Genomic DNA, 72,089 nt, shown 5'->3' on the forward strand with positions numbered 1-72,089 from the left:
GTCTCTCTGCACACATCTCCGCAATTGATCATAGCTTTTACCAGAATAAATCCTTTTGCTGTGACCTCTCATACTCCCTCGCAGCACAGTGCACTGAAGGAATGCATACTTTGATCAGTTTCTGTGATAGACGCGACAATAAAGGCATTCTGAGACTTGCAGAACATCACCCACACACTCTTTAGAACAGCCTGATCCATGAGGCATCACATAATTTCCAGCAGACGATTCTTATTTAGCTGTGGTCAAGAATTTAACAAGACAAATTAACTTTCCTAGTACTGTTGGTAGAGACGTGAAGTGAGATAAGGAAAGGGAGGGAGAAGAAGAGACAGGCTCATTTCAAAGGAGAAACATGTATAGGCAATTAATTACTGTTTGTGTTGGCAACTTAATCCCATTATATACCCACAGGATTTTTATAGCTACTAACTTTCCCTTTTGTGTATGCTGTTTATGAATTATAGGATGGAAAAGTGTAAAAGGAAGTAGCTTAAGTGAAAGGGGGAGGAAGATTTAAGCTCTCAGATGTTCCTGAGATTTTGTACTATTCATACCAGCTGATGGTACGCAATCTAAAATGGTGAGCTTTATAGTCAGTGGGTTTGGGTGAACACTGAAATGTGCAAAATCAACATACTGACAGCATTTAAAGCATAACCTAATAATGAAATAACAGCTTTAGGGACATACAAATATTTACAAATGCTTTAAGGTTCATTGAATATTTAATACATGCAATTAATAGGTTGATTTTATTGTATTTATAATAAATACGATTGTTTAAAAATGTTTAACTGTGTTACGTTTTATTTAAAGCAGCTAATGCATTTACCTAATTTAACATTATAATGGTTTCATTCTGTTCTATGAGATTTCTAAAGACTGGTCGGAACAATTGTGACAGCACACACACAAATAAGTAAATGTGTGAAACAACGTTTCAGTTATATCTCATACTTGTTGAGCTTTGTTAATTGTATTCAGCCATACAAAAAATGCAAATTACTTCACTTTCATTAATCCCATCTGAATTTAATTTATAAATACATTTACCCTTAAGCATTTCTTTCTAGACATTTCAGTTCTGACTAGTCTTCAGAGGATTTGTAATGATTTGTAAATTTCTAAATTGTACATGAGGGTTTCTTCAACTTGGTGCATTTTAGCACTGTGAACTTTTAGAAAGTAAAGTCTTGTTAAATCATTTTTCATACTCTCACTATTTTTAATTTTTTTTTAATTGGTCTTTTATCAATGTCCAAAAGTGCAAATACGTGCATCACTGAAAATTTACAAAAAAAAATTCTGAAAGTCATGGCAATTCCCACTACAATGTTATTTCCACCACCATCTCAAATAACATAATAAAATAGCCTACTCCTTTGTCTTGCTAAAGCTAATTTTATAGTGAACATTTTCTGTATCATAAATACACACAATTAAATAATTTGTCAAAACTGCAGCCTGATTGGGAATTAAGCACAATAAAAATGTTCTGCTCATAAGCAGTGTTGGGTGTCATCCAATTACAAAGTAATCAGCTACTGTAATCTAATTACTTTGTAGTAAAAAGTAGTTTAACTGACTTTCAATTAATTTAATTACTTTTAAGTACATTAAAGTGTTATGCTTATTTCTAATATATTATTTATGTAGTATAAATGAATTGTGGCCCCATGACAGGTCATTGTGAAGGAGAAATGTGAGGTGCAGAGTGTGACTTTTGTGTAACAATGAACAAGAAAGAAATATAGAAATTATTTTGAATTTGCTGAGAGGAAAAGTGTTTTAGAAAGTAATTTAAAAGTAATGTGATTAGTAATGTGATTACTTTTAAGTAGTAATGTGATTACAATGAAGTAATTAGTAAAGTAATCTGATTACAATTTTAGAGAAATAATTAGAGGATTTGTAGTGGATTGCTATTTTTAAGTAACTTACCCAGAACTGCTAATAAGTGATATTTACCTTTAATTTTTTGTTTGTTTTCTTCAAACATCACTTATCATATTTCATCTCAAGCATGCTCTTCACTGACACTTTTGTTGACTTTTGTTAGTTAAAAAATAGACTAACATTTAAAAAACTTTACTGGGGGCAAAATTATTGGGTGTGGTGAAAATGACCTCAACCGTGGGACATTAAAATTTTTGTCAAATTAATAAAAAATTTAAAATCTGTCCAAATGTACAAAAATATCCAATTTGTAAAAATATCATCCATTTATGAATAACTATGAATATGAATTAGATCACCTTCCACATCAGTCTAGGATTGCAGGTGTGGACACGTAAGTCATTGCTGCATTTGTGGCCTGCTGTGAGGGAGAGACTGCAGGGGGTAGAATGAAGAGAGAGAGAGGAAAGACCACGGAGAAGGAGGGGGCTAATGAAAAGAGAATGTTTTTTTTTTTTTTTTTTTTTTTTTTTGCATCTTCCACCTCAAACTCCTGTGAGAGAGAAGAGGGGAAAAAAAGGCAGAATTAAAGAGAAAGCAAAAGAGAATGAGAGAGAGTGAGAGAGAGAGAGAGAGAGAGAGAGAGAGAGAGAGAGAGAGAGAATGAAGGAGGGGGGTAAGTGATTATGTGTCAAAATAAGGGATGTTAGACTCAGTCCTTAAAAAGCTTTGGCACTGTGTCCAGCGGTCCCTAAACTCAAGGCTTCAAACCTAGGACAGTCAGTTGAGTGAGTCAGAATAGTATAGACAGAGTAGGAAACTGAAAACAATTCAGAGGGTAAATAAACAGAGAAGGTACTTTCAGTATGTTTCTCATTCTGAGCTGTCCTGAACATAGAGTGAGCATGGTCTAGGAAACAATCTCCCTTCTCCAGGCTGTCATCTGGATAGTGTTGCTTTTAAATCCACTGAATTTATTTGGCAAACAGTGCTGCAAGTGTACTGTTGTAAAAAAAGATCTCCCTGGAGCGACCCTTCAAACTAAGAAAAACGAAAAGAAGAAGAAGCCGAGGAGCAGAACTTAAAAACGTCTAACTTTACAAAAGTCTGGACAAGTTGTAATCCCATTGAAGCTCTCTCATCCGACCTGCTTCCATAGAAGTTCCTACACCATTTCATCCTTGAATTATACCTTTCCTACCATCAACCTTTCCTGGAATGGGCTGGCTGCTGTTTCTGTGGTACCTGGCAGCGGCAGAAGATGTGGTGATTGGCTCGGAAAGAAGGCAACACCAGGTGCAGCATGGCCCCTGCAGCTACACTTTTATCCTGCCAGAGGTGGAGCAGTGTCAGCCTGTTGGGGACTTCCAGGTGACCAACTTCCTCCAACGGGACTCACCCTCGCCCCCTGAGTCTTCACACGCTGAACCCACCTGGCAGGAAAGGAAGTTAGAGAGCCTAGAGAGTGCCACAGAGAACAACACACAGTGGCTGCAGAAGGTAATGACCAACATTGTCTCATGACTACAATAATTGGAGCGAGATGACGAAATCATAATCAAAGGTACGACTTTAAGTCCCATAGAGGCCAACCAGTCAACCATCAGGGTAACACTTTCTATGAAGCCCATATTTATAATGCATCCATAAAGTGTCATATACTGTAATATGTTGTAAATTCTCATAAATAATTGTAACCAAAATTAAAATACATTATAATACTCACCTATTCATAGTTATACATCTTTAGAATAAAATACATCATAACATGACTGACATCAAATTTATCTGTAGAAATTATAATGTATTATATCTATTTTTATTATATATATATTAAGTGTGCTTTTAGTAAAGTGACAAAAGCAATGTTTTCTTATTAACATCAATCTGATATTTTTACTTGGTTATAAGATATTACAAAACATTAAATATGTTTTGACCTTGTAGCTTTACAAGTGTTTTTCTTCCTGGCTCAAAATTTACTCTTCTTTTTGTATTCTGTGCATTTGTCTATGACTTCCATTATATAAGATTGACTTGTAATGTATTGTGTATTACAAGGTAATATTATGACTATTTATAAGAAGACATTGCTTTTGTAATTTTACATAAAGCAGGTCAAGACCACTTATAATGGTATATGATCATTTCAATCCTTATAACTGTTTACACTATGCTGCTTTTGAAAGACAGCACTTTTACAATACCTAATATATACTGTATGATACATTACATTACAAATTTTGAGGATAAAATTGGATGTTTATTGTTTTATAATGCATTATACTCTTTTAGGTATAACTATGAATAAGTAAAATATTATAATGTATTTTAACAGTAGTTACAGTTATTTATGACAAGTTATAACATATAATAAGATGTATTATGAGATATTATGACTGCATTATAATGACTTTACAATGCATTACAAATATGGGCTTCATAGAAAGAGTTACCTTTTATTTAACACTTTATTTTAAGGAAGGAAACATCTGTGAACAAAACTAGTAATTCATTCCATATTTATTTTTGCAATGCATATGACAAATGATGATGTATGTCAATAACCTGTAATATGATTTCTTCGTCTCCAAACCCAGATGTTTTCTTTTTAATGTGGTACACTAAATTTGTTTTCCTATTGAAATCATGGTTAGGTTTAGGGTTGGGATAAGGGGTTAGACTTTATGGTTAAGGTTATGTTTGGGGTTTGGCTAGGTTTGAGGTTAAACTTAACAAAAATCTGAAGAACGCTAGTTAAAAACCCTGATGTTTCTCTTTCTTCAGTGGTACACAGCACTTATTTTTCTATTAAAATAATGGTTAAGTTTAGGGTTTGGTTAAAGGGTTAGACTTTATGTTTAGGTTTGGGTTGTGGGTTAGGGTTTAAACTAAAATTTGTATTGGTTTGTTTATTTTTCTCTATGGGAGTAATAGTCCTCCATTTTCATATGATTTCACCATCTCATACTAATTATTATGACTTGTCATGAAAATGGGTTGGTTATGACTTAGTGACATCAACCTAAACATTATTTAATGCGTTTCACTCTCTTATCCCTTCTGAAAAGACTAGCTAAGTCCATTTAGTTTATAATGGTAAGTGCTTGTTTGATTGTGGCCTTTTTGTTGGGACCAGTATGGCCATACTTCTCAACAAAACAAAACTTAGCTAGTTGGCCAGCATGTTATTTTTTTTTTTTTTTTGTTTGTTTTTTTTTCTGGTGTTGCTGGTTAACCAAGTTAGTTTTGGCAACTTCCAAAACACAACATATGCTGGTGAGCAGGTATTTTTAGTTTATGTACATTATTTATGTGTCCCAGTGCAGTTAAAATACAATTTGTGACTCACAAAGGTACTGAATTTGAAAAAAGGAAATGTCTCTTCCTCTAGTTACATGCTAAATCTTGAACATGATTATGCAAGATTTCCTGGATGCACAGATCCTTTAAGTCTGTCTGACAGTTTTGTCAGTACCTAAAAGTGTGTTTTAAGATCACTGAGAAGCCATGATTCCCATGTGCACGTAAGGCCTGATGGAAAAGACAAGGATTTAGGCTCCATTTAGGGCTAAATGCATTTCTCTCTATCATCTTTCAGAGCAAAAGCTTTCTCATAAAAACAGAAGAATTGATTTTGTTTGTGACAAAGATAATTCAGAGTTATCTTTGCAACTTGCTGCTTGACAGTGATATTGCTCTTTTAAAAGAGACCAGCAGTTAAACCCTGCAAATTATTGTGTGGATCAGTGAGAAAATGTTGTTTTTGCAGTGAAGGTCATTTTTGAAGTCTGATAACATTCTGGCGCCACCATTTCCTAATTCAACTGAATTGAGTAAGTTTATCTATGTGCCACTGTTTTCAATGAGAAGGTCATTACTCATCAAATCACTATGTGCAGAATCTGTTATTTAGGTCCTCTGGACAGCAATAACAAAAAACTCTCATCAGATTTTCACCTAAAGTAATTCTCAACTTGTGGGCTCCATATCTGTTTTGATAAAGAACATGGACAGCAGGGATAAAACAATGCTAAATGCATGTATCAAATGAAAATACTCATATAATCATGCATCATTAGGATAACATAGGCTTATCAACTTTTAAAAGAGAGAAGACATCACTTCCCCAGTCTTTTGTTATTGACATCAAAGGTAAATCTCTATGGTTTTTTCTGGCACAAATTCATTTGTCACTTATAGGTAATATGGCTAATTCTAATAGAATATTTGGCCAAATGTTTGATCCAGGTGTTAGGCTGGTAAATCAGACTTCTGCTGTTGTACATTTTCCTAATTAGCCTTTGTCATTTAATAATTTTACTCATTGTTGGGCCCACAGGTTTATGGGAACAAGACATGTTTGATTAAGAGGGATAGTTAACCCCAAAATAAATAAATACATCTTTCATTTTTATTAAGTAATTTATTAAGAAATTAATTCAAATGGATTTGGAACAACATGAGAGTAAATCTACATACATTTTTGTTGACATCTTGTACAAACATTTTTGCTACTGTGTTGGGTGGCCGCTTGATGTCCAGTGTAAAATGTGAATCTTGATGCATAACCAGTTGAGAACTCCTTTGCTGAGTACCACATGGCTCTTTTCAAGCCTCTGTGTTACATGTCTCAGGGTATTCCAGCCAGGCTTCCTCACCCAGACTATGGGCTAAGTCTGTCTCCTTATTGATGCCTCTCCTTGGATCTGTCCATAAATATGGAGATGGAGGAGGCATAGTGCTGTGTGTGCACCAGAAATCCTCCTGGATGCCAAAGGATTACAAACAGTTTCAAAAACACTCATAAGTGGGCTCACTTTATATTTTACAGTCCATACATCTGGCACAAGATCCACACAATCTGGACAGTAGAAGCTATAGAAAAAACAAAACCGACTACTATATCAAACCATAAAAAAGTAGTCCAGACAGAGCCTCTTGACATGACTATGTGCACTCTTTCACCAGCAGGCCAAATGTTGTATAAATTATTATCTCACTCCCTCTCTGGTCATTGAGTTCAATGCAAGTTAGGAGCAACAGCTTCCTGAGCATTGAAGAGTGTTGACCTCTAGCCTGCTGCTGAGTGGATTGTACTGGGTTTTCAGCACCTTAGAGGATCTGCTTTACATATGCATTAGTAGACTTTCTGGACAGAGGCCACACATGCGACGTCAATTCGTTTCACACACACCATACTCTCACATGATTATCTGACCCCCAGGGTCTCCCAGAGCCCCCCAAAAGAAAACACAAGCTAGTCCTGCATATTCATCAATTAAATTGCAATGAGAGGGGAGGAGCATACAAAATACAGGGACATCCCAGTAGATTTTGAAGGGGATATTTTTGTTTAGCATCCAGGCCTCCATTGAATCACTTTTAATCATGTGGGTGGTCAATAATGGAAGATGTTTATGCTGTTTTAGGCTAAATGTATAGGACATTTTGTGCAGATCCAAGTATCCTCAACAACTGTATTGTCCTACGAAGGCAAAATACAGTAATTATGCCAACACTAAAACTGAGAAACATGGCTTCAAAGTTACTGTCTTTTAGTGTGCATTTTCTCATTACTGTGGTTTTCACACTCCATTTCCTCTGAATCTGAGATAGTTTAGCCAAACCCGTCAGTCATGGGACAGATTACAGATTTAGAGCACAATTTTGGTCATAGCTCAATTTGGACAGTGTTGTTACTGCATTTTGCCTTTGCGCGGTGTAGGTCTCCTTCATTTGCCGACCATGCTCTGTTTCTTTGTCATCTCTCCTGGACTTTTGTGAATCATATTAGACTAATACTTCAGCACAGAGGTCCCCTTATGTCCCCTAAGCAAGTGTGTTAAATTAGTTGCCTTAGATTTACAATCACAATCAGATGGCAACCTATTAATTGATTATATGAGAATGAAATTCGATTCATAACAGGGCATAAAACTGAATAAGCTGAGTTATTAAGATAGCGATCAACACAAATCCTCCTAACACAGAACTTATATCTGGCTTCTATTCTGGCTGTATTCCACTACAGTTACAATTTAAATCACTGGTGTTTAGAATACAGTTACAATCAAAAAGTATTTTGATTACTAAAGAGATTACTTTGCATTTTATTGTCATTTGTTTCATTTAATATTTAGTCCTTTCAGATGGAAAACATTTATACATATAAATGATGCGATCCAAAGTGCATTTGAACAGCGGTGAAACACGATGTGTTACATTCATACGAGCAGACAGAGAAGTAAGTTTGAAGTATGTTTGGAGCAGAAGAAATATAAATAAACCTTGTGTAATTTGTCAGCTTTACGCTAAGCTAAAATACTATTTCTAGCCATTTTACATGCACGTTACCAGGCACGATCATATTTTTTATCAAGAAAATTCACGTTAGGTCATAATTTCTTTTTTTCTAGTAAAACCTTTGATATTAGGGCAAAAATCATATTCTTGATAATCATTTTTGTATTGTTTTCCTGTAGAAATATCTAAAAATCTTTAAAATGAGATCAATTTGATTGATCTTGTTTTAGAAACAACACTGCATAAGATATTTAGGTTTTTCAGAGAATGTATTTTTTAACATGTATTTTGTCTTACTGTACTGGCAGAGTTTTTATAGTCAAAACAAGTGAAAAAATCTACCAGTGCTGAAGAAGTAATCCAAAGTATTTAGAATACATTACTGACCTTGAGTAATCTAACGGAATACGTTACAAATTACATTTTACAGCATGTATTCTGTAATCTGTAGTGGAATACATTTCAAAAGTAACCCTCCCAACCCTGCTTACACATATGTTTTCATAAGATTATTACACAAGATTATAGGTGTGTTCGACTCAAACAATGCCTCTCCTTACCGATTGGCAAGATTTGCCAGTTGCCGAGGAGGAAGAGGAGTTGAAAATAGAGCCATCAAGCCAGACACTTGGCGCTTCCCGTTGTGTTGTTGAACCTACAGTACATCAGTCACAGAAGACTGTGCAATGTTTGCTTTTTTTATTGCAGACAAAGTGGAATTCAGATAGACAGAGGCAGGGTCCAAAATTAACACCTGCCAAGCACCAAATGGGGATACATTTTCTATTTGGCTGGCGAATTTTGCGGAGTCATATGCCAGCCACTCTGGCGCACGCTTTTTTTATCAGTTTATGTCAGCTTGTAAAATAATGTAACATGTTCCAATTTTGTCATCAATGGGCTCTTTAGGTCTTCAGTCGGTAAGGTTGCAGGTCTTTACATGAAACAGCTCTCATTAGCTAGTCCCGCTGCTCATCGAAATTCTCAGTTAGCAGCTCATGACATGTACTCATAATCGTAAAAATGCTCTGATACCATCCGACGTACGATTGTCATTCCGTTAACATTCAGCATACAAATTAAAATCATGTTATCTCATAGTGTGATTATTAAACCACAAAGACTTTTAATGAGATAAATATATAGTATATATACACTGATCAGCCATAACATTAAAACCACCTGCCTAATATTGTGTAGGTCCCCCTTGTGTCACCAAAACAGCACTAACCCGCATCTCAGAATAGCATTCTGAAATGCTATTCTTCTCACCACAATTGTACAGAGTTACTGTAAACTTTGTCAATTCGAACCAATCTGGCCATACTCTGTTGACCTCTCTCATCAACAAGGCATTTCCGTCCACAGAACTGCCGCTCACTGGATGCTTTTTGTTTTTGGCACCAATCGGAGTAAATTCTAGAGACTGTTGTGCGTGAAAATCCCAGGAGATCAGCAGTTACAGAAATACTCAAACTAGCCCATCTGGCACCAACAATAATCCATGGGATTTTCTAATCAGCCAATCGTGTGGCAGCAGTGCAGTGCATAAAATCATGCAGATACGGGTCAGAAGCTTCAGTTAATGTTCACATCAACCATCAGTATGGAGAAAAAAGTGATCTCAGTGATTTGGACCATGGCATTATTGTTGGTGCCAGATGGGCTGGTTTGAGTATTTCTGTAACTGCTGATCTCCTGGGATTTTCACACACAACAGCTAAGCAATATCTCACACATGTGATGCTCTGTTATGCAGCACTTTATCTGACAAAAATAACTCCAATGTTGAATTTTGGATTGTGCTGTGAGGTTCTGAATAAAACCACTTCATTTGATAAAAATAATACAATATTATGTTTAAAATGAATTGTTCTATTTTTATTTGATTACAATTTTATTTTATTCATTTTTTAGACACAATTTTGATGTTAACATTGAAGTAAACTGTTGATATGGATTTCAGAAAAAATAAAAAATAAAAATAGGTATGAGGACATCTCTAGTTAGCTCTTTTTAGTGAATCAAAAAGACTTATGAATCAGTTGGAGCTGACTGAATTAATTGACTTACTCCAAATAAACCAAGAACTATTATTGTGTTATGTGTACTTATGAAACTCATGAGAGTTACTTACTGGTCGTTCATGTGACAACATGTTGTTCAAAATACAAATTTAGTTTTGTTGTAATAAGTGAATAATCTGAAAAATAATTCTAAATGGACTTTCTGGCAATTAAATATTCCATAAACAATAAATACAATACAATACAATTCTTTAAAAAAGCAGTTCACTTTTAAACATGCTTACGGTATTGTTTATTTGTCTCTCATGTCTGTAAAATCCACTTTTTTGTATATTATATATATATATATATATATATATATATATATATATATATATATATATATATATATATATAAATAAAACAAAATGACCGGTAAGAAACCTGACTGGCTGCTAAAGTTTTTCATCTACCAGCCATCTTGGCTGGTGGGCTAAAAGGTTCATTTCAGACCCTGGACAGAGGTTTGAATTTGATATATAATAACCAAAAAAATTATTAATTTGAAAAGGCTATGTGCTGTGTGCACATGAAGAAAGCCTATATTATTTTAATACCAGTCAGTGTTTTTAATCATTTTAAATAGTTTTTTTTAAATAAACAAACATGATATTACTATGATAAACATAATATAACATGATGTAAACATGTACAGTTATAAGAACGCAGATTTGTGAGAGTTTAGCGGAACAGAAGATGTCAGATTAAACAACTAATGGCATACTACCATCCTACTCTTACTATTTCTGCCACATATAAAATAGCAGAAGTAGTAAGAGTAGTATGTGTAGTATGCCATTAAAAACCCAGCCCATACAATGCACTTCACCATTGTCATTGGTGAGTCTGGTCAGTCGTGAATAAGCTGTGTTGTCTTCAGAGCTTATGCAGCTACTCTGGAGCACCTGCGCCATCTAAGGTATTTTGATGACAAACATCACAGTGATGTGGCGGTGGCACCGTCTAAAGTCATATAAAATTTCTAACCGACATGCACTTCAAGTCCGGAACGATCGGTTTACTTTGTGCACCTTGTGTAATGAGCAGCTGACATGATTAATATGAATCATGTCACATGATTGAAATGTCATATCACATGGTCATGACAAATAAAAATAGATAAAATACAACATACTACTGTCACCAATAAAATCAAAGTTTCCCAATCATAACACTCAGAAATGAGAAAAACAATAAAATGAGCATTATATCATAGAATCTGCTATTTATAGAGACAACGATAGCACTGAGTCAAAATCACTTTAAGTCAAGTCAGTTCACTTATCAACCATGTTCGTAAAGCTTCTTGGCAGCTATTGTCTGTCCTTCTATTGGATACAAGCGGGATAAAAGTACAGTTCCCGTCTTAAAATGGGAATAGACCAAAATCTCCAAAACGGTTGGTAATGATTACGATCAATTAACGTATTTCAACTCTATAATCAAATCTGACAACAATCATAAACTGTGCTTCATCAGCTCAGATCATAAAAAAAAAAAAAAAAAATGTAGGCTGCATTGGACAATGCACAAGTGCGTTTTTGGGTAAACTAACAAGTGATACTGTATCTATCTAAAAAAGGTGATTGGTTCTTTTAACTGAAAGGTGGGACTTCAATTCCTACACACACCATATTCAGCATCACCATTTCTCTGATACATACCAGTGATCTTTCCAAGTCCTATTATTTTTCTGATAGAGTATAACACATCAACATTTTATAAGGAATTGATATCCAATCTTCGAAATCTTTGCAGTAACAAATAAAAATAATAATAATAATTTAAAAAAAAAATGTCCACATACTTAACTCAGTATGTCTGTATATGCACTAGCAGTAGCAAGTCTCCGTACTTGCTCTACAGCAGCAGCAGTGGAGCAGATCTAGTCTGTCATGACCTATATCCTATCAATATGCCATACCCACATTAATATGCTAAATCTTTCAGAGAGTTCACATGACTAAACTGCATAAAAGTGTACACACAGAAACTCATATATTCAAGTCAAAGAAAACGAGAAAGTTGGAGTTCCTCCTGCAAGCCTTTTGGTTGTATACAGTCATAATAATAAATCCATCTTGCTTCACAATGTAGAAGCCTTTTTCTTGTTTCATAGTCCTGGCACAACAAACCAAAATAAGGGTTCATTTGTTCTGGCTCAAGTTTTAGATGTGAATAAACCACCTCTATATCAGACAGGAACATGTCTTAATGTGGATGTTACACAGTGAGTACCCAGAAAATTGTCATTTTTTGGCTACTCAACATCCCTTTTTAACACTGTGTTCTAATCCAGAATAATATCTTCAGACAGATCTCAGCTCTTGTTTCTGCTTGCTTATGCAGCCTTCATCTCCACCAGTTTAAAGCAGCCAAGAATCACTGACATACCCTCTAAAAAAAGAGAGTGAGAGACAGAAATACGAAGAGAGAAACACATAGAAAGAATTCTTCTAGGACTTTAAATGGGTTATTGTCCTCAAGTAACATTCTGATGCATCCTCGATATTTGGTCTGATAAAGAACATATATGTGTAATTTTATGCATTCTCTGTACTTGCGTTCTTGAGTATTGGAATTGAACTTCGGCAGTGGATGATGACGTTGAACGAGTCCATGAGAATGGAAGAAAACATAAGAACGCACACTGAGAAACACCCACAATTTAGATTTGCATACTTTCATGTCTCCCAATGTTGAAAAGTCTTTGGGTTTGTGGATAACAAGTGTAATAGATGGATATGTTGGTGCATGTTTGCTGAAGTGTCTTCTGCCATGTTTACAGCTGGAGAACTATATTCAGGAGAACGTGCGATCAGAGATGGAACGGAGTGTCATTCACACCCAGACAGCCACCATGCTGGAGATAGGAACCAATCTTCTGAGCCAATCAGCAGAGAACACACGCAAATTGACAGATGTGGAGACACAGGTGAGGCTAATCAAATGAGTCTGACAGCATCTAGAGAAATAAATAACACCACTGTATAGAACTGTTCAGTCGTGACATAAAATTGTAGGTGGCTAATTTACAATGTGTTTTAAGAATGATAGTTTTTGATTATGTGTAAAATAAGGTCTGTGGTTAACATTACTTGAAGAGACTTTCCCACTTTGTTCCACAACATACTGTAGATTACACACAGTCATACCTCAAACATGAATTTTGAAACTGTGTTGTGCTTTCAAAAGTAATCTGCTCTTACCTTAGGCAGTTGTCTAAAAAATGAGCCATTTTTCACTTGCCCACATAGGCAAGACAAGCAACCATGAAAAGTGGGATCACTTCACTTTTCATGCCATTATTTGTGCAAATATCTTTGTTATAATATGCAAACTGCTCAATAATTTGTATTTGTGACTTGCAAACAAATGATCTCCCAGGACCTCAATATTTAACCTTGCACAGTTCAGTGAGTGGACAAAATTAGGCCTCAGTCTATCACAATTGACACTCAAAGTAATGCTTGCCATTCTAAATAGTGTGTCTGTGTGTGTGTGTGTTTTTTTTCACTTATCTGAATTCATAATTGAGTCCAAGCATTGGCCAACAGAGGTAGGGTTAAGTGGTCATGTTAAGTAGTGTTGGAAGAGAATAAGAGAGACAGTGAAAACAGCCCAACTAAAACAGACATAGTGTTTATCCACTCAAAGAGTGATCATTTCACACTAATATGTTTTTGCTTTCATTGTGTCTTTTAATCTCTTGTCAGCAGTTCATTGAACATCATGATACAGCCTGAACAAATATTGGACTGCTTTTGTCAGAGCATATGTTTGTTGTGTTAGAGTTACTTTAAAAAAAAATAAAAAAATACGCAGCTGTTTGGAGAAACAGGCGTGCTGGGATAATCACCTACTCATGATCTATGTGTAACTTTTTGGAGGCTTATCTGCGGCTTCAAAAACTTACAGAATACCTGATTCATATTGATTAACATGCATTTATTTACAATAATGCTGCTCCAAGCAAAGTGCTTGGATAAAGTTGTAGGCAACTTTGCAAGCATTTCAACATCTGGTACTACCTTTACTACAACACCATTCTCTTGCAAAACAAAACAAAACAAAACAAAAAAAAAAAACAAACAAACAAAAAAAAAACTATCCTGTACATCTGCATTTAAGCTAAGATGAAAAACATACTAGTTGGACAAGAAAATCGGCATCGTTCTCCCATGTCTTCAAATATTCTAAAAGTAACTTCTCTTTCCGCTTGTCTGTCATGTTTGTAGGTGCTGAACCAAACCAGTCGTCTGGAGATCCAGCTGCTGGAACACTCTCTCACCGCTAACCGGCTGGAGAAGCAGCTCTTAGAACAGACCCAGGAGGTGTCCCGCCTCAATGACAAAAACAGGTGAGCCTTCTGGGATTGTGCAGCATCTTAGTCACACCCTCATTTGCATTAGCAGTGGTTTGCAAACAGGAGTGCAAATACAAAAAATACTTGGGATATATATGTGGAATGAATTGCATATTTTAATGAACTATGTGCAGTACTGTGCAAAAGTCTTAGGCACATAAGATTTTTCACAAAAACATTTGTCCTTACATGGTTATTTTTATCTTCTGCTTTAGTGTGTTAATAGAAAATATAGATTTTAGATTCCCAAACATTTCTTTTGCGAATAGAATAGAATAGAATAGAATAGAATAGAATAGAATAGAGGAACAGGGAGCCCTGCAGCAGATGGCATGGGCCCCCACAGAGCCCCCCACTGAACATCAAGTCAGTCTGACTTACATGAAGAGACAGAAGTAATTGAGACAGCCTAAATAGATAGAAGAACTGTGGCGAATTATTCAAGATGTTTGAAACATCATATCTGCCAAGAAACTTAAAAAAACTGTGTCCAGGTGTACCCAGGATAATTGGTGCCAAGGGGGGTCACACATAATATTAATTTAGCTTTTTTTATGTTTACTGCACTTTGTATGACATTAATTGATCGATCAAAACTATTTATGTCATTACTTTTGAAAATATTTTCACTATACAACATTTTTCACAAGTGCCTAAAACTTTTGTACAGTAATGTATATTTGTGGATTGTATTGTGAGTTTACAAAAGCTTTGGTACATTTTGTTGCATACATTTGTTAGAGGTTTTGACACTAGTTCCTCAAGTGGAACTGTAAGTTACCATTTTTCAAAATTGTGGTGAGAGCTGATCTATGCTGAAATTGAGAGGTTCATAACTTAAAAATGTAAAACCCTTATTTTGGTGCAATGATTACGTGTGTAAAGGTGACGAGTGTAATTTCTTTGCCACTAGCATCACCTAGGCAAATTGCAAATATAATACTATAGGTGTGTTCAAGCAAGAGTGTACAGAATATCAGTATGCTGTCATTTAGCTGTAGCAGCCTTGTGCCACAAGTAATGACAGATTTTGTTTTCATGTATACTGTGAAGCTCTGTTGTGGAGCACTTTAGATATCCCTACCCCAAGCTCATGCCATTGGTTGAGCAAATGTTGCTATGTCGGGCTGGCAGGGATGCTCAAACAAACAGGGCAACGTTTCCCAAAAGCATCACAAGCTTAAGCTGATCGTGGAAACCACTGGCGCAAATGGTTTCTATGGTCTACTAAGGCTTACGATGCTTTTGGGAAATGCTGCCCAGAACATTATTTTGAAAGCACTACAAAGTGTTTTCACTTTTTAATCCATCTACAAATTGATCATTTACAGTTGTCTGTGCATATTAAGCTGGGATAGGAGAAATGATTTTAACATCTTAAAAGTTACACACATCACCCTTGAGTAGATAGTCCTTTGATGTTTAACTAGATGCATTAGAATGCATTATATTTTCAGTACAAATGTGATGTTGCCATGTCCCTGGGCCACCTATCCAACCATAACATCACATTGGAGCTTCATTTACACCTGTCCTCTTGTGATAGGATCACCCAAGACGAATAATACCAGGTATAAACAGGGTCAAAGACAGGTCATCAATCATAAAAGAGAGGTATTTTTCGGTTTGTCCCAGGTGTTTATCATTTCAAAAACTGAAAATACGTATGTGTGCCTTAAAAAACACGGATCACCACATGCTTCACATCTGTGTGTTTTTATGACCTTATAATGATGTTCCAATAAAAAAAAAAAAAATATGCTGCACCATATACAGAACGGAACTCTGTTAAACTGGCTGTCAAGCAGAAATAAAAGAAATATGTTTTCATCTTCCTCTGTTGGTCTTTGGGGAAGCATAATTCTGCAATAATGCATCTATCTGCTAAGCCCAATTAAAATATGCAAGCTTTTTGTGGAAAGTTAAACTTTTCCTCTGAAATTGAGGAAAGGTAATTTAATTACAACTGAAATATTGTTGAACAGAATTTGAGAAAAGTTTCTTTAAAGAAGTAGCACAAATCTACAAATTAAGAAAAACAAGTCATTCGAAAAACAATTTAGTGAATTTTTAAGGTAACATGACAAGGTATGCCCAAGAGCAGAGAACATGAAAAGAATGCATGCTGGTAGCACTCAAACAGCAAGCGATAAAAAGATTTTGGGAATTCATCTTTCAACTTACTGAAAGTAGCTTGTTCAATCTGGGTGGGTGGATTGTTTTAATAAAAAACTGCTGCAAAGTCATAAGTTGGAGTCATAAATATCAGACCTGTGGGATCTATTGTCTTTATTAGGAGTTTGGTGTGGTGTTTACAGGTCTACAGCCCCTCAGTCTCACAGAGGTGTGTCATATGTAATCTTGTTCAAGCGTGTCATCTGTGCTCTCAAAGAGATGTGCAAACAAACAAGCAATTGTTTACAGACAGAGTGAAGTATAAAAAGTTAGGATTTTATTTGATAATTAATAAAATAAGCCAAAATGTTTGTGTCTATATACTGTAGGCACAATTTCTGAATCAGGTGCAACTTATAATATATATATATATATATATATATATATATATATATATATATATATATATATATATATATATATATATCCTGGGTCTGGATGGTATATATATATATTTTATATATATATATATATATATATATATATATATATATATATATATATATATATATATATTTTTTTTTTTTTTTTTTTTTTTTCTTACAATCAGTAAAATTATGAACCAGCCACTTGTTTCTCCTCAGCTACCTGGAACAGCGCTTTGCTACCATTGAGGCCAGACACAGCAGAGCGCTGCAGGCCATCCAGCAGGAGAAACAGCAGCTGCTGGAGCTACTGGACAGACAGAGTCACCTGGTCAACCTGCTGGAAGGTGAACTGGCCAGCTCCACCCATAACAGCACCCTGCTCCAACGCCAGCAGGCCACACTCACAGATACAGTGCAGCAGCTACTGGCTATGGTCAACCACTGTAACGGTTAGTGCCAATTCACATAATTTTAGCTGCATATGCCACTGCTTAAATTCATGGGACCCAGGATAAAATGCTATGGGTGAGATAAGTAATTAGTAGGCTATACCACTGGGACTTTATGTGCCCCCATTTGCACAAGCCCGGGACCACGGCTCCTTACTCATTCGCTGCTGCCTGCTCTGATTGATCTGCATGATTAACCGTGTTATTTTTATCACATTGTTATAAATTTGTTTACTAAATGAATGTGTTAAATTAACAGCCTTAGACTTTACGATACAAACTATATAAAGTATATAATGGTAAATACAATATAATGATAGCATGTTGCATTACAGTGTTCATATTCATTTTACATGTCAGTATGCCTAATTACAAAAGAATTAATATTAACAATGTAATTACAAGCTTCTACAAAAAAATATTACAAATTGCATAAGTACTAAATAATGACATGTTGTCATTATTACTCAGCACTTGCATATGCAATTAGACTGTACCATGAACACTGACGTAAAGTGTGCAGCCTGATCTCATTATAATTACGTGACCGTGGCAACATTTTTTCAAACTGAAATGATGTGCCTTATTACATGTGTGGCTGCAGTTTCTCAGTGAAATGTCCAGCAGGGGGTGCCAAAAATGAGTGAAATGGTGTTGTAATCAGATGAGGTTTTTAAGGTGGATATTAGATAGAGGTTTTAATGAGTAAAGCATTCCTCCCTAATCTAAAACTTTAACAGGCATCCTTATCCTAAATCAACACCTTAACCTAACCTATAGTGTCCAAAAACAAAATGAGAAATAAAAAACAAATTTTCTGAAGCAACCACGTCATCTCGTGTCACTTCTGTAACACTTGGATCTCAAGTGTCAGCTTGCTTGCTTGACTGGTCTCGAGCCGCGGTCATCTGAATTCAAAGTCCAACATTTGTGAAGTGACCTACCGCAGAAGCTAGTACTCACCTAAATGTAGGTGAGTTTGTAATAAAAGCATTAAAACCTATCATTTTTCAAATTATGCGTTATAGTAAAAGTGTTTCGGTATGATAACATAGCAGTGTGTGAGTAATAGTGCGAAAAATAAGTGTTTACAAAGTCATAATCAGCCGTTGTAGATTTGTGTGAAAGTGAATAAAACACAAAGTTGTTTTAGCACCTGTAGTGTTAATTTCACCAGAAAACTGCAGCGGAATGTAGAATTTAGCATGTAAAAGTCAATTTGCAAAAATGTAGTTATAATAACATTCATTCTATGAGACTAGGTTGAAAGTGTGACCATAAATTGCACTTGTGTTATTACTCAATGTACTTTAAACATACACTATATTGCCAAAAGTATTCGCTCACCTGCCTTTAGACGCATATGAACTTAAGTGACATCCCATTCTTAATCCATAGGGTTTAATATGACGTCGGCCCACCCTTTGCAGCTATAACAGCTTCAACTATTCTGGGAAGGCTTTCCACAAGGTTTAGGAGTGTGTTTATGGGAATTTTTGACCATTCTTCCAGAAGCGCATTTGTGAGGTCAGACACTGATGTTGGACGAGAAGGCCTGGCTCACAGTCTTCGCTCTAATTCATCCCAAAGGTGCTCTATCGGGTTGAGGTCAGGACTCTGTGCAGGCCAGTCAAGTTCTTCCACACCAAACTCGCTCATCCATGTCTTTATGGACCTTGCTTTGTGCACTGGTGTGCAGTCATGTTGGAACAGGAAGGGGCCATCCCCAAACTGTTCCCACAAAGTTGGGAGCATGGAATTGTCCAAAATCTCTTGGTATGCTGAAGCATTCAGAGTTCCTTTCACTGGAACTAAGGGGCCAAACCCAGCTCCTGAAAAACAACCCCACACCATAATCCCCCTCCACCAAACTTCACAGTTGGCACAATGCAGTCAGACAAGTACCGTTCTCCTGGCAACCGCCAAACCCAGACTCGTCCATCAGATTGCCAGATGGAGAAGCGTGATTCGTCACTCCAGAGAACGCGTCTCCACTGCTCTAGAGTCCAGTGGCGGCGTGCTTTACACCACTGCATCCGACGCTTTGCATTGCACTTGGTGATGTATGGCTTGGATGCAGCTGCTCGGCCATGGAAACCCATTCCATGAAGCTCTCTACGCACTGTTCTTGAGCTAATCTGAAGGCCACATGAACTTTGGAGGTCTGTAGCGATTGACTCTGCAGAAAGTTGGCGACCTCTGCGCACTATGCACCTCAGCATCTGCTGACCCCGCTCTGTCATTTTACGTGGCCTACCACTTCGTGGCTGAGTTGCTGTCATTCCCAATCGCTTCCACTTTGTTATAATACCACTGACAGTTGACTGTGGAATATTTAGTAGTGAGGAAATTTCACGACTGGACTTGTTGCACAGGTGGCATCCTATCACAGTACCACGCTGGAATTCACTGAGCTCCTGAGAGCGGCCCATTCTTTCACAAATGTTTGTAGAAGCAGTCTGCATGCCTAGGTGCTTCATTTTATACACCTGTGGCCATGGAAGTGATTGGAACACCTGAATTCATTTATTTGGATGGGTGAGCGAATACTTTTGGCAATATAGTGTACCTTTCACAACCTAAAACTATTCTTTGCCCTTCCAGATATTTCTGCTCCTACTGAGATGGTGAAGTTCAGAGATTGTGCTGAGATGTTTAAATCTGGAGTTACAGAAAATGGGATATATGACATTCATCTTCCTAACTCCACACAAAAAACTAAGGTTAGTAGTTTGCACCATTTTCAGCCTCCCAATGAACACTTTTAAGAACTCTGGGATGGAATTTTATGTAAAGATGAAGTTTGTAATTCTAATCAATATGTAAATACATTTGCCTCTCCTGGTTTAAGCCATTTGCAAGGATGACCTGGATGATGTGGGGAGTGTTCATGAAACCTGTTTGAAAACCAGTTTAAAGTAATTATTTTTGCATTAAGTTTGATGCAACTAGTAGTGCAGAAATGAGACTTTTCACCTTTAAATAAAAATGTTACATGGAATAAAAAATATATATATATATATATATATATTAAAAATATATAGAATATATAAAATAAAAAACATTTCCTGCAGGCCAATTCTGGGTGCATCTAACTGTGAATATGCAGGCCAAGAACGGATTAAGACCTGAGAGGCCCATGGGCCAGTACACTGCCATCACTATAATTAGAGACAGGTGTTAGAGTACTCACAACCCAGGTGACGAGCCTTACTGCTCTCCCGCAGACCGACACATGACCACACCCCCACCCCCCCACCCCATTTCTGGAGAGAAAGACAGCCACAACCATCTGCGCCCCTGGTCTGTGCAGTCCACCTCGAATTTAAAGGGCCGAAGAGCCAGATACCAACGGGTGATCCATGTGTTAGTATCCTTCATGCGGTGGAGCCATTGCAGAGGAGCGTGATCAGAACATAGGGTGAAGACCCACCCCAGCAGGTAGTAGCGGAGGGCCAGAACAGCCCACTTAATCACAAGACACTCCTTCTCGTTGGTACTGTACTTTGTCTCTCTGAAGGAGAGCTTGCGACTAATAAACAGCACTGGCCATTCCTCCCCTCCCACCTCCTGCGAGAGCACTGTCCCTAGCCCCCTGTCAGATGCATCAGTCTGTAAAATAAAGGGGAGAGAGAAGTCAGGAGCATGTAAAAGCGGCCCCCAACAAAGTGTGGACTTTACCTTCAGGAAAACAGTGGTTTTGTTAACTTGTGGACACACCTGCCCATGACCCAAGTGGAACCCCAGATACCTAACTTCCACTCACCCAATTGCACACTTCTTCGGGTTGGCCGTGAGTCCCTCAGATGTTGCATATGCCGCCGCCAGTCATTACTATAAATGATGATATTGTCTAGATATGCGGTGGCATATGCCATATGCGGTCTGAGGATCTTGTCCATGAGGCGCTGAAACTTGGCCAGGACTCCGAACAAACCAAATGGAAGCGTCACGAATTGGTGTAATCCGAACGGTGTAGAAAAAGCCGTTTTTTTTCTCAGGATATTGGAGTTAAAGGGATCTGCCAAATAACCCTTTTTCAAGTCCAGCGTAGAGTAAAATTGAGCCATGCCCAACTGATCGAGTAACTCGTCAATTTGCGGCATTGGATAAGCATCAAATTTGGACACCGCGTTCACTTTCTGGTAGTCAACACAGAACCGGTCAGAGCCTTCGCTCTATGGTACCAGAACTACCGGTCTGGCCCAATCACTGTGCGTTCAAGCATTGCCTCTAATTCTTCCTGAACAATCTTTTTCTTGTGTTCAGGAAGATGATAGGGGTGGCTTCAAACCACCACCCCCGGGGTGGTCTCAATATGGTGCTCTACAAGGTTCGCGCGACTGGGAAGGGGTGAAAACACATCCACGAATTCTGCTTGCAACCGGGCAATGTCTGTAAGCTGCGATGGTGAGAGGTGGTCTCCACAAGGGACTGGGGTGAACGACTTTGGTTTGGGAGTCAACTCCGGCCCGAGCTCCGCCCTCTCTAGAACTACCGTCGCCGAGACTACAGGTACCACCTCCCTCCATGGTTTGAGGAGGTTGAGGAGGTAGATTTGACGTGCCCCTCCCCTATCCTTTCGCCTAACCTCGTTATCGAGGTCTCCAACTGATTGTGTTGAGCAAATTCTCCTGTGTTATCTGCCCCAAAGTGTAGAGTTTTGCCCTAAGGTCAAGAACGTATTGAATTTGGTTTTTGCTATTCGAAGGTCCTTCCTCCCAAGCTTCCTGTATGACGTTGAGCACGCTGAGTGGCCGACACCCACATGGTAGGTCGAATGGGGAAAACCCTGTGAAGGCTTGCGGGACCTCTCATACTGCAAACAACAGGGGTTCGAGCCACTTATCCCAATTTTTTGCATCTTCGTGTACGAACTTACGAATCATGTTTTTCAAGGTCTTATTAAATTGTACGACCAACCCGTCGGTTTGCGGGTGATAAACGCTGGTGCAAATCAATTTAATGCCTAATTATTCTTACAATTTGCGTAGTGTATGTGACATGAATGTTGTGCCTTGGTCAGTGAGGATTTCCTTTGGAATATCCACTCAGGAGACCGGGGAGGGAGAGAGAGAGAAGAGAGAGGAAAAAAAGTCACTGCTTCACTGCCTCCTGGAAACACTGCCATGAAGTCCTCTGCCAGCTGGACAGCCTCCATTAGTGATGCCAGGTGGTGGCACTGGACCCACTCGGACATTCCTCAGGGAAGCTGGGAGATGAACTGTTCCAGTACCACCAGATCTACGATGTTCACGGTGCTGTGGGTTCCCTCGGCCAGCAACCATTTCTGGCAGGTATCCCGGAGCTGTTGTGCAAAGGCAAACAGGCGGCCATGCCTCCCAAAGCTCAGCAATCTGAAGTGCTGGCGACTCTGCTCGGGGCTACGACCAACCCGTTGCTGGATGGCTTTTCTCAGCTGTTGTAATCAAGGAGGCTGGCAGCAGGGAGTTGTTGTGCTGCTAGCTGCACCTCCCTGGAGAGTAAGGGCACTAAGAGGGCTGACCACTGGCTGGGAGAGTATGAGGGTGGAGCTAGGAGAGGCTCAATGAAGGCAGGCGGAGCCATGGAAGGCTCTAAGGGCGGAGCCAAGGGAGGTGGAGCCAAGGGAGGTGGACCCGTGAGATGCTTGAGGGGCGGAGCCAGGGAACTTGGTGCCTGGAGAGTAGCCGATGGCTCAAAGGGCCAGGGTGGAGCCGAACGTTCGGAGGACCGAGGTAGCGCCAAATGCTCAGAGGACCGAGGCAGAGCTGGGGGATCTGAGGACAGAGGCGGAGCCGGTGGGACTGAGGGCTGAGGTGGAGCCATAGGGAAGGAGGTCCCTGATGAAGCAGGAGGCTCGGAGTGATGAAGCGTAGCTGGAGGATTGGAGAGACAAGGTGGGGCCAGGTGACTGACTTACCAAGGTAGAGCTGGAGGGACGAGGGACCCCGGAGAAGCCGATTGGCTGAAGGACCATAGTGGAGACAAAGGGACATAGAGCCGAGGTGGGACAGAGGGAACGAAGGGCCATGGCGGAGTCCAGGGCTTGGAGGGTCTAGGCAGAGTCGGAGGGTTTGAGGTTCCGCTTGACCATGGTTTTGCAGGGAACGAAGGTCGAGCCGGTGACATGGGAGGAGCCGGCTGACTAGGAGGAGGAGGAGGAGGAGGAGCAAATGTCTTGAGTGGAACCAGTGGAGGAGGAAGGGACAGGGCACTGGATGGAACAAGGGTGTCCATTATGCTGGCTGGAACCAGCAGAGGATGAAGGGTAGTTAGGGTGGGAACTAGGGCGGGGAGCAAGTCCAGGTCTATTAACTTGGCGAGAGCTGTCTCAGGGGCAGTAAATGCAACAGGCATTGGCACTGGGATGGTCGAGGGTACAGGCACTGGCTCTGGGACGGTCGAGGCTACAGGCATAGGCTCTGGCTCTTTGACAATGGCAGGTGTGGGTGCTGGCTCGTTGACCATGGCAGATATTGGAGGAGGAGCCGAGGAAGGTTTCGAGGAGGAGCCGTGGAAGGCTTTGAGGAAGGAGCCGTGGAAGGCTTCGAGGAAGGGGTGTTCACTGTGGAAGTGGTCTCCGAGACCATTTAAGCCGGGGTCAGTGTAGGGAGAGGAGGATCCTCTAATTCAGAAGTGTCCAGGGTTAACCTCACGTATTCCCTCCACGTGTAGTCTCCCATCTCAGGCAATTCCCTCAACCGGTAATATGTTAAACCTATCTGTTTTATTGACTTGAGATGGGAGTCCTCAAAACCTGTGAGGCTGGCAATGGCGCTGAAGTAAAGGGAGTATTCCCTAATGGGTAAATCCGCCTGGCTCAATAGAGTGAACATAGCTGCTAGATCCATTTTGTACGGTCAGACCTTCTGTAACGTTGGGTTCTTGGAGTGGAAGAGGAAGAGAGGAGATACAGGAGTAACTAATTTAAATCCTTTAATAACAACAGAACAGGAGGGTATATATACAAACAATGACTGATGATGGAATGGAGGACAGGTGAGGAGGATTGGAAACAGATGGAAGTGATGAGGGCAGTGGATTCTGAGAGATGTAGTCCAGAGGAAAACTTCAAAATAAGAGTCCTTGAAGAACATGAGGGAGACAGACTGTGACAGGTGGTTAATCCATCCTTGATGCAGGCATATTTATTTCCGAATCTTGCCCTAATGAACCAAAGCAAAAAACCTCTCAAGGTTTGTGTGCTCTGCCTTTGACTTATACAGTCAAATCTACCTTCTGGCCTGTTCTTGGGGTGACGAACATTTAAAAAAATGTGGCTAAAATAGTTTTTGTTATTCATTATTTTCTCAGGCATTCACTCATCTTCCCCTCCATTTCCTGTGGGCATAAGCGCCAGATGTTTGGCAAAGATTCTGTAGCTTCCTGCCAGGGTTTAATGCAGTGAGGGAGAGAGAGAGCTGGTATATGTGGTAGCATCACTCTTTAAACTGTGCAACTTCTCAGAGAAGCAAACTGGGTGGCTTTTATCATTTAGGGAGTTTTAAATGGCTCTTTTTCCCCACCTAAATTTGTTGCTTAATGATACAAAATCACATATTTTTGTTGGATGTTATAAAAGACTCATTTGCTGTTCGAGATGACAGGCAAATGCAAACAAATGCAAACATTCCTTGTGTATTGCGCTGGCAATGTGAAAATTGCATGGAATATTTAAGCATGCAATTGCAGCAGACCCACAAGGAATTTGCACATTTAATTCTTCTCCAGATTTCCACAAAATTTGAATTCCCGTTATTCACAGAGTTCTTCTCATTCCCTGACCCTTGCATGTTTGTTTATTCAGTATTTTGGCTACTTTCATTATGTTTTAAGCTATCAATATGACTGTAAATCTATTACTCAGAATTATGCAAATGTCCCCCCAAAATCAGGGCAGAAAATGTGAAAAAAGCCTGCAGATTCTGTCTTGGCCTGCTTATCATTAGCCCTGCCTATAAAAGACTGGTTCTATAGGCAAATATTTCCTTCTGAAAACCTTACACGTTGATGTTAACATATGTTAATACACTGCCTGGCCAAAAAAGTTCCATACTCTAATATTTTGTTGGATCACCTTTAGGTTTGATTACGGTGCGCATTCTGCTTGGCATTGCTTCGACAACCTTATGCAACGTCACAACATTTATTTCCGTCCAGATTTGCATTCATTTTTGGCCGAGATCTTGTATTGATGACGGGAGAGTCGAACCACTCCGTAAAGTCTTCTTCAGTACATCCCAAAGATTTTCAATGGGGTTAAGGACTCTGTGGTGGCCAATTCATGTGTGAAAATGATTCCTCATGCTCCCTGAACCAATCTTTTACAATTTGAGCCCAATGAATCTTGGCATTGTCGTCCTGGAATATGTCCGTGCCGTCAAGGAAGTAAAAATCCATTGATGGGACAACCTGGTCATTCAGTACATTCAGGTAGTCAGCTGACTTCATTTTATTGCTGCATAACATTGCTGAGCCTAGACCTGGCCAATTGAAGCAACCCCAGATCATAACACTGCCTCCAGAGGCTTATAGAGTGGACACTATGCATGACGGGTGAATCGCTTCATGCGCTTCCTTTCTTACCCTGACGCGCCCATCACTTTGGAATAGGGTAAATCTGGACTCATCAGACCACATGACCCTTTTCCATTGCTCCACAGTCCAAAACTTATGCTCCCTACCAATCTGAAATAGTTTTTTCAGATTAGCCTCACTAACAAGTGGCTTTCTTGTGGCCAGACAGCTGTTTAGTCCCAGTCCTGTAAGCTTTCGTCACATTGTTTGTGTGGAAATGCTCTTACTTTCACTATTAAACACAGCCGTGAGTTCTACAGTAGATTATTTATGATGTGACTTCATCACGCGTTTTAGTGAACTTCGATCATGATCGTTCAAGATTTTTTTCGACCACATTTCTTCCGCGAAGCTGACGGTTCACCACTATCCTTCCAGGTTTTAATAATGCGTTGGATAGTTCTTAACCCAATTCCAGTGATTTTAGCAATCTCCTTAGTTGTTTTGTTTGCTTGATGCAGGCCAATAATTTGCCCCTTCTGAAACATAGTAACATCTTTTCAGTGACCATGAATAAGTCTTCAAACATGGTTGTTTAAGAAATGAGAAGCTACACACTGCATCAGTTAGGGTTAAAAGAATTGTTTCCATCTGAACAGTGGCGGAGCTAGGGGGTGGCCAGGTGTGGCCGTGGCCACCATGGACCGAAGCCTGGCCACCCCATTGGCCACCCCACTCGCAACTGCCGCTATGGTCATTTTTTGTCTTGGGCACAATTTAGTTTTTAGAGGTGGAACTGTCTCTGTACAACCACAACACACAGGAGTCTTAACGTGCACACACCAAGGTCGCCGCACCTCTCTGTCCCGGATGTCACTGTATCTCCCCCCCCCCCCGACGATACGGAAATGCTGCCTGAAATTTCTGTGCCACTACAGACTGATCACTGGCCCCTGCCAGGCCACCCCTGTGAAAAACTCCTGGCTCCGCCCCTGCATCTGAAACATATGAATCACTGCAATAATGATCCAATCATAGGCTCTTAAGTATCTGCTTATTTAAATCCAAACAGCAATGTTTTTTTTTTTTTTTGGCCAGGCAGTATATTACCCTGGTAACAGTTTGGGACATGTTTTTGCTGCAAGAGACAAGCCAATGTATTTTTTAGCTATGTTTTTCTGCATCTCCAAGTAAAACGGTGATTAACCCCAGCCTTCACACTCGGAATAAGTTGGAAATTCTCTGTAAATACTGCCATCATGGTGTTCATATGATACATGGTGCACATTCTTTGCAGTTGTGCAAAGTCTGGAAAAATGGACTCTACTGTATGTGTCTGCAATTATAAATGCTCAAGTTCTCCAGAGAGTGGCTAAGATACTGCTGGACAGTTTAGCTCAGGTTGAGGTCTGTCATTTTGAAACACTCGTCATTTTGAGGTGCACACCAAAGAAGCAGAAAATGTAATATTTATCTCAAGATTTATCTGAAAAAAAAAAAAAAAAAAAAAAAAAAAAGATACGTTGTAGTGAAAAGAATGTAATCACTTTCCCCAACAGTAACGTCACTCCACATGTAAGCAATTCCAGTGCTTTAAACCTGATTAGCAGTATTAAGTTTCACAGTGGAAGGTCATGATGGTTAAATTAGTTGGTTCTGCCAATGGCTTAAAATTTACATTATCCCACTTGTTTTTGACAAGAACTTATTCCCATTTCCTTCTCCTAAAGCCTATTTCTTTTTAGAAACAGCTGGGAAAATGGGAGAAAATCATTTAATTATAGAGATAATTTACTTGGTGTAACAATGTTGTCAACAGGCAGACGAAGAGACGATGACGTAAAGATGAACCCAAGTTCAGTTTATTTACAAACGTGGAATCCCAAAAAACCCTAACTATAAACGTGAACTAAACATGAACATAAACAACTTAACATGAAACTAGACTTGACTTAAACAAAACAACAAAGTTACATTCGCAATACCTGACAAGAAACAATGGCAAACATGAGAGCTTAAATACACAGACATGGGTAACAAGACAACCAATGAACAGACAGAATTATAAACAATATAACAAGACTAATAAACTAAAACCAATGACAAACTAGAACTGATAACAAAGTAATCAAACAATGAACCAATGAAAACAAGACACATGAACAGGGGAAACACATGACAAGATCACGAGGAAACAAGAAATCACATGACATGACAGGAACAGGAACTAAACTTGAAAATAAAAAAACATGAAAAAACATGAAAAAAAAAAAAAGAAACACATACACGTGACACTTTGAATGTTTTCAAATATTTAATATTTGAGAAGAAAATCCTTTATGGGTTTGACTTTAATTAGTTTTGATGAACTGTATGTCGGTGATGGGATTCCATGAGTATCCATTTTATTATTTTATTTTGTTGCTCATAGCTCATACTAATTTGCAGGTTCTCCCTCAAAACAATAAATTATAATTGTTTTTTTTTGTTTGTTTTTTTTCTTTGTTCAATACCAAATCAATGGTTAATAATTTTTTTAGTGGAATAATTAAAAAGTATTGAATGGACAGTTGTGCCAAGCTGCAAGAGTAGTGTGCTCATATGTCAAAAATGGCTCCTTGACACTTAGTTTATTGCATGGTTAAAATTTGGACAGTGCATTATATGTAAGGCATGTAAGTGTATTGTGCAGTGGTTAACCAAAAACAAAAGCTCAATACTGATGACTCATAATGCTCTCACTCATCCTTTTAAGCTACTTTCAGTTTATTTTGTTAGTGCAGGCAACCAACAGAGGCAAGGAAGACCCTTATAATTGACTCTGAGATGTTCTTATTCAAAACATCATGAGTTACAGTTGATGTATTCATTGCAGAGTTTCCTGGGAAATAAGTCTGTCAACAAAAAGTCAAATCTCTGAGCTGCAGTTTTTGTTTTGAATTGTGCCATAATATTCACAAAATCATGAACTAAAAATATTAATCAAGAAATAAAGGAAAACTACCACAACTGACTGCTTTAGCTGTATTTTTTTGTTTAATAAAATAAAACACCATGTTTAAATACACTTTGTGAAGGACCTTCACTCTAAACATTTATTAAATCAAATAACACATTGTAATTCTTAGATGTGTGCCAACCATAAACATTAGCTCAATGTCAAAGGAATGTTCTTACATTGTTCCCCAATGCATTCTGAAATCATACAAGTGTTATCTCTATGAAGTGCAAATTTGAAAATATATATGTATATATATGGCATGTAATTTGATTCTGTCTGTTCCTGACCAGGTATTCTGTGACATGAAAACAAGAGGAGGAGGCTGGACGGTCTTTCAGCACCGTTATGACGGATCAGTAGATTTCCATCGTGGCTGGAGGGATTACAAACTGGTAAGTATAGTTTGTCCTTATTCACAGTAGCAGCATCTTTAATTTTTGACCAGAAAGACAACTAGGCTGTCAGGGATAGACTTACACTCTTTTCAACAGACTTGTACTGTTGTTTAAAGGGGTCTTGTTGTGAGGAATCACATTTTCCTTGATCTTTTGACATATAAGAGGTCATTGTACTATAAAAACAAATGGTAAGTTTCAGAAATGAAAACCTTCCTCCTTTATAGAAAAAGAGAATTTATTTAAACCAAGCTGCAAAAATGGCTTGTTTGGAATTTCGTGGAACTTGTGAAATCACAAGGACCAAATACATCTGCATTTGCAACGCCTATTTTTCCATCATTGCTGCACCACTGGCCCCGCCCACTGGTGCTCAGTCAGTCACACAGTTGAAGAGCAGAGAGATGGGGCCTGTCATGGGAGATTAATTCTAAGTGGACTTACACAAGACACCTTCATGTGCCTGTCTGGATTTAAATGTTTTTCTACATAAACATGCACAGACAGATGTTTTTGACCACTTGATACATATCTCAGGCCGCTTTTAAAAGATGTGGTGTCAAGTTACAACTCTGAAGAAGAGAAGCTCTGTGTCATTCAGATGCTGCTTCACGTAATTTCGCCCATCTGTGCTATTTTTAGTTGTTGGTGTATGAAAACATGATGGAATAATACTGGACACTGGATGTGGATGTGACTTCAGTGTATTTTAGAGTGGATTGTATGTTCAGCTCATATCATACCAGTCATGATACGATTCAAGCTTTGCAAATGAACTGTTACTGAAGGATGGGGCAGTTAAAACACTTCGACGCAATCGCAAAAACCGTGAGTAAACAGTTTAATTCATGAATATTTCATATGTCATGACTGTGATAGTTTATGGTGCTGACACCCTGTTCACGCCGGGCGCATCCGTTGACGCGACGCAGTGGCTTGAGGCTGTCTACACCGGGCGCGTCGACACAAACATTCTAAACCATTTATTTGTGTTGTTGGCAGCAGTAGCACCACCGTTTGCAGTGCAAAATGGAACAGGACATCTGTTTACTGTAGGCGCAACAAACGCTTCCATGGTTGACATCATCATTGATTATAATGGGTTTTATTGCTTTTGATGCAAATCTCACTTCCGGTGTAGACAGGGTGTGAACAGTTGTGCTTGAGATGAACAGTTTAATATATTCGGATGCAATATGTTGGATGTGTGCTATGTTTAAACACTGACATTTAGTTTTATAATGTTGTTGAGCTGGTTCATTCTCTTCCCATTATTTTTGAAAAAAGGCTCTATTCGAGGGGCTACATGATGTTAGCCAATCATAACAGTGGGCGAGCAATCATAACAGTGGGAGCTTATTTTTAAGGAGGCGCTTAGGCCAAAACTGAGCGTTTCAGACAGAGGGCCAGAGACAGGGTGTAAAATTATCATATATTAATAAATTATGACTGTTTTAATGCAAAAAAAAAAAAAAAAAACATTTTCAGTGGACCTCAGGGAAGATAATATATTTATTAACAAAAAGAGCATTTCATGACCCCTTTAAAGTAGTTTGGATCGTTCTGCTGACGAAACATTCTAGTATTACAGTAATTACAGTAAACAAAAAAAAAAAAGAGCAACTAATTTTTCCATATGAGTTGAGGAAAATTAGATGTGATCTAGGAGATTTATACAGCTTTGTACAGTGCATGCCACTGAAAAGACTGTAAAGACCAAAGTATACTTCGGGTGTCCACATTGTGGATCGCTTCACACACAGTATGTGTGATGCAAATTGCGTCATCAACACAGCCACTTGGCCGCGTGCTGCCTAGATTTTATTGACTCAGGCATGTGGTCCTTGGCTGTGTGCATGCGTCGAACACGTTCCTATTCGTTCGCGGTCAGAAACGTATACTCAGAAAGGCAACGCGGTCGGCTGGGCACGATCTGATCCGGAATGTGGAAAAATGAAGTTTACCCGGGCCTTTAGTCTATCCCTGCAAGCTTGTTTTCATTCATGTCAAAAATCTAATTTGGCACTACTATGAATAAGGTCTACGGTGGCAGTTCGAGCCAACTAGCGTGTTAAGGACTTGCTTAAAACATTCTCAGTCTGATCCTATGAAAATTATGTGACTGTGGCAACATTTTCGCAAAATGAAATTACATGGATTATTACACGTATCGCTGTAGTTTCAAGGTGAAATGTCCACCGCTAAAAGAAAATGTGAGATGATAGAGCATTGACCTTAAAAACCTCATCTGCTGTTCTAGATTTTACTAAGCAAAACTGACGCCCCTACCCTAATCCCTACACGTAAACCTAATCAATAGTTTAATGCAAGCAAATGTGAGATGAAAAACGCAATAGCTAAAGCAACCACGTCATTTAATGTCCCTTATGACAGTTCCTGCTCACGTGTCAACTTGTGTACTTTGCTGGACTCAATCGATCCCAAGTGTTCTGAGCTCAAAGTACAACGCTCTTTCAGTTGAGCTACCGTGCAATTTAGTCACGCTGGAATAAGTTTGTAAATGTAGTTGGTTATGTAATGCAAATGTTAAAATGTATTGTCTTCCAAATCATGCGTTTTAGTAAATGTGGAATTTGTAGTTGTAGAGATTAGCCACAAATGTGTATCAGTAAATTTGAAGTCACAGAGAAAAATGTTTTAAGAGTTGCAAACTTGTAGATTTTTTTCTCTCTCCCACAAACACAACACAACAGTTACACCTTCTCAAATTCTTCATTGCAGGTGCACAAATCCTATTCTACGAATCACAAATTAAGAAACTCATACGCTCACATTTTTGCTACAGTTTCTGCAGTGAATATGATGCAAAACACATTCACACACCCGCATCAAAAAATGTGAAGTCACGGACAAATTTTGCTCATCAGCAAATCAGTATGTGAATTCATCCAATGAGAGTTGCACACTTGTAGAATATTTTTTCATAAATAATGTTTTTCTTCTTAGATATTTTTCTAGCACAAACACAAGTACATAACTACAACTGCTTGAATCTGCTGTTACGAGTCTCAAACACTGTTTTTCGCTTGCAAATGACAAGTTTTGCGTGCTCTCCTTTTTGCACCACATATCTATGTAAAATATGGAGCAAAAGTGATTTGTGCATCTGTAGAGGCAGTGGCGGGCACTGTTCAAAGATCAGAGAATTTTGGCCATTCAGAAGAGCTAGTTTGGGTGCCTATCCATGGCGGAAATTGCTGACCGAACAAGTAGTAAAAAAAAAATAAAAAACTTCCATGAGCATCTTCCCGAGCTGGCAGTGGCAAATACCAATAAAGGTATGTTTTTTCTTTCTTTTTCTGAAATCACTCACCGTTATACATTTGTTTATAGTTTAAATGCGTGCTGGTCAGCTACGTTGGTAATCAGTGTTTCTTAGTTAGGTTAGCCTTTCTTGTTTCACAAAAGGTAAGCTAATGCTAGACTACCTGCACTGTTAAGTTTGCTATTCAGTCGTCTCATATTAAATGATACCCTCATATTAAACAATTTATTCCTTATATTTTCTTCTGATTTACCTTCTAGAAAAATGACAGAACAGGGTGGGTCTTCACAGGTGAGTATCATATCATAAGTATGCACCTAATGTAAGATTACCCTTATGAGAATTTACCATGGTCAGGAAACCATGGGTACCATTTTTTTTTTTTTTTTTTTTTTTTTTTTGTTATGTTTGTTTATGGTGAATAGTAGTTTTTATAGGAATACCATAGTAAAGTAAAGGGATGTCAGAGTTTGCACTACTGTAGGCAATTTGCCCAGTAAATATTACTCCCATAGGGAAGCAGTCCCGAAATTGATGTGGATCACACATGGACTATAATAATTTATCAGTTTTGCATAAAACAAACCTGAAATTAAAATACCAGAATTCTATTTGTTATAGTCATGACACAGAGAAACAATAATAAATATGACATTATCGCTCACTTACTAAACTCTAGCTTAGTTTCGTGAGGAAGCACCTGTTTCCAAGTGATTAAGCCTCTGTTGCAGGTCAGCAGACGTGATTTAGTGGGACACTGCAGGGCACATGGGAGTGAGATAACTTACTATTCTTAGACTATGTAAATATTGATTTTATATTATATGGAACACCTATTTGCAGTGACGTTGGATGAAAAACATGCTTTAAATCGCCTATAGTCTTTATAAAATGTTAATTAACTCGCTCTGTGACTCACTGCAGCTTCCAGTTTCGGGACTGCTTCCCTATGGGAGTAATAATTACTGGGCAAATTGCCTACTGTAGCACAAACTCTGACATCCCTTTACTTTACTATGGTATTCCTATAAAAATTACTATCTACTAAAAAAAAAAAAAAACATGGTACCCATGGTTTTCTGACCATGGTAAATTCTCATAAGGGTAATCTTACATTAGGTGCATACTTATGATATGATACTCACCTGCGAAGACCCACCCTGTTCTGTCATGTTTCTAGAAGGTAAAGCAGAAGAGAATATAAGGAATAAATCATTTAATATGAGGGTATCCTTTAATATGAGACGACTGAATAGCAAACTTAACAGTGCAGGTAGCCTAGCATTAGCTTACCTTTCATGAAACAAGAAGTTTTGTTTTTTTCCTACTCGTTCGGTCGCCAATTTCCACCAATGGATAGGCACCCAAACTAGCTCTTCTGATTGGTCAAAATTCTCTGATCTCTGAACAGTGCCCGCTGCTGCCTCTACAGATGCACAAATCACTTTTGCTCTATATTTTACATAGATATGTGGTGCAAAAGTAAGAGCGCGCTAAACTTGTCATTTGCAAGCGAAAACAGTGTTTGAGACTCATAGCAGCAGATTCAAGCAGTTGTAGTTATGTACTTGTGTTTGTGCTAGAAAAATATCTAAGAAAAAAAACATTATTTATAAAAAAAAAATTTGTGAGAAAATATTCTACAAGTGTGCAACTCTCATGGATGAATTCACATACTGATTTGCGGATGAGCAAAATGTATCCGTGACTTCACATTTTTTGATGCGGGTGTGTGAATGTGTTTTGCATCATATTCACTGCAGCAACTGTAGCAAAAATGTGAGCGTATGAGTTTCTTAATTTGTGATTCGTAGAATAGGATTTGTGCACCTGCAATGAAGAATTTGAGAAGGTGTAACTGTTGTGTTGTGTTTGTGGGAGAGAGAAAAAAATCTATAAGTTTGCAACTCTTAAAACATTTTTCTCTGTGACTTCAAATTTACTGATACACATTTGTGGCTAATCTCTACAACTACAAATTCCACTGTCACAGGCGCTCAGTTGTTTTGCTCCAAAAATACCTTCATATCTGCTTTTCACGGATCTCGACGTGGACAAAAGACCTTGACCTGGACTTCTCTAAATTTGCACTTTCGTTTGGGCATTGTTTCCACTCAGCTGTCATTTGCTGCTACTGTCAAGCAACTGTTTGATGCCGAACACAACAGCGCTTCGCGCGTTCGCGGAGAGATTGACAGGCAGGAATTTGGCCAATAGTTGCTGCAAGCCTCTTATAATTGACCAGTTGTTGTGCGAGAAGGCGGGACTTACAAAGAGGGGTTAAAGCAATGCAAATATGCATGCACACACAATGAAGTATTAGACCAGATGCACATCATAATGCAACTAAAGCCGAATCCCGGACATTTTCGCAAATGTAGAAATCCCGGCCGGACACTTTTTTAAGGTCCGAAAAAGAGGACATGTCCGGGAAAAAGAGGACGTATGGTCACCCTATGTAAAACACAGTTCTCTGTTTCAGATCATGCCATGCATGCACAAACAAAATTATGAAGTTTGAAGTTTTTAAAACATTGAAAGACAAAACATTTAAACTCTAAAGTGATATTCAATGATAGATGGACAAAACACTGTGTAAAATGATGAATAAAAATAAATTTATGCATAGCTTTTTCCAGTGACCCGTCTGACAACTAGCTGTTACAGATTCAAATGATGCACATGCGCAGAACTAAAAATAAACGTTGAATCAATGTCTCCTTGCTATCTGGGATCACTGCTGTCCAAATGAACATTGTATTGTAAATCACAAAGATTATGATTTATAGACCCAGTTGCAGAAAATGTTGAGACATTTAAAGGTTAATATGTGTAATTTCTGGGCCTCCATTGACATCAAAGAGCATTGCAAAAATATGTTTACACCTTTTGGGGAAATCAACTATTGAATGTCTTACTTAAAGTTGTCTCTGCATATTAAGATGGAATAGGAAAAAATGTAATTGACCATACAAAACAATTACACACTTCACCTTTAAAAATGTTTGTAGTGAATTTACATTAGACAATGAAGTATGATCTTTCCTTTAATGAAGACATAACCGTTATAATTTGCATGTTACACTGTCTATCCCTTATTGTGATTTCTTGATTTATGCAAACTCGTCTTCTTCGAAACACACCATTAATCTGACATTTAAAAACATAATGAAACTGCACACGATGGAGAATGTCTAACTCATACATGGCATTTTACATGTATAGGCATAGATTACTGATGTGTTGTGATCCCTGCTGACATTTGCTTGAGACATAGCATTTCGATTGGACGTCTCTGTGTTCCCATGTCTCCTTCTGTTGTTGTACATGTACATTCCCTCCCTATATGGGAGTATGACTTGTATAATGAGTCGATATTTATTCCGACTCAGGGTCTGAAGTCTTATGATGGTAAAAGCTTTAAATGGAAGTAGGACATAATCACTCACACTTTGCGTCCTTCATTTGAAAATAAGTTACATAAAATAAAAACAGTGGTGTTCACTTCAAAAGACATTGTTAGTAAGACTAATTTGTATAAATACTTTAAAGAGGTCACTTTAAAACCAGTGTCTTCTACCTGCACAAATAACAACTTCCTGAAGAGTTAACTTTTCTGAACTATACTGTTATCAAGTTTTAAATGTGAAAACAGTGGTTAATTGTCTCACCTAGGGGTGATTTAAATGAGAAATTGCTACAACTGCTCTGGGAGTACCCAACTGGCTGCATAAACTGCATGAGTTTTGTTTCTTTTTTCTTGCTGTTGTCCAATAAAAATGTTTTTTTTTTACAAGTGAATAATGCATATTTGGCCCCAGATGGAATGTGGGAGTAGGGAGCCCCTGTAGATTGTTGATAACAGCGTTTGAGTGCCCAACCAGCACCACATCTCACAGTGTTTAAATAATGTTGGAATAGTGCCATCTGATTTGTTGGTCCATGGATGTGGAGAGATTTTCAGCCACTTTAAAATGCAACATTTTCCTATAGTGCTTTTATGGAAGGTGAAGTGAAATTTTTACTAGTGTGTAAATTTCCTACTGATATTGTAAGGGCAATGTCAGTAATCCGCTTTCTTCTCTTTTCTTCACATACAATGAAGGGATTTGGAGATCCATCAGGAGAACACTGGTTAGGAAATGATGTTATCCACCTGCTTACCACATATAAAGACTACACTCTCCAGGTCCATCTCAAAGATGCAGAAGGACACCAGGCTTATTCTCAATATGACCACTTCTACATTGATGGAGAGGATAAGAAGTACAGGTATTTAAATGTTCCATGTTCTCTGGTCAGTAAATGTCTCAACCTGGTCTCATTAATCATTTTTGCAAAATGATTTTTACGTGGCTCGTTGTATGTTTCGCAGCTGATTCCTGGTGAAAACAACACTAGAGGCACTAAAACAGTGATGACTTGTATTCCCTTTTTTACACAAATCACGAGTAAAAAGGCAGATTATCAGTTCATAAACATTTACTTTTCGCCCTGTTTCTCACACAATGATAGTTTATGACATGAAAATACTTTTACTAAAGCGCATGATTGTAAAGCGATATTTTTAAGTTGCATTACATAACCAACTGCAATTATGAGCTAGTTCGAGTGTGATCAATTTGCACAGTAGCTAAACAGTAGCTAAATTTTTGCAATGCAAAGGACCTGGAGTCCTGAAGAGCAAACTAGTCGACGCGTAAGCCAAAAGTGTCACAGAAGCACTACAAAATGTGGTTGTTTCAGCAAGTGTTTTATTTATGTCACATTTGCTTTTAATGACACTATCGATTAGGTTTAGGGGTAGATTTTGTTGATTTAAAACTTGATAGAGCATTGTAACACACTTCAATGGGAAGGAGGAGGCGAGAACCGGCTTGACAATATAAATAATATTTTAATCAAGAACTGAACCAACAAGACACAGACACACAGGTAACTCTCTCTCACTGCCATCTCCAGTTGCCTTTATCCCTCTTGGGCTTAATCAGCCTAATTAGGGGCCGGGTGTGCGGAATCACGACCCGGCCCTGCCCTCCGCCCTGCCACATTCCTCCCTCGTTCTCTCAGGCCGGGGAGCCCCCGGAATGATGTACACCCCCCCACCCCCCCCTTTCCCCTGGGGGTCTCCTCCGCCCCTGGCTGCGGCCCTGACCGGTCCAGGATGTCGGTTAGGAGCCCCTCCTCCCCTCGCGGTCGGCGGCCGTTCCTCCGCTCTCAGGCGGCCAGGCTCCTCTGTCCCCCAGCGGATGGCTGTGGCTGCTCCGTTGGGGTGGATGGTAGTGGCGAGGACTCTACTATGGCACATCCCTCCTCCTTCCCGGGTTTCGGCACCAGTGTTACACACTTCAGTGGAAAGGAGGAGGTGAGAACCGGCTTGACAATATAAATAATATTTTAATCAAGAACTGAACCAACAAGATACACACACACAGGTCGGGCAGCTGTCCGTAACACTCTCTCTCTGTCGCACTGCCGTCTCCAGTCACCTTTATCCCTCTCGGGTTTAATCAGCCTAATTAGGGGCCAGGTGTGAGGAATCAAATCACGGCCCCGCCCTCCATCCTGCCACAAGCATCAACCTTAAAAACCTCATCAAAATGTCGCCAGTAAGGTAATTTTCATGAAATCAGGCTGAAATGTGTATAAAATGGGGTAATTTGAGATTCATAAAAGCGTGAATGTTCACAAACATGCAATCTCATTCTTAAACGCCAAAAGCAGGAGAAAAAATCCCCAGCTTTTCATTACAGCTGTATTTTTTTCTGTGATTTAGTCCAACCCAATAAACACCTAACTGCACTGGTGGGAGTCATACTGCTTATTTCATATAGATAGAAATGTGTCATTTAAGTGGAATATGTGCTGTGTCTAATGACTTTGTCCAGAGATCTTTTAAACATGTCAAATTGTGTTGTATCAAGTCAGATTAAGACTTAATTTTGATTCAGAAATGCATTGTGAATCAGAGGTAAATTACATATGTAGCACTTTAAAACCATTATTTGCACATTTCAGGTCCTTTTTGGCTTATCTTCTGTCATTTTCTGGAATACGAAATAAAACACTCTTGTTATAAAGCACCTCAGTCACAATGATAGTTTTAGAGCTAAGTTTAAGGTAAATACCATGTCTCAGAGCACCACTGCTGCTTTTGGTCTAGCAATCCCAGGTGCAGAACACTTCCAAGGATGAGGCTTTGCCCGAAAATGCAGAGTTAAACAAATCTCACACTTCTTAAGGGATGCAAATAAACATGCAGCATTGCTTGTGGGCATAATTGTACTGTGAATGAATCAGAACCACAAATATTGAATTGAACTCAAAATAAACGATTTGGAATATAACTCTGGCATAGAAACTAACATTCCAAAAAGGTGTGAGTTGTAATATTGGTGTCAGATAGAAACAACAGTGAGCGTGTTTATATGCACATTCTTACACTGATTGTGTAATAAGCTGACAACGTGTGTGGTCATTTAAACGGCATTCCTTTATCGGTGTAAGGTCATAAATGGTTTTAAAATAAACCAATCAACATGTGTAGATCTTTGCTCATTACCCCGATTTAGCATTGTATGTATACACCTTTATCTGTGTTCTTACGTTGTGTCCATGCCGCAGTCCCACTTTATCTTAGGTCTCTTTAACTACTATGTTCAAACATTAAAATACATTACAGTATATTTATTGTGTAACAACATGTTGTTCTGCAAAATTCTCACCAGATTCACATTTGCTGCTACTGAGGTAGAGGTATGGGTAGGTTAAGGAGTAGGGTTAAGGTTAGGGGTTAGGTTAAGGGTTGGAAGGTAAAGGTTAGGGATAGTTTGGGTTATGTTGGGTTAAGGTTAAGGATTAATGTTAGGGTTAGTGTGTTTGTGTGTGGTTTTTTTATGTTGTTTTTTTTTTTTTTTTTTATGTAATTAAAATGCTGAACAACCAATGGCCAGATCCTACCATGTTTGTATTCCATGTATACCTCATAAGGTCATTCTGAATTTTAGTAGTGTTCTGAAAATACTGGAATCATCTAAAGGGAGTTTGGCCCATATGGGAATAACCAACCAAGCAACCCGTGGTGTAAGGATGTTTTTCCAGCCAAGACTACGCAGTGCCTTGCTGTGTGGTCTTTTCTCTGGCTCTGTGTGTGCTGAATGCTCACAATCCCTCCTGTTGAGACATCATCGACTATGGATTGTGCATAATGGAGGCTGAATAGCCTGGAATGCACGCTAATAAGTTTTAGAGCTTTCTAAAATCAGAAAGCGAAAAAGAGTGAAATCTCATAGGAATATCTGATACAGGCTCACAGCCGGTCCATTTACTGGGTTTAACAATGAATGTAAAAGATACAGATGCCTTAATCTGATTATGCATTATATAAACAACAATGCAAGGTCACCTTATAGCTAAACTTTATTCATAGTATTTATCTTAAACAGGATAATTCAAATGTCTGAGCTGATTAAGAACACTGACTCTTTTACTGGTCTTACCATGGACTTACAAGATGAAGTGGGAAATAAGAAGATGGTAGCAAAATTGAAGACCATCATGAGAAGTTCTTGACGTCTCCTGCACAACATAACTTTCCCGGAGCAACGTTAGTGTACCAAGTGCTAACTACACTATGTCAAAAAGCTCCAGATAGCAGCCACATCAGACACTGCAACTACTCACAAATGCTACTATAAATGACTGGCCAGTCCCAGGTATGCACACTATCCCAGCTAGCAAGAGAGCAGCAATGAGCAAACAGCCAATGAAACTGAAAGAACAGAAGACTGCAAGAGGAGGGTGAAAAACAAAAATCAAACTGTAGCACACATCTCTTCAAGCTCTGTCTTTTTGGTACTTTTTCATGTGAAATCAGTGCAAAAACAACCGAAAGCCTTTCATTCATGTTGTTTGTTGACATGTTCACAAGAATCAACTCTAACGTTGATTCTAAAAGTTGCTATAAAATTTGTATAAAGTGTGCACCAACATGACAGACAACAAGAAACTGTTAAGTGTGCACAGGACAACAACCTTCTATCTTGTAGTGTCTGCTTGCCATTAGCCATCACCTTATACCACAAAGGTGTTCCAAGAAGTAGTCTTTTTTTCATGTTGCCATCAGACAATAGACAGTCTACTATTTTCTGTACATCAGCCTTGGTGTATTTTTCCATTTTGTTTTTCTTATATTCCTGGAACATCTTATGTTGGTCCCAGAACAACATTCCTGTTGACCAATCATTACCCTCTAATTTTAGGAGTAGCATTAGGGCTATGACTTCTTGATAAGATTGTCTTGTGTAAGTAATGTTGTTCATATTGTTTCTTGTATATTGTATGTAATCATGTATATTGTTTTCTCTATATTGGATACCTATGCCTATTGAAATAGTCAATGCAATTTGGCCCACAGTAGGCTTACAGCATGTTCCTATTTCTTCCCAGTGTCCATGCAAGAGGTTTTAGAGGTACAGCAGGACGCACCAGTAGTCTCACCCACTCAGGCACGATGTTTAGCACTAAGGATCAAGACAATGACCAATGCAGCTGCAAGTGTGCTCAGATGGCCACTGGAGGTATCATACCGTATCTTTTTTGTCTACCATTATACATGTTTTTCTAACATTTTTTCTTCTTCTAATTCTGTGATTGTATATAATGAAAAAAAAAAAAAAAAAAAAGGTTTCCAACATCCCTTGATTGCTCAAGACATAAGAACTACAATAATGATGCAATATCAAGGGTCTCCATGGCAACTGTGAAAGAAGAGGTAGACTATTAAATGAAAAAGCAGTTTAACTTCACTTTGGTTTAAATAATGGCAATGACCTAAACTTAATATGCCCAAAATACAAATTTTACATTTGCTTTCAGAGTGTTTCTGTCAAGGTTTTAAAGGGGTCATATCATAGATTTTTTTCATTCTTTTTATTATTATTATTATTATTTATTTATTTATTTCAATTTATAATGCTTCTCAAGGTTTCTCACAACAAAAACAGGCATGATAAAGTGTTATATGATAGTTTTACACTCTCTGGCTCTTAGAATTAAATGGGCCGATACCTTCAGACTATAACATAAGATTGGCTAATCTCTTATGAGAAACAACAACGCTTACTTACAGGTTGTGGGTTTACTTTCGGGTTCAGTACAGTTGCCGCTGTCCCATTCTTTAATAACAGCCTTTTTGCAAAGCCTACAATTACATTGTGACAGTTTCAGAAAACTATCCACATTGAAATGTGCAGCACAAACTGTTTAGGCCAGACTGATATAATCAGGGACATTTTTAAAAGCAGACATTATCTTCTCTTTCCTAAATATGTTATGCATATCCACAGGTTAGAGGCTCTCATTCACTTTCATTAATTTCACCACATTAGTTCTGGGGAATTTTTTCTGGGGAAGTTTAGTTGATGCAGGCTAAAAAAGTTTAGTAGATGGGGATATCAGAAAATGTGCAGTTTTACTGTAAACATACATGCATCTAACATGTCAAAGCAAATTCACCATTGAGTCAGCATATTCTGGCAGATTTAAGGATGAAGTTCCCAAATAAAATATGACTCTCTTGAATTGAGTGAAAGAATGATTACTCATACATTTATTAAGGAGATTGAATTAATGTTGAAAAGTACTGAAAGAACTTCAGAGAATAGTGCCACTCTGTAGGAACATGGGACAGCCTGATATTAATATTAATTAGGTTACATGAAAGGGCAGTCCAGGAAAATAACCTATCAATGTTTGCATAACCTACATAATATTCATGAGTTACGACATCACCATCACATAACAACCAGTTTGTTGACGCATCAACGTTTGGCAAACTACAGCCAGACTGTTAGTTATATATCAACTACACTAACAGGCATATCTTTTTCTTCTTTCTAATTGCTTCACCATGACTGGTTTTAATAAATTTTCTTTTTGTATTGGGAAGAAGTGTGAGTTCTGAAAGTTATAGAATGTCTATATAGTGCTTAAAACTCACAGATCAAGGAAAATTTATGTTTTGTCACTGCAGGGTGGTGGTTTGAAGCTTGTGGGCCATCTAATCTCAATGGGATATACTATTCTGGAAACTCTAATGTGGTACACTATAATAGCATTAAATGGTACTACTGGAAAGGACCAAGCTGGATGGCTTCCATGACAACTATGATGGTACGACCTGTGGACTTCTAAATGCAGCAAGAAACTGTCATAAATGGGTCATTTGACTTCACTGACAGCCAAATCATCCAAACAATCTGGTGACATTAATGAAAATCATGGACAACTTAAGCACTGGACAGCTTGTGCCCAGGTTATTGTAGCCATTCAATATGTCTCCATATTGTTTGTTTAGTCTGTTAAAACTGACACAAATTGCATCATACATGTTTTATCTCTCTCTGTATAGCAAAAGCTCTTGCAATGTAAAATGCAATGAACTGGAATGGCTGATCAGTGCTCACATTTGTACTTGATGTCAAGTTGTGCTTTGAGCCCTATGTCTGTATGGTAAAACACTAACCTATCATCCTTCCCCAACCAGCCCAAGCCTCAGTCCTCCTGGGAGTTTTTCTCCCATTCTAAAGTGCTTGTAAAAGTTTTAAGAGAGAATAACTTTATAAAAGTGCACAAGACACTGAAACAGGTGAATGTTTTATAAGCAGACATTTCAATATAAAATACAGTATATATTTGTAATAAAACCTGACATAACATATATGTAGTGAGATCCAGTTGTTGTCTCCCTGCTAAAAAAAACTGCCTTATTAGACTGGTCTTTTGGCTGGTTTTAGAAGGGTTTTTGGCACTTTTCAGCTGGCTGGAGTGGGTAAACCATCTTAAAACAGCTAAGACCTGGAAACAAATTTTTTTTTTTCAGGAGGGATTTATTTTTAGCAGGTTTGGTTTAATCCTGTACTGTGGAATCCTGACCATCCATGTGGTATGTTAAAAGAGCCTGTTTTAGCCATTTTTATATATCAATCGCTTGATGAATCATACAGTAATGGCACTTCCTGTTGTTACTACAAAACACTCCTCAGAGGTTGGCCCTCTTGCCCTACTGACCTGTCTTCACACTCAGCACTTAGCCATGCTACTGCAGTCATGATTTAGTACTCTGGTCTACAACCCAATTCACCCATGTGAATTCAGCCAGTGAGCAATGAGAGTTACCTGCTGTACTCTTCCATTTACGATCCTCCTCCCACCCACTATTCTGCATTGATTTGCACTGGCATGCAGGACACCCCCACAGCCTCAGTAGTGCTGTAGCACACCGTATTCACATTTTCTATAGATAAGATTCACAGATAAGATAAAAATCTAGAATGATGAATAGAAAACATTTCAGCACAAAAAGGGTAAATAAAGAGAGAAGTATTTAAATTTCCCAAAACAGCATCATGGATCCCAAGAGTTGCGGTACGCCACTGTAGATTTGCCACCACAGGAAATATGCACAGGTTGGGCAGCCATTTGCCAGAAATAATTATAATTAATTAATTATATTTATTTATCACACATTATACATTTGCACATATACAGTGAAATTCTTTTTTTTTTCACATATCCCAGCTAAGCTGGTGTCAGAGTACAGGGTCAGCCATGATACAGCACCCCTGGAGCAGATAGGGTCAAGGGCCTTGCTCAAGGGCCCAATGGTGGCATCTTGAACCCCCAACCTTCTGATCAGTAACCCAGAGCCTTGACCACTGAGCCACCACTGCCCCCCAAATATATAGCGACCAAGCCAGACATGTTGAGGTAAAGACCTTCCCCATGCACCATTGCAACTAGTTTAACGTCTCGGTTACATGAAGTGTAACCCTGGTTCCCTGAGAGGGTACGAGACAGTGCATAATCACTATGGGGACATGTCCCATGTCACATGGTCTGAAGCCCTTATACAATCACGCCAATTTATTGGCTGATGGTGCTTAAGGGATGCCCCCAGAGAATTATGTCACAAGCTCCATAAAGGCACTTGCTTCACGCCATCGCATCAGATTTTCTACAGTAAGGCACGGAATATGGAAAGCTTACGCAGTGTCTCGTTCCCTCTCAGGGAACCAGGGTTATGCTTCACATAACCGAGACTTTCCCTATTGAGGTCACGCGAGCTACGTAATCACTATGGGTGAACGATATACTGTACATTCACGCCATGCGAACAGAAGCTGCCAACTGTCTATGCCCGTGTAGCAAGCATATAGCGGTGCACAAGCGAGCTAAAGTGTCTGAATAAACAGAGAAAATTATGAGCTCACTCCTGTTCCAACAGAGAGAATGTGTGAAGCAGGAATCAAACCCTCATCCAGATTATAAAATCTAACAAATGTATGCGGAGAGGATCACCCTGCCACCATACAAATGTCTTCCAATGATGCACCTCTAGCTCTTCATAGAATGGGCTCAAATACCCAAAGGCGAAGGTAAACCACGTGCTTCATTTGCATTGGAAATTGCATAGACAGGCCAATGAGTCAATCTCTGCTTAGACACCGAAACACCTCTGTTGCGGCCACCAAAGCACACAAACAACTGCTCTGATTTAAGCCACTGGCTATTGTGGTCAGCATAAACTCACAGTGCCCTAACTGGGCAAAGCATATGTAATCTTTCATGCTCTTCTGACTCAAATGGGGGAGGATAGAAAGACTGAAAACTGATAGTCTGTGAGCGAAGGATGTAAACACGAACTTGGGCAAATAGCCCAAGCGAGATCTTAGCACCACCCTTGAATATCCTGGTGCACAATCCATACATAAGGGATTGATCGACAGGGCATGCAAATCACCAACCCTTTTAAACGATGCCAATGCCACCAGCAGGGCCATTTTAAGAGTCAGAAATTTATCAGTAACTGTTGCCAAGGGCTCAAATTTAGCTACCAAGAGCGCTTCTAAAACAACAGATAAATCCCATAAGGGAACGCAGACAGGACGCACAGTTCTAAGCCTGCGTATGCCGTGCATAAAATGCGAGACAAGAGAATGTCTACCGATAGAGACTCCATTAACAAGCATGCGCTCAGCCACTTTAGCGGCAACATACACTTTAAGCATTGCTGGGGCAACTCCGGCTCCAAAATACTCTTGCAAAAATTCCAACACTGTACCGACAGGGCAATGAATTGGATCTTCTCCTCGCGCCGTACACCAAGAATCAAAAATATGCCACTTAAACGTATAAAGCTTCCTGGTTGATGGAGCTCTTGCATTCAGAATGGTATCAACCACTGCGGGTGATAAACCATCTGTCAATAGAGCGTCCCGTTGAGGGGTCATACCCATAACTTCCATAAGTCTGGTCGGGGGTGTCAAATGCTGCCCCGAGCCTGAGACAACAGGTCTGTTCTGACCGGAATCTCCCAAGGAGCTTCCAAAAGCATTGAAAACCATACCTGAGATGGCCAATACAGTGCCACTAACAATAGCCGAACCCGATCCTCCCGAACTCTCTGCAGTACTGCGTGCAGTAGACTGATAGGAGGAAATGCATAAAGACAAGTTGTCAGCCACTGATGCGCTAACGTATTGATGTTCCCAGCAGTGCCGGGGGCGAGAGGAAAAACCAGAGGAGACACTTATGCTCTGCTGAAACTTCTCCAGATTTATTTCACAATCTGAGGATGTAATGTCCTTTCTCTGGGCATCAAACCCTGTCTGGACCGGAGATCCGCCCCTAAATTCAATCGGCCCGGGACAGGTATGGCTTGTAGAGACAGCACATTGTCCCATGCCCACAGAAGAATGCGCCATGCCAGCCTCAGCATGGCATGAGAGCGCACCCCTCCCTGGAGATTGATGTAGGACACCACCGTCCTGTTGTCCGACTGGATAAGGACTAGGCTATTAGGAAATATTCTAATGCCAGTAGCACCGTAAACATCTCCAGCCAGTTTATGTGCCAATATCGCCACTGGCCCGTCCAAAACCCATAGGCTGGATGGTCCTCATATACAGCGCCCCAACCCGTGTAGAGGTGTCTGTTGTTATAACTCTGCGGCGGCACACCTATGCCAACTGAACGCCCAACATCAGAAGTTGCGTCCATTTCTATTGTAACAGTGTACGGTAGCACCCACGTATCACTTTGAAGGGACGAAATGCATGCGTCAGTGGTTGAAGTCCCTTTATGGAGTTCATCCAGCACTGAAAAGTTCTCACATACAACATACCCAGGGGAATGACAGTGGAAGCCGCGATCATGATCCCCAAAAGCCTGTGAAATGTTCTCGCAGGGAGAACATGTCCCACTTTGTACATCGCTAGACATAGGCAGAATGACAGAATGTGAGCTGGAGACAGGTGCATCTGCATCATCCACGAATCTAGCTCCACCCCTAGAAACAGAGTCTGTTGCCTTGACAACAAAACACTCTTGTTTAGGTTTATTCAAGAAGCTGAGAATGACATTCTGCCAGCACCAACCAATTGTTGATATAATTCAAAATGCGGATGCCCTGAAGCCTCACATTGTCAAAGCCGCATCCATACTGTGGTCATGTGACGGTCTGCGGTAGAGGGAGAGCGGTAAGGCTCGTCACCTGGCTTATAATTGTCTCTAACACCTGTCTCTCATTATAGTGATGGTGGAGGGAGACTTAAAAGGCACGCCAGAGCATCAGAGGAGAGAGAGAGTGACCGGTGAGTTAAACCACAGAGAGAGTGTTTCTGTTATTGGTTCTGTTTTGACAGTAACCGTCAACTGTGGACTATTTTTTATTAAAAGGAAACTGACCTTGAACCTGCTTCATTGTCTCCTGACTCCTCCATTGCCCACAGACCAAGATCCTTTAATACATACATTTTGTGAAAGTGCGTGGTGCCAATGCAAGTCCGAACGTAAGGACGCAAAATTGATACACTTTGCCACCTAAAGCGAATCTGAGACAGCACCCGTGCCTCGGTGCAATCTGAATATGGAAGTAAGTGTCCTTCAAATCTATTGTCACAAACCAGTCCCCCAGCTGCACTTGTGACATTATTTGTTTTTGCATGAGCATTCTGGATTGACATTTCATCAGCTTGGAATTCAAGCACCTCAGATCTAGAATGGGACACAAGATGCCGTCCTTTTTCAGGACCAGGAAATAAAGGCTGTAAAAACCACACTCTGTCTGAAAAGGGGGAATTTCATCTGTTGCTCCTTTTTCTATGAGAGAGTGAATTTCCTGCCTCAAAAACGGGGCTTCTCGAACAGAAACCTCTGTCAGAAGAACCCTGTTGAACACAGGTGGGTTTCGCCTGAACTTAATTATATAACCATTCTTTATCATTTGAAGCACCCACTTTGAGATGCCCTTCAACTGCTGCCAAGCCGACAGATGGGCAGACAGAAGGATTAATACATGGCTTTGGCCTGCAGCGCGACCTGTGACCACTAGATGGCGTGCTTGGCTTATTCTTGCCGGCTGCCTCTGAACCAGTGGCACAGCAGAGGGTAAAGCTCGCTCCTTTAATACTGAGGCTGGCTGAGGAGGTTTTAATAATGTCTTTGCCTTTATTGTATTCAGGCATGAAATATGGGCGCCCTGAGATGCCTGCGCAGCAGGGACGCTGATAGAATAAACTCTTTCCCTGGTATCTTGAACGGGGAAAAGTGTATGAACATTTGGGGAGATGTTTATTTAGGAGAGCTGGTTTGTCACAGTGGCCATAGTATTGTGCATGTGGGGGACATTGCGCACAACGGCCCCTGCATTCTTATGGGGGGACAACATGTAGTGCTTATGCTGAATGTGTGCCTTGTGTATACACGTGCTTTGATGAACATCGAATTCTGTTACGCATATCTCAAGACCCTTGGTCATGAAGAAAGAGGTTGAATTCGGGAAGCAGTTTTTTTTTTTTTCATTTATTTTTTTATGTTTGCTCCCCAGCAAGCTGCGGGGAAAAACGTAACCATATTCTTTTTTCGAACGTTTGAGGCACATACAATGGCGAACTCATCCCGATATTAACCGAAGGGCAGATTGGAGAGAAACGGATACATTAATATGGTCAAATTTCACTCACTGAATTGCTCATTTCCTTTGCTACACAAAGGCTCATGTGTAGATCTATTTTTAACGTTCATTGAGTTATATTACGCATGCCCCGGGACTCTTAGTCATGGAGACAGAGGAAAAACTCAAGCTGAAAATATTCAACACTCCTTCGCCAGCATAATGTACGGGGGAAACTGAGCTTAATTAGTGTACTGAAGAAACAGGTTAGACACTAAACCGGTCCCAGCATTTAATGGGGGAACAACGTGTAGTACCCAGATCATGTGAAACATCCTCGCAGAACAAAAGCATCACCTTGAACAACTCATTCCCCAGTGCAAACTGCGGGGGGAGCACGAGGGAAATTCTAAACAGAGCCGATATTAGCTCAAAGTCATTGTCTTACACGATGCGCTTGGTTGGGCTGCAAAGCCATAGTGTGTAGATCCAACAGCTGACTGAAAGAAGCGTCATCTATGCTGCCATTGAAAAATCGAGCAGAGATAGCAATGCACGTCTCTTGTCTCGCCAGAACGCCCGCGTGATCCACGAACGGGCGAAACATAAAGAAAATGGTAAAAATACCTCGCACCTCCTGATAGAATTCTGAAAGAATAATGGGGCCGACGAAGCACTCACGCATTGGTTTGCCCACACTCTGCTGGGTAATATTATCTTATTCCAACCCCTCACTCTTTGGCCAGGCTCACCGGTCTCTGCATGATCCCCTCTGCCACGAGCAGTGTGCTTCGAACGGGGACAGGAGAGAGAAAAGGCCTTATTGCCCTATTTATGTGCATTCTCCCAGAATGACACAGAAAAAGACAATAAGGACAAGGGGCAAATTATTCCTTATCTTCCGATGACTAATTCATTATACAGCATTTTGTAATCACAAAGGCTTAAGACGTGCGTGGTAACTCTTTCGCACGCTTTTTCGTCAGAAAATGGCCACCGAGCTAGGCCTCAGAGCATGTCCGATGAGGCTCGCGCTTTCGCTCAGGGGGAGTGCGACAAACACGTGGAAGAAACCGGTGTCCGTTTGCACTCCAACCTCTCAGTCACAGAGCCGAAATCCCCAAACGGCTCCAGCACACGGAACTCCAAATCCGGAGGCCGTGGAACTGGAGCGGGTGAGGATAACATCTCGTGTCGAGAAATTAGGAGCCTCGAAATGTGCTGCTATCTCTCTTGGATTCCTGCAATGTTTAGAAAAACGTACATTAAAATTTGCTCTCGAAAATTTAGACGCTGTATAACAACATCCTTACGTGTCTTTATGTAGCTCGTGACGTAGCTCTCTGGGGGTGTCGCTTAAGTGCCATCAGCCAATAAATTGGTGTGATTGTATAAGGGTTTCAGACCACGTGACATGGGATGTGTCACATTGCGATTATGCAGCTCGAGTGACCTCGATAGGGAAATTTATTATGGGTCCAGTAGTTGCTGTGATAGATTACTGCTGGTGAGAGGGGGGTTCCATCATATTTGGGTTTAAGATTAGAGCTAGACTCTCGATAGCTGGCTCCTTCAACCATGGAGTATTATTTGATGATGCCGTCATAATACTGACCTGGTGCAGTGTGCAAATGAGATGACATACACTGACAGGGGGTTCTGCACCAGTAGAGCCTTTAAGGACATCCAAAAATGTATCATCTCCTTGAGCAAGAGGAGGCAGAAGAAAGAAAGCTCAATATGGAGGGTGTGTAATTTCCACACATAAATCTCTGTCCTGCCTCAGTTTCACATGGTGGAAGATTAAGACTGGATGGAGGCAGGCAAGCCAGGTAAAGTCAGGGATGTGCCATAATGAACCCAGGGAACGGTGGATTCCTGATTGCTCAGGAGAGCGGAAACCATTGACCTAGGAAGGAGAGCAAACCAGAAAGGGTGAAACCAGACCAATTTTTGCTATCTCTTTGTTTTCATTGCGTTGTTTTCATGTAACATGTTTCATGTGGAAGAATTCCAGACAAATTCCAGGTTCCAGACAAAATATGTTTTCTTTGTAAACAGCAGAGGGCACTCTAGGTGCAGCGACAGCACACTGTGTCAACTGGCAATGTGTTGCTTTCCCTGCTGTGATACTAGAACCAAATAGAAGCTGCGTATTTGAAGTACAGCACTGATAATGACTTTGTCTATGCTCCCCTGTTTCTCTCTCATCATGGTATTTTCTGCTGCAACTTCTTTTCTAATTACATCAGTCATAACTGCTATTGTGAGGCAGCTCTTCTATGCTGTTGTCTTAAACAGATGGCCAAATGAAGGGCTTGAAAAGCAAGAAGATGGAGGGGGAATCAAGTGATTCTTGCTCATTGCTCATAAAGCACCTCAAATCTGTTAATGATATGTGTACTAACAAGTGAGAGTTAAAAGACTGGGAGACAAACAGACAGGGCTCATTAATGCCTCTGAAACACAGAGAACATATCGTTCAAATACTTGTCTACATGCGCAAACCCAGTCATCTGTCAAGACTACATTGTCGGCTGGGTAATGATCTAACCTATTAGCACTTCAAAGTCCAGGGTCTTTCCTTCTCTGTATCGGGGGTGTGTTGTCTTATGCTGCATATGCAAAAGATATTTAATTTATGTATGTTTCATCTCTACTGAGATTCTGATGTTAATTTGTAGAGCCATTCAAAACAAAACTTAATGAACCGATTGCCATATGAATCTTTCACTTTATTTGTTCTACCTCGATTCCATTTCATTTAACTTATTTCTAACAGTGTTTTTACATTTAAAAGAGTACTGTCTCAGAACAGTTCTCATCCTAGAATATGCACTCTGCTGTTGGCAAACCGAAAGGGTACTTCTTCAAGAGGATGCAAGCCTGCTTACATCCAGTGTTTGTGTTCTTCATTCAGGGATAAAAGAACTTCGAAACTGCCAAGCAACAGTATACTGCTTGTGTAGCGAAGTGGGGGGTCTAGAGGATAAAACTATAGCACCAGCAGAGGGGAAATTTTAGGGAAAACCAAAAGAAAAGCTGACTACACCACCCTGTTATTAAAAGGGAAATACTAATCCAGTCAAAAATAGAAAGAGCATACAGGTTTGTGGTTCCAAAACAAAAGGGCAAGAGACGTGGATACCAAAGTACAAAAATAATTATTTATTTTAAGAGACATGTATCTGGACACACAGTCATTTAAAAGTGTGTTAAAATTATGAGCACAGGTAATCTGCTGCGTGGTTCACAATAGGCTTTACACTCAAAAGACAAAACAAGCATATCTTTGCTTGTGCAACACAGAGGGCTGAGGCTTACCAGAAGCAGGTAGGCTAGCTGAGCGCAGCGATCCCTCTATAAAAAGACACTTCACCCACAGGTGTACATTCACTCACACCAAGCACACAGGTGAATCAGTTGTGAATACACAGCACTCAGCACGTGACAGGGTCACCGACACCATTTAGCGGGGAACAGCTAGCCCCCTACACTGGGGCACTCAGCTCCTGAGAAAAGACAGAAGTGAAAATTAACAAAATAAAAGGATAATAATAAACTAACAAAACAAAAACAAAAACTCTGGACACAGAGCTAACAAACTCAAACAAGGGTTTTAACCCACACAAAACAAAAAGTCTGAAGAGCAAGGGAGAGAGAGGCTCATTGGCTCAAGACATACAGACACTTGTCTCTGTGAATCCCAAAACAGCACTTTCAGAGCCAGCGACAGAGTTTTAATTGGAAACATACCAAAACAGAACAAAAACAAAAACAAAACAAAAAAAAAGCAATACAAAACCAGCAGTGTTGGATTTCCAGCCCTGCAGCTTCATTGTAGACAGACGCATTCTGGTGGGCAGTTTATTTCACCGGAAATGTTGGAGCGACAGCCATAAACACGGCCGCAAACACACAGACGCCAGTGGCACAAGCAGACTGGAGAAGGCCGCAATCTGACAGCAAAGCTTGATATGAGCCTCGCACAAACAATCGTTTTGGAGCAGAAGTGTCCGATACCGGAAAGGGGCCATTCATTAGACTGTGACATGTCTAGATGGCACATAGCCACACTAATATAACCCATGAACGCACTCTGATAGGTTTACAAAACCCACCTAATACTGAGGGGTGTGATACAATAAAGCAGACAAAAGCGCCGTTCTTGTACACACTGCATGATGCAGGTCAAATTAAAGTTTAAATATATTATGCATAAAAGGGAAAGTCACCATTATATACAATATAACAGAAATGAAACAACCAAGGCAATAAGACAGCAGTCTATCTCACTACACTTGCAAACATTCAGACACCCACCACATCACTGTGGGAGGTGTTTAGAAGTCCATTTAAATATGAGGGCACTCAAGACTTCATGTAAAACCTTAACTAAAGTGAAAGATACTGTATGTTATCAATGACTTTATGTCTCATTCTATGAGTAGAATTCACACAAGATCAGCAAAAGAAGCTGTTTGAACCACTCAATTATGATTTAAAGTAATACAGTATATACTGTATGCAGTATATAATGTTTAATTTGTCTTGTTTACATTCTGAATCCATGATGTTAATGCGCTAACATGTTATCCCTTACGAAAATCAAGAATTCACGGCAAATTTGCCGCAAATTCACCACTAATAACTTTTAAATACAAATGAGCTTTGCGACAAACTTGTAGCAAATTGTCCATCGTTGCTAAATGTTTGCTGCAGGTTCACCACTACCAGCGATGATCTGCAAAATTCTGGCAAACATTTGCAGTGAATCACAAGCTCATTTGCATGTCAAAATAACGAGCTGCAAATTTGCTGGCTAGTTTAGATTGTTTTATATGGGATACACGGCCATAATATGCGCCGATTACACTCTGTTATTGTAATTTTTTATGACACTGATACTACTGCAAAGATGGGCGTAGAAAAGAGTGTTAATATGCAGAATACAGACAAAAGAATGATGATAAGAGAGGCATATCTTACTTTGGGCAGATGTGTGAATAGCTTTCGCTGCAGATGGCACATGAGTGAATGGGCACTTGAGAGTATTTGAGTAGATTTGATTCCTTTTGCAGACTAATTTAACAAATTAAAAAAATCGCATGACATGGTCTTGGAAAATGACTCAATGTGAACGATCGTACAGATGTATGTGAATTTGCATAATAATAATAATAATTCTGCAAGCCAATGTGTTCATGTTGACTGATCTTGTCTGACTGAACAATGTAAACAGAATTAGCTGTCAGCCTCAAAGTAGGAGGAGCTTCAGGTAATACCTAAAAGTTTGCCCCGGCGAGCTGTTACATACTATCGAAATTAACACAAAAACACCTTTTTGGACAGATTTTGTTCGAAATGCATCACACCTGTTCATTCTTTGATTTTGTATGAAGTATATCGGGGCCATTAGAGTGAACTTGCAGTGTGCTGTTCTAGTGGCAAGACAACAGGTCAATTCGAGATGCTATTGAAATCACTCATCTAAACGTAAATGTTTGCAGTAGATTTTATTACAAGTAAAATAAGTAAATTCAGTTCTATTTTTTGTTAACACAGTCACATACTAATTGCCAAGTATGCAATGTTGATAAGTATGACCTTACTGTGAATAAACATCCATTAAGTGCTTTCGAAGGCCACTTCAACATCCTGAAGTCGTCATAATGGAGAGCATTTTCGAAACGTTCAGTTTTTAGTAAAAGCTTAATATATATGTCCTAAGACCTACTTTACTTCAAATATTTGGTCCTCCTCTGGAATCTTTGGTATTATTCGAAAACTTCACCCTGACAGTTAAGATACCTCCTTTTTCCACCTCATGGCTCAAAGAGAACTTGGGGAAAAGCATAAAAAATCATGACAGAATCTATTAAAGCAAGGCACGTACTTCACCCAGGGCACAAAATAAATATTTGATTCTGATGGGAAATGCTGGCCACAAGTTAATAGCTTTCATTATTGATTAGGCTCCTCTCTAATTTTTTTTTAACTCCCCTCTTGAAACAGCATATGTATTAGGGGCAAATATTAAGAGCAAATAAAACTGTTGGTATGACCCTGGCTACTTGTTGACTGACTTCCTCCTGTGAGGAAGAGCGAGGAAACAGTGTTGAGGAAATAAATATTCTCCTTCTGCTATGCTTGGTTGTGTCCATTCCTTGCAGTGTGGTGAAAGACAAGGAGAAGAATGGAAAAAACATAGCTCCGTCGACTGAATGGTTACGTAGAACCTTGGGCTTGTCAAAATCAAATTCATTACACCACCAACCGTCAATCAAAATGATAGGAAAAAGGGAACATTGCATTTAGATTTGAGTAATAGTTGAAAAATAAGACACTTTGCAAATAGTATAGTAGAGAAACGTGAATATATTGAGGGTCCTGCAGACCTCACTAATTAAAATGCACAAAACAGTATGTCCCACAGCAGATGTTGTGCTCACAACGCTTCACAGCTGAGCTGCTATTTATAATTTCAGTGCTGAAAACCAATGATCACAATTCATTTAGAAACAAGTTTTAATAACCATTATTTCACTATGCATTGCAAATAGTCCCGTCTGTATCCCCTCTCCCCATGACTAACATCATTAATTCATCAAGAAGGCTTATTGTAATTAGGACTAATTGCTGCTTTGACATTTATAAGTTTTAATTTCTCAATGCATTTTAGAAGGGAAAAGTTCAACATCTACCATTGTGGGAAATAAGCAATTTCACTATTTAAGGCTTTTCACACTGCACTTAACCATGGGTTATCGTAATATTTCACACTTGTAATCATGAAAAGACTATGATTAAAGACTAAACCCTGCTCCGGAGCTAACACCAAAGTTGTTTAGCAACAGACAATCATTTAAAAATGAAAAAACTTCTTGTTAAATATTCATGTTCTTTTTAAAATTGCGGAAACCTTTGCATGTTGTATTTATTTTTAACATCTGAGAGAAAAATGAAAATATTAACTGGAGTGAAAAAGAGACTGCATTATTTGTTTTTACTATACAATATGCAAATAAAAATGTTAACCAGGGTTTACAAATGTACAGTGTAAAATCATGAAACCTGAAAACTTTACTGTATATATGTATAGATTACTAAACATGTATTACTTTAAACAGCATGAAACATAGAACAAAATGACCCAGTATTGCTTAAAGGGATAGTTCACCCAAAAATGAAAATTCTCTCATAATTTACTTGCCCTCCCAGATGTGTATGACATTCTTTCTTCTGATGAACAAAAATGAAGATTTCTAGAAGCACATGTCAGCTCTTTAGGTCCTCACAATTTAAATGAATGTTGGCCAGAACTTTAAGCTCCAAAAAGGCAGCATAAAAGTAATCCACACAACTCCAGTGATTAAATCCATATCTTCAAAAGCTATATGATATTGTGAGTGAGGAACTGATCAATATTTAAGTCACTTTTTTACTTTCAATCTCCACTTTCACTTCCACATTCTTTTTCTTTTGTTTTTAGCGATTCACATTCTTCTTGCAAATCACCACTAACTGGGCAGGGAGGAACATTTATAGTAAAAAAGGACTTAAATATTGATCTATTTCTCACCCACACTTATCACATCACTTCTGAAGATATGGATTTAACCACTGGAGTTTTATTGATTACTTGTATGCTGCCATAATGTGCTTTTTGGAGCTTCAAAGTTCTGGCCACCACTAACTTGCATTGTGTAGAGCTGAAATATTCTTCTAAAAATCTTTATTTGTGTTCAGCAGAAGAAAGAAAGTCATACACCTATGGGATGGCATGAGGGAGAGTAAATGATGAGAGAATGTTTATTTTTGGGTGAACTATCCCTTTAAATGCAGGGTTTAGAATGGCCATGGGTAAACATTTTCCCTGGTTAAAGTATCAAACGATTGCTGTTGCACATGGATACATGCATATACAGTATAATAATGCTGCAGAGGAGTGCTCAAATCAAAGTGAAAACATACTTTGTGTTTCAGAAATCCAAGCTTATTTGCTGTTGCCAGAAATAAAAGTTATGTTGGGAATCCAGCTCACTGAGTCTCTGGATTCCCATTTGACTGACCCTTTTGCACAACACACATTCTTTTTAATTTTTTTTTTTAGGTTCTAATGTGCCATTGTTTCCATTAATTAAAATGCTTTATTTTAAGCAGAGAAAGCATGAAAAACATGACTCATCTGCTTCGAAGAGAAGAGCACAAAAGGAACTGAGTTTCCATGACATAAAATGCATATCTGTTGGAAGGCCATGGAACCCTTTTCACCTTTTTAATCTTCACTTTAGAAATATAGCATGCTGAAATAACTGCAACAAAAATAATATCCTAAGATATGAATGGAAAGCTGGTACACAATAATAATGTAGCCCACAAGGAAATAAAATAAAATGTTGAATACTGTCTTAACATTGAATCCTAACACTTTCTTAGACTGCTTCTTTAAATCAGCTAAGAAATAATTTTGAAAATATTTTACTGATTTTATGCATTTGGCAGATGCTTTTATCCAAAGTGACTTACAGTGCATTCAAGGTATATATTTTATCAGTTTATTTCTTATTGTTCAAAGGCTGCTAAATGACCTTAACTCGCAACATTTTCAGTATTGTGTAAAAGGAACATACCACGGTACACCTTCCTAGGTACTGCATCACTACCATCAGATTTGTCTATTACCGAGGTGGGGGTACAGTGTGGCCAATGATTAGCAGTGAACTCATGCTGCGCTAACATGCTCACTTACCTTAGAATGGAGAGAGCTAATGAGGTTTGGCTACACTGGACATGTTGTCACTTCTATTTTAGAGACACATGGACAGCCTATCATCAACCAGATTCGTGTCATGATTAACTTCTATATGTAAACAAATGTTTTGTGAATAAATTATGAACACATTACACAAGTTCCATGTGTCGGAGTGGAAGTCGTTATAGGGGAAACACAATTAAGACCACTGCAGAGATATGCTTCTTATCCCAGTTATAAATAACAGTTTTACTCTCAGGAAAAGAAATTTGGTTTAAAGTTTAAAGGACGAACAATGATGAACTAAGAACAAGTGCTCTTAACATTGTGAGAATTTGTATCAAATACTAATAACATCATAGGGATGTTTCATTAACGTCATTTTAAAGCTGAAGTATGTGACTTTTTCTGTGTTAAAATACTTTCTCCTATCCAAGTTTAACATGCAGAAACAACTATTAGTAAACCATTTATAGGTTAATTTTTTCGAAAACTGTGAACACTGTGTTTTTGTGGCACTATGAAAATTGCTCTGTTTTTTTAGAGCGACCCGCTTAGACCTGCCCCAACAACATTACTCGACCAGTGGCGTGAGTTGGGGGGTGGGACTATCTATTTTTTTGACCCACGGCAGATGGGGGCATATTCAGAAAGCTGTTTTGAAAACAAAATGTAGTTTTTCATTTCCATTTGGTGGCGTTAATGTGCAGAAATTACATACTTTATCTTTAACACTTTACATACTTTTACATAATATTAGCCAACGTTGTTGGAATGTTCCCTGTGAGATGGGATGCTTTCAGTCTGAATGGCCTCTATGATGACTTCCGCTTCTGAGAATCTGGAAATGTGAAAAGGGTCCAAAAGAAAATGATTTGGGTGCAGAAGATTTGAGATTCATTGATGAACTGTATTATTAAGGTTGGCAGGGGTCAAGTGAGAAGTCTCCTTGTGTGTTCAGAGAGTAAAGTGGAACTTCGGGATGGTAGTTAAAGGGCTGTTGGAAGAGGAGGTGGGTTTAAAGTGACACCTCTCTGACTCTTAATGTTGATAGAGGTCACTGCTAAGAGATGGCCCCCGGGTGCGAAAGCTGAGCTGAAGATGAACTCGAGCAGGTGGGCTGATGTTTTATTCAAACACCTTCAGGCCTGACATTTAAAAAGCTGGGCAGATATCAGATGTGCAGATGCAGCGATGCAGCGATAAGCTATGATACGTCCACTGGACACCTTTGCCTCTCCTTTGCCCCCATTGTGGCTCACTCATGCTGCTGCATGTATTTCCTGACTGAAGTAACCCTTGGTGGCTCAAGCACCGATTTTAATGACCTCAAGTGTTTAATGAGGAGAGATGGAGGGAGAGATACCATCCTATTTCTGGCTTCCACTCAGAAATTTTGGCATTTCCTTTTCAAACTTCTCTCAAATGGACTAAAAGAGTATTGCAGTTTTAACACAAAAGGCACATTGTCCTCAGGGTCACATTCTGTTCTGCTCGATTGACCTTTGTACAACAATGGAGCTCGTGCTTGTAGTTATTGCCTCTACAGAGGGTTCACAAATTTCAGAGACAATTATAGGTGATAGGACCATAACATACCATCGTATCTGGGCGATTTTGCAGAATGTGGTCCAATACTCTACCCAAATAAATTTTTATATAACTCCTTCAGAACCTATTACAATCAAATCAAATTGATACACCCCTATGCCTCAAGCTTGTGAGTCTAAGACAAAGCAATAACAGTAGAATCAGAGCCGTAACCACCACTGAGATTGAGGGGGGCACGTTCCCCACAATATTCAGATTAATACTAATCAATATCAGTTTTATCCATCCCCACACCACATCACCACAACATAGTTTTTAGTGTTTTTAGTAAATCTTAATAATAATAAAAAAAGTTGTAATAGTATGACATATACGTAGTCTAATGTTTTGAGAATTATCTCATAATAGGCCTTTTATGAGAAAAGCCAGAGTTTTGAGAATAGTCGCAAAACTACGAGATTAAAGTAATTATATTTAGAGAATAAAGTCAAAAACATTACGGCTTTAATCTCATAATGCTATGACCTTATTCTCATAATATCCCGAATTTAATACTGTAATGCTATGACTTTAATCTCATAAATCTGATTTTATTCTCAAAACTTTACGACTTTATTCTTGTAATGTTACAACTTTATTCTCAGAATCTTATTTTTTATTATTATTTTAACATGGCACTAAAACGCCATCGTCCTGCTTTTAAAAGCTGACTTCATTCCAACAGGTGAACAACAATGTGGACAGCAGTGGGACAGACAATGAGGACAACCTGATTAGTGATTGATAAACATCGCAGATTTATTTTTGTATTTTTTTAGTTGCAGATTCATAAACTTTTACAAACTTTTACCCTCATCTTTGTCACATCCTAGAGTAGAATGGTGGAGAAATCCCTCCCCTCCACTGCTTGAACGTGCGTCTGAAACTGCAAAAATAAGTTTTACACCCAAGATGTCACATCTGATGACTGGCAGAATTCATTCAGGCCAGTTGATTTTTTTCCCCCTTCTGATGACATTTTCTGCTCCCTTGCCACACTTTGCAGCTCATTGCCAGCACTGTCCCTCAGCCATTTCGTACTTCTGTGCTGCACTTGACCCTTCAATATATCCCTTCTCAATTTATCCGAATCCTTCAAGAGGAACCAGTACAGTGAGAGAAGTCAGTGCTGATGAACCTGGCAAAAACACAATTTTACTAGAATTCAGCTTCCTAGAATGATCTAGAGAAGCTTAGATTCAAAGGGTAAATTTACTAACTACTCCACCGCAAATCAATCAATCAATCAGTCAATAAACAAATAATTTTCTTAATAATTTTCTTTATATATATATATATATATATATATATATATATATATAAATATATAAACATTATATATATATAACAATATATAACAATATATATATATACATATATTTAAAAGGGATAAAAAAACTACTTTTTTATCTTTTTGAATTAGGATTATTTTCTTACCCCAAATAATGTTTGTTTAAAAGCATCAAAAAATTTTTTTTTGCAAAGTCTGGGGAACAAAAACACTGCAGCATTTTATCTTTGTGTGCAGTTTGACTTATCTCATTTTTTTTTACAGTATAATAAACACTCTCATAGACCATCATATGCCCTGTCAACAGGAACTTTGTCAAGATCCAAAGTGTTAGATTTGTTGGGCCTCATATATTCAGATAGAAGACAAAGGCAGGCCTAACACAGTCGTAAAACCTAACTCAGCCCCCACATACCAAGTCGTAAATCTTACTGATAAAAATCGTGCCAAAATCAAACAAAGGGAGTCCAAAACAGACTACAAATCCCATGAAGCCTTGCTCACTAAAGGATCGAACTCTCATCTCCTATTGGATAAGGCATATGACAGAACGCACCTCAACCATGACATCATCAGGAGTAGAAATACCTCTGAGATGCTTCCGGGATTTGCTTCCAGCAACTTTGCTCGCCGTGTGTAGACGCAGCTCATCGCTGCTCTCAGGTGCAGCCTCGTGGCATAAGGAAGTAACGTCCGACTTGAAACTGTGGCCATACAATCTCCATCTCGCTGGACGAGTTGAGATTACTCTGTGTTCCACCAAACACTCTAACGGATCCGAAGGAGACCGCCGAGCAATCCGCATCTTCATCCGTTTGCCTGCAGAAGTGAAGAGATAAAAGATTTCTCTTCCAACTTCAGTCAAGTCGACGTCACTGATTTCTCTGCCAGCCCACCGAGAATCAGCAGCCGTACCACCCGCCGACAGATCGAGGAAACGGCCTCCCGTCATCACCCAAGCCTCGAGGAACCGAGTCTGAGTTAATGGACGGATGAACACACATTCTGCATCCTCATGCGATTCAAGTAAGAGGTTTACGTCTGGGCAGAGATAGAATATTATAGTGTGTTATTCTTGTGTTTCAAGGTTTTTGCTTGTACAGTTTACGGACCGCCATGCCCGCTCATTATTAATACTCAGGGTATTAATTATCACGAATTTGATTTGCTGTATTGTGGTCCAACCACATTGGACTGTTGTGCATTTTTGCCATCGCGGGTGAGACCGGCAAACTGAGTTTATCCATTAAAGAATCAAAGACCACGGGATGGTTTACGAGCCGTCCACCGCGTCTCTGAGTGATAAACTAACAGCTGCTTTCTCTCCCACGATCGGGAAATCGGCTTTGGGGCCGTCACTTAATTCTCTCTCTCTCTTTCGCACTAACCACACACACACACACGCGACCCCTCAAAAACATTCTGGCACACATTTTTGGCTAGTAGATAGCTTCGTGATAAAGCTCAGCTTTGTCCCTAAGCTACAATTGACTGGTTTCTCTCCTCCCACATTCGCGGTCATATTCCCTGGCCGGAAGTCTCATGTGACATACTCTCCACGAGAGTCACATCCACCATTCTGTGTGTGTCCCTCCTTACACACACACACACACACACTCTCACACACACCCTCATGTGTTATAGAATTATTTTGATTTCCATATCTAATCATAACACTGTTTAGTTTGTAGTTGTAAGTTGGAAGTTTATTGACTGCATTGTATTACTTATTAATTGATATTACTGCATAAATAAACTTTGTTATATTACAAAGAGAAGTGTTTTGGTTTGTTTTGCATACACCTGTGTCATGCTGACGGGATGTCAGTGCTCGGATTCAAGCCTTCATTCATTGTTTTTTTCCTAAGAAAACAATCTAATATTGAGACTGTTATACTATCTGGTTATTAGTCCCTGATTCCAGGGTGGTGCCCCATCAATGTTAATCCTTATTAATATTCTATTGATTTTTGATAATTGATAATTATCTTTGATGATTGTTGAATTTGAATGATCAATAAGCTAGTGTTAATTTTAATTAATGTTTCATCGATGTTAATGATCGGTGATTATCTGTGATAATTGTTGATTTAAAGGATTTAAAAAAGCTAAAATTGATTCTCATCAATGTTCTATTGATTTTAATAATTAATAATTATCTTTGATAATTATTCATTATTGCTAATAACCAAACCCGCTCCTAAACGTAGCACACTACATTTACCGGAGCCCCATATGAGGTTTTAATGAGTTAGATTCAATTAATTAATTTAAATATGAATTAATAACTAAAGAAATAATTAATAATTATTTCTGATAGTAACACCGATCTAAACAACTAGTAAAACCCTACAGATTTTTATTTTTATCTTATACCTCTTCCACAGTATCCACCTTAATTTGCAATGCGGAAGTAAGCAGCGGCTGCATTTCCAGTGAATATGAAAAAGTTCCACTGGCATTGACCTCAGTGTAAATAACTAGAAGGTTATAATACCAGAATTTAGTGATATGGGCTTATAAACAATCACACAACCACAGGATGTACAGCAGAATTATGTGCCAATGTCAGATAATTTTCTAACTTCAGCATTTATAGTAAAAAATTAAATCATTCACTTGTTTCTGTGTGTTGTTGTATTGAAGACACGATGATAAAATCTGCTTCTTTCTTTACCGAGATCGTGACGATGCAGTCTTTCTTTTCTCCATGTAAACCTCCATTCATATGTACCTGCATAACCTCCAATGATGCCTTTATTTAATTATTTCCAAAGGCAATATTTCTTAAGTCATGCTGAATGCGAGATCTGTGTGTCTGTTTACTATGCACCACTGTTCTCTGACAAGAACGGAGAGTAAAATGTGTTTATTACTTTGCCAAGATTAATCAAGATGCAGTTTTACTTTTTTTGAAAGTTTCTGGAGGCATGTCAGATGGCGCGGAGGACTGTGCTGTCAGTGCCTGCTTTGTTTCATTCTGCCTGTGCAACACTGTGTGGCAAAATGCAATAAATGGTAAAACTATACGCACGCAAAACCAATGAGTTTATGAAAATCATAATTAATTATATTAATATGTCAACATTTATTGCCAGCCTGTAATATAAAACATGTATGTACATAACGTAGTATTTTTGTATCGCTAAAATAGCTGGAAGTGGCTTATACCGGAAGTGGTCCAGATTCAAGGCTGATAATGCCGGCACCCTAGTTACACTGAAAAATAAGGTGGATAAGTTTGCTTGTGCAAAAGTCCAGAGTGCTCTATTACTCACAGATGTCTGAGCTCATTTGCAAGCAGAATTTTGGTATATTTATCCAAAGCACTCATCTTTTAAAAAATCCCTGGGCGAATCCCTGAGTGTAATATCATTATACAGTCCACAGAAGAAGGATTTCCTAACTCTAGAGTAATACCATTTATCTAAAACCAGCAAAGTCTGTGTTACAAATATTGTTTGAACTATAGTAAGGTAACTAACACAGGGACCAATTCTTCAAAAAAAATACAAAAAAAATTACAATTTGGGAAACATGACAACAGCTCTAAATGGGAATGTGCAACTCCAAGAGTCCTAAGCAGATGTTTAGGAGAGGTTAGATTTGGCAGGCAATATGATACATTGTGAAAAACATAGTTTAATAAAAGGACGCCAGAAACATTCCAGGCTCTGTGTAATGAATAGTTCTAAAACAAAGGCCCAATCTGCTAATCAAGTTATTGATTACCTCACTAAAATAGAGCATGTTTATAATAAGTATGATAAAGCATTTACAAAAAAAAAAAAAAAAAAAAAAAAAAAAAAAAGAAGAAGAAGAAGAAGAAGAAGAAGAAGAAGAAGAAGAAAAAAGCTGTGATAGGGTACATCTCTGTACACTACATAAATATCATTAATACTTACATAACTGTTCCTTTGGCTTAAAATACTCAAAATTATAGATTTCTTTAAGTATGCGGTGGATTCTATTTAGCTTTATTTTCATTACGTAGAACACAAGTGCCAATATCTACTGAAGCGATCCAGTTGGTTTTGGGTGAGAACAGACCAAAATATAACTCCTTTTTCACTCCTTTTACATCTTGTCAATGCGGTCTCTGGGCACGATCATGATTTCAAGCTCGATTACACTTCCTAGTGCTTGATGCTGCAAAGGGCTAGATGGTGCTAAAGGAAGTGTAAACAAGCTTGAAATCATGATCGGCAACAAGGCCAACATGGCGTAGCTGTCAAGATCATAAGGCCCAATATAACTATATTTTACACTTATTCCCCATATTAAAACATATATTGAAATAAATAAACTGATAAACATCATATATAATCATTAGATTGAAGTGAGCCCTGACAGATTTACACTTTCAGAGTAATTAGAATTACAGCCTTAAAACAAATTACAAAGATAAATCAGAGTCCCCACGAATGCAAGGATGGAGTGGAAAGAAATAATATCAAGGAGGAAAATAAGGATGGAGTGAAAGGAAATATATTAAATAGAGAGATCAAGATTAAGAACCTAAAAATTTGACACAGATGGTAACTGCTTAAAGAAGTAATTTTATAATATGAAATTATTACGATTCTTTCTGTTTGACTTTTCTGTTTGACAGAAATGTAATAAGCAATGATGCCCCACAAAGGCAAAATGCAAAATAGAGTTATGAATGAAACAGGTCTCTTATGATCTGTCCGGTGTCAGATGAGTTTTTCTCTTTTGCTGAAATTCAGAGTAACCATTGTATGAAAATGCAGTAACTACAAAATCCACGTCAAAATAATTCAAGTTTCAACATTAGTTAATGAGTATGGCCTTTGTAGGATAGTAAAGGGTATTGATATTTTTATCAGTGAAGCTATATGTGTAAAGTAATTTAGGGAATACAGAAATTTGGATGGATGGATGGGTGGAAAGTAATGCCATGTATTTTCATGGCAAACAGAGTAGTTTAAAGCGCAATGACAAACAATAAACAACAAAATATCACGGCACTGTAAAAAAAAATTATATAAAAGAGATGTAAGACACGAGGAGAGCATCTCTCATCGACACCGAATGAACAAAAGGGGAAACAGAAGCACACATTCCGCAAAACACTGTATCCAGCTATGAATCATTATCACGTACGGTACTATCAGCTAATATTGGCCGCGGAATCAATGGGACCCGGCACAACAGAGTGCAGCGCAGGATGATGTGTGACTCAGGAGTGGGAGAAAGAAATGACTCACGGGACTCCCGCAAAATATAAATATATAAATAACAAAATAGATGTTCCTCAAATTTATATAATGTATTTAAGGTACAGAGAGTTATTCGTGTTATTCGTCTAGGTCTAACAAAAAATAAACTATTTACAGGCACGGGGTTTGTGGCTTATTCATACAAATTATTCCTTGTGCTCCATGTGGTGGAAAGTGCTATGAATGTTAACGCTTTATTAAAGAAATGTACAAACAAAACTTTGAAATCAACCAAAGGTCAATCATATATTTGGCAATGTTAGAGTGATAACAAAACATGTTTGTTTTTTTTCTCTCTCTCTCTTTCCAATGTTTTTTTTTACTTTTTTTTTTCGGTTGTCAGTGTGACAAAATCTCGCGGGAGAGGATCTACTTTATAATTCAGGTCCAGTATTTCACAAACATCTACAGTGTGATTTTGGGGAGCTGATGTGGAGGGAGAGGGAGTCAGGGAGATATTTGATAAGAAGGAGCCTGTGGTACATTAACAGCAGCCACATGGTCACTGCACACTAAGACAACACCAGGCTTCTTTATCGGCATTAAAAATCTCTTATTACTGTTCTCGCTCGCGTGATGTCTCGGACTCTCTGGTTTGCAGCAGCTGCTTCTTGAGTGTGTCATTGCTTTCGGCAAATGACAAAAATAGAAAAACACTACACATTTCCTGTGCTGTTTTGTGATTGGTTGGGCAGTCTACAGCCCACCCTTAATGTTTGCAGTACACAGCCCGCCCCCATATTGCTTTTAACCAATGCACACACAAAAAAAAAAATAATAAAAAAAAATAATATATATATATATATATATATATATATTAATTTAAAAACCATGTTTCCAAAATGTTTGATTGGATGGGCAAGACTTCCGCCCATGCCAACATCTGGCCCTGATCGGCAAGGAGACTGCTGTCAAGATGTAAAGTGAGAAAGGAATTATATTTTGATCTGATCCCACCCCAAAAACAACTGGATCACTTTGAAGACATTGATGAACTTGCATTGTATGGACCTACAGAAATTCTGCTACAAATATTTGTATGTGTTAAACAGAAGAAAGAAAGTTATACACATCTGGGATACATCCCTGCTTAAAGGAACATGACAGCTGAATGGTTAAAGTGCCACATAAACTATAAGAACTGAGTTTAAACAGTGGTTAACAGAGGTGGGTAGAGTAGCCAAAAATTGTACTCAAGTAAAAGTAAAATTACTTAAAAAAAATTACTCAAGTAGAAGTAAAAGTACTAACATAAATAATTACTTGAGTAAGAGTAAGAAAGTATCCAATTAAAAGATTACTCAAGTAGTGAGTAATTCGTTACTTTCAAAAATGACATAATGGACATTTACTCCCCTATATTCCATTATATAATACACATTGAATATGTACTACAGAATTATTATTGTTATTAATGGAAATTCTGACATCATTCACCATCATGTTGTTCCAAACCCGTATGACTTTCTTTCTTCCATGCATCACAATAAAGAGATATTAGACAGAATGTTTGCCTGAGTCACTGTTTACCTTCAGTGAATGTTTTTTTTTTTTTTTCATATTTTGAAAGTGAATGGTGACCGAGGCTGACAGTCCCTAACATTCTGTCTAACATATTTTGTGTTCCACATAATACAGAAGGTCACACGGGTTTGGAACAACATGAGGGTAGGGAAATTATGACAGGATATTAAATTATGGCTGAGCTATCACTTTAAAGGGATAGTTCACCCAAAATGTTTTATTCTCTCATCATTTACTCACCCTCATGCCATCCTAGATGTGTATGACTTCCTTTCTTCTGCAGAACATAAATTAAGATTTTTAAAATAATATTTTAGCTCTATAGGCCAAAAATGTGATGCTCCAAAAAGCACATAAAGACAGCATAAAAGTAATCCATAAGACTCCAGTAGTTAAATCCATGTCTTCAGAAGTGATATGATAGGTGTGGGTGAGAAACAAATCAATATTTGTCATTTTTTGCTAGACAGCAGGGGGCGATATGCTGAGAAGAATGTGAATCACCAAAAACACAAGAAGAATGTGAAAGTGATCTGTTTCTCTGGCTGCGTCTTGTTTGGAAGGCTGCGTCCTCCGAAGGTTGCATTTGTCGTCCGCATACATCATTGAGGTTGTCTCGTTTCATTTTTTTTTTTTTTTGTTTTTTTTTTAAAAAATTTTATTGGAATGCAAAAAATTTTAACAGTTGTATAAATGTAAGTGCATATACATAAAAGGCATTGACAATAGATAAAAAATAAGAAACGAAATAAAACGAGACGGCCTCGATGACGTATGCAGCCGACAAATGCGACCTCCGGAGGACGCATCCTTCCAAATGAGACACAGCCTCTGTTTCTCATCCACACCTATCACATCACTTCTGAAAATACTGATTTAACCACTGGAGTCTTATGGATTACTTTTATGCTGACTTATGTGATTTTGTTTAGCTTTAAAATGTTGCCACCCATTCATTTGCATTGTATGGACCTACAGAGCCGATAAATTCTTCTAAAAATCTTCATTTGAGTTCAGCAGATGAAAGAAAGTCGTACATCTGGGGTGGCACGAGGGTGAGTAAATAATGAGAATTGTAATTTTTGGGTGAACTATCCCTTTAAGGGCTCTTGTCAGATCTGGATGAATTTGTCAATAAGAAGAGAGGTTTGGAAACATTTCTAGTAATTATTACAGTGAAAACATGAAAATGTCCTACAAGGACATTATATATAATGTATATCTGAAATATAAACCAAAGCAAGATCATGTTTTATTAATGCCTACTTTAGCTATTTCATAGCTTTTAAAGTTCTGTGTGGATTCTTATTTCAGTGTAGTTACAGTTTTCAGTGTCATAAGTATTTAGATCATTAGTTCTGTACAGCAGTACCGCCGCTCTCTAAATGCAGAGTATGCAGCCTAGTGCGTAGGACACCAACCCCGGTCGTGGAACACTCGCTGTGTCTGAAACCGCCCCCTATCCAATATATAGTGCACTATTTCGGGTGTCTGCCATTTTGTAGTATTGTCTGAATTCTGAGTGAGCCATTCGTTCCCTACTTTTGTTCACTCATTCTACTCTAATTTCGAGTGTACATAGGATTTACACTCGACGACGGTTAATTGCCCACAGTCCATCACGGGGAAGACGTACGAGCTGGGAGTTTACTGCTTTCTTCACTCCTGCAATGTTGTATTTAATACTGAATGTAGTAAATTACTTTGACAAATCATTACTTGATTAAAATAACATAATAACATATAGAGAGGCAAAACACACAGATACATTTTAAAATGTACTGTTTATTTGATCAAATGTGTTTACTCTTTATATTAACACAGAGTATACATTAAAAATGACAAAGAGAATGAATATTTATTGTATTAATATATGATTTAATAAGAATAACAAGTAAGGCCCAAGTATTTTAAAATTTCATATGTGACATTGTTTCTGCAACAGCCCCAGAGCTCCGACACTCGGTGTATACGTCAACATCTGAATTCACTCACTCACTCATTTTGTTCACTCACTGCTGAGATATAATGCACTAACTGCCATTCACTCAATAGGAAATAGTGAATGAGTGAACGATTGCAGACACAGCCACTCTCTTCGCCATACGATCTCCTCGCGCCCGCACATCTCGCTGTACACGTGCAGAAATGCTGTCTGTTCGCGCTCCAGTTGTTGAACATGCGAACAGCAAAGAAAAAGGCATTTACACTTAACATGGATATTTACATGAATTTATTCAGTTAATCCGCCCAAAGTAGCTGCAATAGTTTCCAGTAAATGCGTAAATACTGCTCATGACATGCGGGACAAAGCGCACTGATATATTGCTACACTGATTTAAAAATGTACACTTAAAAACTGATGTCATAAGAGCCCAGTTACAGAATCACCCTGAAAATGACCATCACATTACACAGAAAAGCCCGTGTTAGCATTAGAGCCAAAACTTACCTCAGCGTGCTGCCTTAACTTGAAGCTGTGATTTTAATCTTGAAATATCAGCTTGTCTTGGTGTTAAATGAAGGCATTGCATGATGAAACTATTCTTTTTTTCACTGTGCGGAGCGAAGAAAGTGTTTCACTTTGAAGAGCTTGATGCTGCAGCAGTGATTGAGTGACAGTCTATGACAGCAGTGCGCGCCTCTGTGTGAACCTCCGCTCTTGTAAAAGTCCCATTCAATAATCTCTCAATAAATTACACATGAATTAAAATTAAACCCAGTAATGTAACGACAGGAACGCTGCCAACTGTAAAGAAGTAATAGTAAAAAAAAATCATTAGAAATTTACTTGAGTGGGAGTAAAAAGTACCCACTTTTAAACCTGCTCTAAAAGTAATATATTTTTTTGTTTTTTTGTTTTTTTTTTAATTTACTCAAGTAAATGTAACGTAGTATATGTAGCGCATTACTACCCACCTCTGGTGGTTAACCCCTGTTCTGTATACCTCTCAACCACTCTTTGAATGTCTAAGTATGTAAGATCAGAATACAAATGTACTGCATATGCTAAGTACTCTGAGACAAATGGAAAGGTCCTAGCAGTAAATAGCCTATGACATTAAATTCTTAATAAAACTAAATATGGTAGAGTTTGGACTCTTACAGATTTAAAGCTGGAAATGCATCAAGTACTTCTGTCTCAGCTGTTTTTTTCCTTGCGACATTGCTGCCATGACTGTTCTTGGCTTAAGGGCCAGATGCCATCATGTCCTCCACATGATTGCCTCTCTCTTCATGGGGGTAGGGCAAGTGTGTGTGTGTGTGTGTGTGTGTGTGTGTAATGGCCTCTGGCATGGATCACCTGCTTCAAGACACTTAAAAAGTCCAAAGCTCACAAGAGAGGCTGATTAACAGGATGAAGATGATAAGCAAATGAAACAGTTAATGTTTATATATACAGTAGCAGGTGGGAGGCACATCTGTTCTGCAGGGCCTGGTAGCTACGCTAAAGGTCTCGTATGGGTTTTGAGGACATCAGGAAGAAAACCACAGAATATAGAGACAAAATAAAGTCATCCACTGTCAGGCAATTCTTAACTCTGGAGCTCAACTTAGAAGTGCCTAATGACAGGAACTGTATATGACCCCTGCTAATTTTAGGTAAGGAGTAGCATGATAAAATATGCCTATGAGCATTTTTAATTTGCACTACCATACAGCAGCTGTGCAGAGAGAGGAAGTAAATTACACTCCACTAGAATCAACTGAGCCATATCAAATTTGCAAAACTTCTCATTCAAGAGTAAATAGTTGCTGTGTAAATAGTGACTACTAGATCTTATCTTATGTACCTAAGACCTATGTTATTTATACTTCTCTCCAAGTAGCATTTTTACACATCTAACTTGCATGTATACTGTACATGTGTTGAAAGAGGTGTTTTTTTTTTTTTTTTTTAAATACACATTTCAAATAAAACGTGTACCAGATTGAGTAGGGTGTAGAACCGTGTTTTAAAACAAAAGAGCCAAGGCCCCATGATTTATGCTGTGAGAATAAAAACTGCCTTAACTTAAATATGCTTGGACTTTTGGGTGTTTAGATCTATCTGGGCCTGTTCATCACCAATGTACTGTCAATGCTCTTTTAAATGTTTTTGTTCAAGTCTATGATGAAGTCAGCCTTACTGATTGACAATGCCAACATACTGTTATTGTATACTTCGGTTAGGACTCTTTTTCAAAATCCCGAACTTTAAAGCAAAATATCTAACTCAAACTCTAACAATTAATAAACCTATAGACTTTCATTTAGCATTTCTGTAAATCATAATTCCATCCATCCATCCATCCGCAAGGCCTGTATAACCTTCAAACTTTTACCTTCATATTTTTAACATTCAGGCAAAGCTTTAAGCGAACATTTAAAGTTTGTCTTGATGTGCTTTACTAGTTTGTTTCTGTTCACTCAAACACTCATGAAAGTGTAATTGCTCTGTTGTGTAAAAAAGTTTTGTTTGGCTCTGAGCTGAAGGGTTGAACTGATTAATGATGGATACCAGTGTTACCAGTGATTAACGAGGACATATTAATTGAATTTACATCCACTTTGCTAGTTTAGGCTGTAACCCATGTGGCATATATTTGTGTGCATAAGATTTAAGACAGCAAATCAACATGAATTTCTTAATTCTGCTTAATTTGGATGGGTAGTTTATTAGCATGACTTGTTGTGGTAATTCCCCTGGACAAATCTAGGGAGTGAGTTACAGTATAAGTTATAAATAATTACATCGTTTTTACATGTAATTGTAAAATGCCTGCTGGGACATGGTCTTCAAATTACTGTTAAATGTCTATCACTGCAGGTCAACAAGAGTCAGCTCTGCATTCCAACAGAGCCTTATTTATTAAATGGAAGTAATTACTGTCCTAATGAGTTTATTCTTGATGTCAGGGGAAAACAGCAAGTTGCATAA

General features: G+C 38.7%; 1 protein-coding gene across 1 annotated transcript; it reads left to right on the forward strand.

The window, feature by feature from the left end:
- The first annotated feature begins 3,117 nt into the window (after nucleotides 1–3,117).
- Nucleotides 3,118–43,514, forward strand: LOC127425209 (angiopoietin-2-like). The gene is made up of 9 exons (XM_051670930.1): nucleotides 3,118–3,399; nucleotides 13,060–13,206; nucleotides 14,510–14,631; nucleotides 17,397–17,629; nucleotides 20,234–20,352; nucleotides 29,420–29,521; nucleotides 36,916–37,082; nucleotides 41,259–41,389; nucleotides 42,844–43,514. The coding sequence occupies exons 1-9, from the start codon at nucleotides 3,118–3,120 to the stop codon at nucleotides 43,002–43,004; spliced, it is 1,464 nt and encodes a 487-aa protein (XP_051526890.1). The 3' UTR covers nucleotides 43,005–43,514.
- Nucleotides 43,515–72,089: the final 28,575 nt, after the last annotated feature.

Source organism: Myxocyprinus asiaticus, chromosome 34, assembly GCF_019703515.2.
Source record: "Myxocyprinus asiaticus isolate MX2 ecotype Aquarium Trade chromosome 34, UBuf_Myxa_2, whole genome shotgun sequence".
Lineage (NCBI taxonomy): Eukaryota > Metazoa > Chordata > Actinopteri > Cypriniformes > Catostomidae > Myxocyprinus > Myxocyprinus asiaticus.

Coding starts and splice junctions, on each gene's coding strand:
- LOC127425209 (XM_051670930.1), top strand. CDS start 3,118: ATGGGCTGGCTGCTGTTTCTGTGGTACCTGGCAGCGGCAGAAGATGTG. Junction 3,400..13,059: donor ACACACAGTGGCTGCAGAAG/GTAATGACCAAC, acceptor CCATGTTTACAG/CTGGAGAACTATATTCAGGA. Junction 14,632..17,396: donor CGCCTCAATGACAAAAACAG/GTGAGCCTTCTG, acceptor GTTTCTCCTCAG/CTACCTGGAACAGCGCTTTG.